Source organism: Lactuca virosa, chromosome 3 (assembly GCF_052849685.1).
Source record: "Lactuca virosa cultivar CGN04683 chromosome 3, Lactuca_virosa_CGN04683_v6, whole genome shotgun sequence".
Lineage (NCBI taxonomy): Eukaryota > Viridiplantae > Streptophyta > Magnoliopsida > Asterales > Asteraceae > Lactuca > Lactuca virosa.
In genome coordinates this window covers 367,648,565-367,720,653 of record NC_136428.1, presented here as the reverse complement: position 1 = coordinate 367,720,653, position 72,089 = coordinate 367,648,565, and the positions used below count along the sequence as shown (strand labels likewise).

At 34.6% G+C, this 72,089-nt stretch overlaps 1 protein-coding gene across 4 annotated transcripts; it reads left to right on the top strand.

The window, feature by feature from the left end:
* Positions 1 to 38,530: 38,530 nt before the first annotated feature.
* Positions 38,531 to 57,910, top strand: LOC145167632 (quillaic acid 3-O-glycosyltransferase CSL1-like). 4 transcript variants are annotated; one of them, XM_079086864.1, is made up of 9 exons: positions 38,531 to 39,210; positions 48,654 to 48,743; positions 54,245 to 54,361; positions 54,457 to 54,666; positions 54,853 to 54,955; positions 55,792 to 55,970; positions 56,132 to 56,479; positions 56,600 to 57,082; positions 57,509 to 57,908. In XM_079086864.1, exons 1-9 carry the CDS (start codon positions 38,596 to 38,598, stop codon positions 57,617 to 57,619), a joined length of 2,256 nt encoding a protein of 751 aa, XP_078942990.1. In that variant the 5' UTR covers positions 38,531 to 38,595; the 3' UTR covers positions 57,620 to 57,908. The 4 variants fall into 4 exon arrangements, with proteins under 4 accessions (XP_078942990.1, XP_078942989.1, XP_078942991.1 ...); XM_079086863.1 differs by having other exon boundaries at positions 38,531 to 39,216; positions 57,509 to 57,905; XM_079086865.1 differs by lacking the exon at positions 57,509 to 57,908 and having other exon boundaries at positions 38,531 to 39,216; positions 56,600 to 57,234.
* Positions 57,911 to 72,089: the final 14,179 nt, after the last annotated feature.

Genomic DNA, 72,089 nt, shown 5'->3' with positions numbered 1-72,089 from the left:
GACGTCAAATAGTACCTTATATTGAATGTATCCTGCCAAGATTGTAGCTAACAATCGCAAGTGGGGTTGTCATGGCCCCGTATAGATCTATACATAACTCCATAGCTCTCGCAAGACTAACGGTTATAGGTATTAGGGATATGCCAAATTTAATCAAGGCTTTCGGATGAATAACCAACTCACTAACGCATTAACCCTATGCTTTTATCTTTTATCATTTAATCTTTTATCTTACCATAATTACCCCTATATATATATATATATATATATATATATATATATATATATATATATATATATATATATATATATATATATATAGAGAGAGAGAGAGAGAGAGAGAGAGATAAGATCGGGTGATGACTCTTTTTAAAGTGAGGACTCGTGAGGACACCATAAAAAAATTGAAAAAAATCTAAAAAAAATACAAATCATAAAATCAAGCATATTACTATATCCGGGAGAAAACAATTGGAAATTTTTTTTTGCACCATTAAAATTGAAGCATGGATCATTTTTATGATCCATGATTCAATTTTAATGATGCAAATTTTTTTCCAATTTTTTTCTCCCGGATATAGTACTATGCTCGATTTCATGATTTGTATTTTTCTTAGATTTTTTTCAATTTTTTAAGGTGTCCTCATTGAAAAGAGAGTCATCATCGGAACCGGACCCTATATATATATATATATATATATATATATATATATATATATATATATATATATATATATATATGTATTTGATATGTATATTTATTATATCATAATTATATATATATATATATATATATATATATATATATATATATATATATATACACGCTAATTGTGGTTCCTTTAACAGGATATTTGGGCAGAGTAACAACTTAGTATTGTGTATATCCTAAATCTTGTCTAGCATAACTCCTAGGTACTAAGGTTTGCTAGGGATTTGGCCATTATAACATCTAGGTAATGCCTACTCCTAGATTATTGGGCATTATAACCTTTAGACATAAGATCATAGCTTAAAACTAGGTATATTATCTACAGTTATATTATCCTAAGGCATCTAGCTTCTTATAAAACGATTTTACATTTATAAAATAAATATTTTTATAAAACCATTTGATAAGCATGTATTCCCCCTGAAAAGCATTTAAAACAGTAAAGTAGGGGCCATGAACTCACTCTAGTAATGTATCGAGAAGCACCCGAACCGCTGCAACCGGAGTCTCTTGCTCTCGAGAAGGTATCGAAGTATCGATAGAGAGTGCTTGGAGATTGGTTTCAGATGAAAAAAACTGGAAGCAAGCACCTCTATTTATAGTGGTGGTACGCGTCGGGCACTCTCCTGCGCGGTGTGCACTCGCTTCGTGGCCCGTCCAAATCTTTCCACGTGTCACCCTTCCGGTGATCCACGTTTCCAAATCTCCGACAAATCTAGGGTCAGACGTGCACGACGGGCATGGCGCGCAACCTTAATTCCTTTTTAAAAAACACATATTTTCTTCATATGAACTTTGTTTCTTACTCTCTTTATATATTTGTGTAGCTCTTTCCTAGAACTACAACTTTCCTTTAGGTTACGTCATCAAATTTGAACTTTCATTTTTAACCCACAGTTTTATATTTTATAAAACTCGTATCTCCTTCATACGATTTCCATTTTCACCCTTCTTCATTTCAAAGTTCTTATCTCATGCTATACTATAAATTTCATTTTTGTAGTGTTAGCCAAATCTCAACCAATCTCTTTTTTCCATTTTTGATGTTAATAGCGTTATTAACGTGGTTGGTTTCTATTCATCATAAAATCATTTCTCTTCCAATCAGAGTTAGATTTTCTCGTCGTTTATATTTTTGGGATCACATGTTCTTGTATTTTCCAAATACACTAACCATTTTAACTTTTTGATTACTTTATTTTCGACTCAACTTTCCATATTATCTTTCAATATGGGAAGTTTTTATCATTATGAGTCGATCCTAACTCCTAGTAATAATTAATGACAGAAGACTCTCAATTGTTACACTTATATTTTAGGATACTTTACTAATCCAAGCTTATTTTATTAACCACTCAAAGGCGTTCCTCTAGGTAGTCAGATCTCTATGGTTGTCAGAATGTATTACCATGAGCCCCCATAATCGTTGTTGTGGACAAATAATTTTCCAGCACGACGCTTCATTGGACGTCAAATAATGCTTGTATAATAAAGAAAGTTATCCTATCAGGATTGTAGCTAGCAATCACAGGTGGGGGTGTCAAACCCTCTATAGACATATACATATCTTTCTGGCTCTTGCAAGATTAACGATAATAGGTTCGAGGTAGCCGAATTTAATCAGGCTGAGGATGAATAATAACAACTCACTACCGCATTAACCTTTGGTCTTTTATCCTATATCTTTCTTATTTAGTAATTTTGTATCCTATAATTATCACAATATAATTCTTTTACTTTATATTTGATAATTATAATTTTTAGATCTCATAAGTACCTTGATATCATAGCTTACAACTAGGTATAGTATATATGGTTACATTATCCTAAGGTTTCATGTTTTATATAACTATTCATATTTGTAGATATAAATATATTTTGGCAAAGCTGTTTGATAAGCATGTATTCCCTCCTGTAAAAACCTTGAAAATAGTAAAATGGGGCTGTGAAATCTCCCTTGACGCGTGACACCGCTGATGTACGGTTGAATCGGGCTTAGGACTCTAGGGACGGCTGCAAGAGTGCAGCAGCTTCGAGGGTTGAGAGAGAGACCTAGAAAGAGACTTAGAAGGTGTACAGAATGATTCTGCACTGCCTTCTATTTATAGGCCGAAATTTGGGGTGCGATTGCACAAGATCTGTGCACGTCGCGCATGATCATCGTGGCTCCATCCAGATACTGTCATGTGTCATCTCCCCAATTGGCAACTTCACTCAAAATCTACTCGAATCCGGTGTCACATGCACGACGGCCATAGGTGTGCACCTCGCGCACACGAAATAATTTTTTAAAAATCATAACTTTTTCTTCCTAGCTCCGATCTACGCCCTCTATATATCTATGTAATGATGTCAAGGAGTACTATAACTGTCCTTTAGGTTATTTTAGCTAGTTTTGACTTTCAATTTTGTGCCTAACGGGATGTTACAAAAATCATATCTCTCTCATACGGATACCATTTTCTGCATTCTTTGTCCTAAAGTTTATATCTCAAGGACTACTAAAAATCTCATTTCGCACTTTTAGTCAAAACGCAACCAATCTATAAGTACTGTTTTGATGTAATTAACTTTAATTACAAGGTTGATTTGTATTTTTAAAAAACCCATAACTCTTTCATTGGGAGTATGATTTTTTCGACTCTTATATCCTTGGGGTCATGTTAACGAGTACTTTCCAAATACGTTAACCAGCTTAGAAGACGGTACAGCTTTTGGAACGCTTATTTTTTAGTCTAATTGTCGATATAACTAACTGTAATGGCGTATTTGAATTTTATTATCTCACAAATCAAATAATACAATATTAATCTATTTAATCTATTTTCCTACTCTCTCCTAACGGTGGTCAGTGATAGAATCCTCTCGGTTGTCACATACATACAGCACCATCACAAAATTGTATAGTTATACAAGGTAGGACCAGCTTCGTTATGATGCTGAAGCATAACCAAGTCAACAAAGACAATAGTAAGCATTTTTTTTGTTAAAAAATAGGTTCAAAATAAGTATTATACATCAATAATAATCTTTTACATGTAATGGATAAACTCTACAAATTTTGGGATCATACTCAAAGGTGATGATATAGTTTCTTGTTTTGGATGAGATGCTTTTATCTCCAAGTCTTGATTTATAAATATCTGAGTTGAAATGTATCGAAAACAAATTGGTATCAGGTGCTAAGACCTGAAAGAAAAAAAAAATTAGATGTTGGATTATTATTCTTTCATAAACACGACAAATAGAAGAATTGTTGATCTCACTAATCTCTTACCATTTAGTGGTTTCTTTTTACAGTTTTCCACTTTTATCTTTGACAAATTCCTCAGATTATAACATAAATTTGGATTCAGCACCATATGAACTGAAATTTCTAGTTTAAATTTAAAAATAGTGGTTAACATTGCATAGAGAGGAGAAATTGTCTACAAAAAAATCAAGTAATTCTAAATAAGATTAAGATCAACTAATAATTTGTTTATTCCCCTGTATAATAATAATAAAATGTAAAAGGCTTACCAATAGCTTTTGGTACGACTTGTAGCAATCCCCACAACCATCATAAGAAGGGAGGGGTCGTTGCAAGTCAGAGGAATAAAAAATAGGTAAATAGCGACAACTGTGACATTTGGGGGAAACTGATTCGGAAGAAGAGGTGAACAAATCCAAAGCAAAAAACCAACCAAAAGCCAAATTCCAAAATCAAACAATCAAACTGTGAAAATCAGAGACAATGAAAGAAAGTGAAAACGAATGTAAAATAAAAACTTGAAGAAGAAAGGGAATGCATAAACAAAGGCGGTGATGTGAGGAAGACGAAGTAGGCCTTTAGATACCGAGAGAAGACAATGCTATATTCATAAAATTATGATTGGAGGTTTCTAGAGAAAAACAGAAAATCGATTGTAACGACATATTTGAATGAATATATGGTGGAGGTGGGAGAGAATGATGTAGAGTCGGAGCAATCGATTCAAAGGCCTAAACCCCAAATGGAAATAGGCGTTTGAGGGGTGTGTAGCGGATTATACGTGAATAAATTTGTGTCTAACTTTAAAATCAGCAGAGTGTGAGCCAATTCTAAAATGATAAAAGGAAGGGAACAATTTTTCCAAAAGCTAAGAAGTATGTGGAAAAAGTCTAATGTACTGGAACTATACTATTCATCAGACTTTGATAGATTTGCATGAATTTTATATTTTTATCGTAGGTTTCTAATAAATTTGGTTATTACTTGTTACTATGAATTAATAATTTGTATTATTGTATTATAGGTATTATTGTACTACATATAAGTTTATTTTCTTATATGAATATAAGATTATGTTTGTAATAGCTATTTTTATGATCAGTGAATTTCGTTGAGCAACGGGTACACAACAAAAAATATTATATATCACTAAACTTTTCAGTTTAGGCTCCATTTTGGATGATTTTAATGATGTAAGAGATCATCGTGTGCAACTTAAATGAACAATTTACTTAGAATGCATACATTGTTATATTTTGTTATCATTTGAAGTATTTTTGTAATAATTTATATTGTGTAGATTATTTGGCCTACCCTAATGTATCATCCCAAAAGTGGAGATAAATTTTTTATTGAAAAACATCAAATCCGTACATCAGGTTTCTCAAAAATCAATCATAAAACAATGTGTCAAATTATTAGAGTAAAATAAACATCGATGCGGAATCATGATGGGGGTGTTGTGCGATCACATCGGGCCTTTCCCTTTCGAACTGGAAGTACCTGAAAATGTTAAACCACAAAATCATAAGCACAAATCTTAGTGATTTTTCCCCAAAATACCATATCCGATACACAACATTGGGCCTAGCCCTAGGGTATACTTCAACCAAATACACATCAATCGGCCCAGCCCTGAGGTATGTTCAACCCAAGCACACATCAACGGGCCCATCCCTGGGGTATATTTCAACCCAAGCAGACAATAGTGGGCCCAACCTTGAGGTGTGTTTCAACCCAACATACATGCAATAGTCACAAAGATAGCTAGCATCCTACAACACAAACCAGTGGGTCGGCATTGGTGCCTTCGACCAATTAGTATAGTGAGTAGACTCACTTATCTCACAAAATCAGCTAGCTACATAGCTACCACTAACGAACGGTAATGAGACACACATATTCAATCCAATACAACCCACCTTACTCTGATTTCCAACACTATCTACTTTTGACCAAAGTAAAAACAGGTCAATGAGTCAACACACAATGTCAAATACAACGGTCAATAACCTTAATATCGAGTCTCACGTCGTAACCAGCCCTTGGTTATGTCGTAAGAGCTCACTCGGTCCGATTCCAAAAACTAGCTCCCCAACTCAGTCACAGACAATCCATCCAACATAAGTGACGACGTGAGCTATTGAGAATCCAAAAGATCAAAAAACAAGATCTTTCTTGGTCATGTCGTAACATTTCTAGTGTCACGTCGTGAATTTAGTCTGAACCAACACTTTATTGAATTAAGTCCTTAAACCATTAATGCTCCAAACCCAACTATTTCAAAAGCTAAAAGGGATCGTAAAGGTCCATAAAATGTTTAATTTATGGTCATGTATGGACCATGCATGTCCTCAATCTATTCTAGGTCAAAAATAGAAATATGACAACAAACTTTCATGCATGACTCCAATACTTCACCAACTTCTAGATCTGGACCAAATGATGCTCAAAGGACACTTAGAATCCATAAAGTTGTTAACTATATGGGTCCTCTCCACTCAATCTTTCTTAATGATGAAGGAATGGGACAAAAACCAAGATCTAGACATATAGTGCAATAAAGTTTGAGCCTTTGAAACTTGCAAACGTCCGATAGGAAAAAGAAAGGATGATAATGATGATGCTTCTTTGCAAACTCCACCACTAGGACACCTTTTTTCCTTCTTCTCTTCTTCTTCAAGCTAGAAAATGCACAGATATTGGATAAGGATCTCTAAGAAGTTTGTGATTAGGGTTTTTGGAGGTTAGAGAGTGAGGGAGGCTGAGGATGAGAAACCCTAGCCTCCTCATTCCATTAAATACCTAAAAAATTAGGGTTTTTGGTCATCAGACAGTTCTCACGACGTGACCAACAATGTCTCACATCGTGACACCCAAAGAAATGCTAATCAATGGGTCAATGTTGACTCAGACGTGGCTGGGCATAAATTACGTCATGACGCACTTCCTTAATGCAAAAATACTTGAAATTTAGTACCTTTGAGATCTGAATGTTATAACTCCCCCCCCCCATCTCAACCCCACCCCCACCCAAATCAGACTTTGTCCTCGAAGTCCTCCACCTCGAACAACTCGGCATAGTGCTCCCTCATCTCGACCGTATGTTCCCAAGTCCATTTGGAACCCTCCCGATGCTACCATTGCACCTTCACTAGATTCACCAATTTGTTACGCAAGGTCTTCATGTTCCTATCGAGAATCACGATGGGTCTCTCTATATTATTCATACATACATCAACCTGAATATCATCCAATGGAATCACTACGGAATCATCAGCGAGACACTTCCGCAACTGAGAGACGTGGAATGACATCCCCAATTTCATGGCTAGAAAAGGCTGATTTCTTTGTGCTTATTTAAAATCAGAATATCCTTTTTGAAGAATAATATTGCGGAATTTGTTCCAAAAAATATGATAAAGATATTATCAAAGCATTTCCAAATAAATATATTTTATTTATATTAAAAACATTGGGATGTCATCGCCAATACAATACATAAGCATAAATGGAAATAGTGCATGCCATACAAACATCTATTATTCTACTACATATAACCCATAAATCACTCATCTAATCATCACACATGTGCTCTCATACCACTACCTGTAATACAATAATAATAATAAACTGATTCAAGGGACCTATCCTAATGATTATCTTTTAATTATATATTTAAGTGTCAAGCTTGGGAGCCTGGTGAGAAACTAGGGTTTTCAACCCATAATAATTAAATTCTTTTAATTATATATTTTCATCAAATCATTTAACTAGATTGTCCATTCCCGTTATCCTCACTTTCTGTCCCTAAAGCATCTAATTCAAGGGGCCTATCCTAAGGATTATATTCTGGATATACAATAATGCTTAAGGGATTCCTTAGCAATATATGTCAGTAAGGAAACCATGGTGGGGGGGGGTGATGGAGTACACCTAGTGAACACTTATTTCAAAAACATCTACAAGTTGCGAGCCTGCTAGCGTTCCACTAGACAGTCTAGAATAGTCTGTGGTCGTCATCTATACTCCGCTAGATGACTATATCATGTTTAAGTCAAGGCCTCTCATCATCCATTTTATCTTTCATCTGCCATCAACTATATCATCTTTTATTTACCTATCTTTACACAATATATTTATAAGTATAAAAATACATATAATGGGCACAAATAATGGGCACATATATCATGCAATTATCTTAAATACTTCATATCTATGTGTAACATGAAAGTAAATATGCACTCACTTGTTAAATTCATGACTCGAAAGTTGGGCAGCGCTTCGCTTTAGCACTTGGCTTTTCCTTTAATATGACATAGGGTTAATTATCACTAAGTCCTAGTTTATTATTCTTCATAACTAATTAATAGTCTAGATTTCTCAACAATCGCAATGTCTACTGATCTATAGCTGATAAGAGACAACCAGGTAGGATCATATCAGAGGTATGGTCTGTTTGGTATATAGAGTATACTGTTTGGAAATCCCAATTAAAACACCTCACTAAATCCAACCTAGAAATCATCCCCGTAAGTAAATCAATTAGTAATATGACATGGAATCACTAACAAATCTTAATTAAAGGTTCATAATAACAACTTATGATTATAAATATAAGTTACACTCAAAGCAAAATAGTGTAGCTTAGCTTACAAAGGTTTTAGCGAAAACCAGGAAATTACGCTGTCAAAACTCCAGCCTGCTAGCTACTAGATGTCAGGCTCTCCGAGACGTTAGAGCTTCGCCAAATACTTAAAACTAAGGGAAAATTGGCTCGATTGAGAGAAACTCGAGGGAAGTGAATTGGGTTGGTATGGAAATCAAGGCTTCAGATGCTATTTATAGGTTGTGCAAGGGCTCCTCACATTGTGAGACATGGTGTCTCATGTTGGGACACATGCTTGTCATGTCGTGACACATCTTTTCATGCCATGGCCTTGTGTAGGTACCAAGAAAAAATGTAGGTAAAACTTCAATCTTCAAAAATTCATAACTTTCACATACGGGCTTCATTTTTGATGTTCTTTATATCCATGCGTAGTTATCGACGAGATCTACAAATTTTCTTTAGACTGTGTCGGCTAATCTTGACGTTATTTTTAAAGTTATATTTTTAACAGGTATACACTGTTAAAGTCCGTTATAAATTCATAAATTTTTTATCCGACGTAGTTTTTGACTGTCTTTATATCGTTGAACTCCTATTAACAAGATCTTTAACTCTCATTTAGATCATTTCGGCTCAAAATCAACTGATCTAAAATTTGATTTCTAAGTTGTATATTATTATGTTGAATCTTCGAAAAATCATAACTTCCTCTCAAGAAGTCAAATTTAGATGTTCTCTATATGCACGCTCTCGATTTGTCAACTACTACAAATTTCATTTAGACCACTTAGGCTAAAAAGTAATTAATAAAAAATTTACTTTTTACGATACGCAGAGTCATGTCGGTTTAAACGAGAAACTTCGAAGAAGTGTTCCTTCTATCTCATAACTTCTTCATACAAAGTTGGGCAGCGTTCCTTATATCTCAGGAATCCTTATTACGAGCAATTCAACTTTCATCGAGGATATTCGTCCTAATTATTATTCTATTTAGTCGCGTATTTTATTCCTATTTTTCTATAAGCACGTATATTACATATAAGTACATATAAATCACATAATACTCAAGTAATTCTCTTTTATTACATCAAATAGGTTACTATTGTTGACCCTAACTATTACATCATCTTATTAATGCCTAATGTGAAACGCGTGCGTTACAATTCTCTCCCCCTTAGGATGATTCCATCCTCGAAATCATGCATCAACAAACAGATGTGGATAGTGATTCTTCATCTAGTTTTATGTCTCCTAGGTGAGGTTCAGCCCCAATGTTTTTTTCTATCGCACAAGCACTAAATCGACGATCGTACGTCACAACTTCTTTGTCTTATGGTCAACAATTGCTTCGGGCTCTTCGATTAACATCTTGTCTTCATCAATCCTCATCTCCGAAAGTGGAATTATATCGGGATTTATCCCGAGAACTTCCTTAAATAACACACGTGGAAAGTGTTATGAATACCATCTAGTTCTTCTAGCAATTCCAACTTGTAAGCTTGATTTCCAACTCTCTGAAGAACCTTGAATGGCCCACTAAATCTTGGACACAACTTTGCTCTCTTTCCAACTTGTATGAGTCCCTTTCATGGCGAGACTTTGAGCAACACCAAATCTCTAACTTTGAAGGTCATTGGTCGTCGCTTCTTTTCAGCATAGCTCTTTTAACGATCTTGAGCTGCTAACATCCTTTCCCTGATTACTTTTAATTTCTCTATAGTTTGATGAATGATCTTGGGACCCATAAACTACTTCTCTCCATCATCCAACCATCAAGATGGAATACGACACTTATGTTTGTACAGTGCTTTATAAGGTACCATCTTAATTCTCGAATGGTAATTATTGTTGTAGGAAAACTCTACTAGGGGTAGATGATCATCCCAGTTACCTTCAAATTCTATGGTACATGATCATAACATATCTTCCAGTGTTTGAATTGTCCGTTCAGTTTAACCATCAGTCTATGGATGGTAAGTTGTACTTAAACACAACTTCGTACCCATTTCTTCTTGTAGGCTCTTCCAAAAACTCGATGTGAAACAATTGTCACGGTCTGACACAACCGTCAAGGGAACACCGTGAAGTCTATAACATCCTGTTTCGGATCGTCGGTGATTTGGGATTCGTGGGCTGCAACCAGGGCAGGAGGAAGCCTCGGGGCTGCGACGAGTTGCTAGACGCGTAGGGCTTCTCGTCACCTTTCCGTGGATATAGGTTCATTGGAAATAGACTTATAACGAGGGAGCTATGATAGTTAAACGTTTTGGTAAGATAGGTCCCTTATTTGAGAAAGGTGGCAGCTGAGTACGTGGGGCGTACGTGTGTGTACGCTTAGCGTACTCATGTGCGTGAAATTAAAGCACAGCCACCTAGTACGTTGGGCGTACTAGGCTTAGAGTGAAAACCCTAAATGAGGGGTGTGTCCCTATTTAAAGATCATGATGGCCTCATTCCTGGCCACCATTTCCAGATCTCAACCCTCTCAAAACCCTAATTCCCATTCTTTGAGATTGAGTGACCATTTGTGAGCTTATAAGTGTTCTTGTGGGATTTTTGAAGTGAAGAAAGACCATGGAAGAGAATAGAGTTGGAGTCCAGGCTTTGCATCTAAGCTTTTCTGTGGTTGGAGCATCATTTGAAGGTATAAAGCCAAAGCTTTCCCATCCTTTTGATTTGTGCATATTTTGGTCCATTTTAGGGTTTTTGGTCTCAAAGCTTGAAGCACTATGAGATTGTTGAACTCCAGAGCCTAATATGTGTCCCTTAAGTGTTTCTTGTGAAGAGGATTCATAAAAATGAGGTATTGGATGTTAGAACCACCTCATGCATGAGATATGAGCATTTTTAGGGGTAATGAGTGAGAGTTTTTGTATTTGGTACTTGATCAGCCATGCAAAGGCGTAAAGTCACGAACTTTATTGAGTATGGTCCTTTAGGGAGTCCAGATCTGAGAGTATAGCTATGGTCTTAACGGGTTAATACCAAAGGAGTGGGAAAAACAAGTTTGGACGTACGCTGAGCGTATTCCTAGTACGCCCCGCATACTTAGCTGGTGTCCCCGATCAGGATTCGTGTGTACGCTGAGCGAAACAAGAGAGGTACGCCCCATGTAATCTCACTGTCGGCTTTTAGGGCTAAATATCATATTGGGCCTTAAGTGTTAGGCGTGGAGTTTGGGCTTGTTGTATTGGGGATTTTGATTAGATGAATATTTATATATGTGCCTTGGGCCCTTGTGTTGGGCTCTCCACTTGGAATTAAGAGTTGTGCCTATGGAGAGCCCATTTATAATTGGGCCTTGGTGGGCCCAATGGGTTTTGGGTTTATTTATGGGCTGGTTAGTGGAATACCTGTAGACCTAATGAGTGAGGGTTTGGACTTAGATCCTAATTGGGTTAATTGTGGGTTTGGCTCAGAGATAGAGGTCGGTGCGCAGCAGCAACATTTCTGGGAGTTGTTCATCATCCGAGGTGAGTCTTCTCACTATACTTACCTTGAGTGGTAATATATGTGTGACCGGAGGGTCTTATGTGCTTATATTGAGTATTGTGATATCATGTATTATGTCTTTGTGACTTATGTTGTGTATTATACTGAGTTACTGAGTTAGGACCGGAGGGTCCACCCGAGTTGTGGGACCGGAGGGTCCACCCGAGTTGTGGGACCGGAGGGTCCCACTGAGACACAATGACCGGAGGGTCTTATTCGAGCTTAGCCATGGGAGGCTAATGAGAAATGTGTGGTATTTTGGGGAACTCACTAAGCTTTGTGCTTACCGTGTTATGTGATATGTGTTTCAGGTACTTCTTAGGATCGCGGGAAGGCACCGGCTTGATTGTACACACGAGACTGAGTTATATTTCGAGGATCCTGGATTTTGTTATTAGGGACATGTGTTTTGATAAATTGAGATTTTGGAGATTTTGTGATTTATGTTAATGAGATTAATGTGATTTTTAAATGAAAATTTTGTTTGAAATTTTACGGTGTTACAAGTTGGTATCAGAGCCTTGGTTTGAGGGATTCGGATGTACCTTCGGGTGTGTCTGGACTCAAACTGAGGATTTGAAAGAAAAAGTTCAAAAGGAAATGATTTTTCTAAAAACGAGCAAGAGCTTTAAGAGAAAACAAGTTGGAGCAGTGTGTACAATCAGCCAGAGCCCGAACGATGATTTCCTAAAATACGCTTATTTGTTTATGAGATATTTATGATACATTTATGAGATTTTAGTAATGCATGCTAGAGGATAGGCTAGGCATTTCATATTCTAAGGCTAGAGTTGCCTATTTTTGATGCCTTAGCTTAGGTGATGCTACTGATTGATATTATATGTTATTTGCTCTATGTATGTGCTGAGTAGGAGTATCTAGCATGAATCTTTTCGAGAGAGCTTTGAGTAGAGGAGTAACCTAGGAGAGATACCTAGATGTGTATTTGAGGAGTCTACAAAGAGAGTAGTCAGATACCCACGAGGGGTAGTGTAACATACACGTTCGGTTATCGTGTTATGTAATTTTAAAAGTGAATAATATTATGAAATATTATATAATTATGATCATTGAGTTCTAACGGATAGTTTTTACTAGAAATGAAGTAAAACTATGTTTAGAATCGCTCGGAAAATATTGGAAGTCTTATGAAATTCCAATCAAAAGTCAAATATTGAAATTTAACAAAAATATAAAATTTGAAATAAGTAAAATTTTATTATTGAAAGTTGTAAAGAATCTCGTTAGAAACATTTAGGCGAAAACCTCATCGAAATCCGAGTTATAACGAAGAAGTTATGACCAATCGAAGATCCGCGACAAAACCGGCACGGTGTCGAATGACGTAAAAAGTAAGTTTTCGATAAACTACTTTTTAGCTTTAGTGATCTAAATGAAAGTCGTAGTATTTGTTAAACCGAGAATTTTGATAAAAAGAACGCCAAAATCTGACTTCGTATGAGGAAGTTATGATTTTTCTAAGTTTCAGCTTAGCAGTAGATAGCTAAAAACTCGAATTTTAGATCGAGTGATTTTTAGCCGACACAACCTAAACGAGAATCGAAGGTCTCTTCGATAGTAGTAAAACGGTTAAAAGCCAGACGAAAACGGACAACAGATGAAGAAGTTATGAATTTTTAACGGATTTTTCTGTCCCGGTCTGATAAAAATAATAATATTAAAAATAAAGTCAAAATTAGCCGACAGAGTCCAAATGAAAGTTGTAGAGCATAATTTTACCTACGCGTGCATATAAAGAACGTCAAAAACGGCGCTCGTATGCAAAAGTTATGAATTTTGGAAGTTTTTGGCACAAAAACTGAGAAATCTTGCATGGATAAGGTCAGATTTCGGACACGTCACCCGGATTCTCGCAGCTTGCCCCGTGTCCGAACCCGCGTGTCGCGTTCTTCTCGAGTCCGAGGTTCGGTCCAATCAGATGTTGACGTGTGTGGCCTCGGTGGCGAGCCCTCGCATCCGAAGCGTGGCCCAATCCGAGACCGACGCGTGTCTCTGTCCGAAGCGCGCCAGCTGCCTCCCCTCCGGATCCGATCTTCGCATCTGCTGCCGCGTGGAGCTTTCTCAGCCATCGATCTTCGGTCTCACACCCTATTAAAGGGGGGGTTGCGAGATCTCCCGGCTAGATATAGAAATTTGGCATTTTTCACCCTTAAACTCATATTTTCACTATTTCGACTTCCCCCGAAGCCCCGAGATCATTTCCAACACCCGAAACACGCCCCGAAGTTCTCGAGAAGCCCGAGAAATTTATATTTTAGGTTTGAAGCTCAACCCTCGCAGGTCCCGGTTTTCAATAAATCACCCGGTTTTCAACGAAGGAAGTTATATTTAGAGCCGAAGTGCTGCCCAAATTATTATTTTAACCCCCAGTTATTTCACGATGAGTTCAATATATAGGAACAATTGTATGTTATGTGTTATATGTGCTATGTGCCTTTCAGTGTTATTATTTCGAGTTATTTTCACGTGTTATTTTTATTTCTGCTATTTATGATAGCAAAGCTATACCTTTGACTATGTGATCAGTGAAAGGACTTAGATTCACGGTGGTACTGGTACGTAGCCTCTGGCCATGTAGAGCATTTCTCCATAAGAGAATGACTTCTATTCTATGGCATTGGCAGATGGTTAGATAGGGCTATAAGCCTGAAATCTACCGAAATGCTTAAATAAGAAAGTGTATGTCTTATGTGCCATTTGGGCCGAAGATTTATTGATTATAAATCTTTGTATCAAATCATTGATTGATATGGAAAGTTTGTCTCATGATTCACATATGCCTTTGTTGTTCCTTGTTCCTCTTTGCTTCTGCCATATTGAAGTATATATATGGCATAACGTTATATTGTATCTATTATTGAACTCACTAAGCGTCACCGCTTACCCCTCTCAGTGTTTAACAATTGCAGGAGATAAGTAACCATTATGGTTATATACTGTCGGAAGATGTGGAATAGTTTTTACTATTACTTCTGTATTTCGGTTTAGGTTTGTATAAAATTACAATATCCTGCGTAGTTATGTAAAATATTAAAATATAGTCGGTTTGTATCCAATCTTTTGTAATAACTTTATCAATGGAAGATATTGTTTTATAAATATGCATGTAGCATGTTTTGGTGTAACAATTGTCTTTAGTACGAAATTTAGGGTCTTTTAATCATGGTATCAGAGCGGTGGTTTAAGTGAACTAAATTCCACGGGTTGGTATTTAGACTTAAACTGTCTAACGTTCAATATATGAACGAAGTCATTTGTAAGTATATGGATACAAACCATAGGAAAGACTTAAGTGGGGTATTGGGTAGTGATAAACCCTAGTATTCTAAAATATTAAGTTACTTTAAAAAATTTCAGAGAATTAGTTTAAGTGAACTAGGAATTTTGAGAATTTCTAGACTTAAACATAGATTGTTAAGGAACGATGATACGATGTCTATCTAGTATACTTTAGGTTGAATACCTAAATGGACAAGCACTAGAATATTAGAGGAGAAATGCCTTATATTCTAATATGTGCTAAATGATAAATGGATATAGCATGCCTTAGGTTGCTTACTTATATTGCTATTACTTGAGAAAGTTTAAGGTCTGTTGCCGACCTTGGTCTGGAAGTGAAATTCCTTTCGAATTAGGAGAAATATTAGGATATGCTAGATTGAGCTTATGCATAAAAGAATTCTAGAAGATGAATTTAGGAAATCCAAGATATGTTTGATAGAAACGCAAAATCCCCAGTTGAGTCTAGGAGAAATTGTCATATGTACTTGTTTGAACACATTCATGTGTGATAAGTTCCTTTGTAAAAAAAAATCTTGATATGGTGACTTGGGGACTGCGAGACAATACTTGGGACGAGTATGAGTAGGTGTGAATGGTAGTAGAGGCCTATACTACCGGAAGCACAGGACTCACACTTGGATCAGGGAAAGTCACAAGGTTACCAAGAAACTAGAAATTGATTCCGTTTTTGTCCGAGTATGTCATTACCTTAGTTTCGGTGATGACTAAGAAGATGATTTTCGTTCAAACCTAAATGGTCGTAAAGAATCGAGTCCGACTAATATAGATCTGTAAAGTGAATTCATTGGTTCAGAGAACCATGTCTCGTGTAGTGACGAAATTTTAGTCAGAGAATTGAAGAAGGAGATGGTCAGACGGAGAGAACAATTCAAACGGTAGAAGATATGCTTTGTGCATATGTCTTAGAGTTGGTGCACGTCAAGTGGAAACACCATCGAGGCCCAAATTATAAAATTAGGGAAAATAAGAATGACATAAGAGCAAAATATTCCCAGTCATTTATATCGTTATGATATCGGGGATGAAATCCTCAAAAGGAGGAGGTATTTGTAACATACATGTTCGGTTATCGTGTTATGTAATTTTAAAATTGAATAATATTATGAAATATTATATAATTATGAGCATTGAGTTCTAACGGATAATTTTTACTAGAAATGAAGTAAAACTATGTTTAGAATCGCTCGGAAAATATTGGAAGTCTTATGAGATTCCAATCAAAAGTCAAATATTGAAATTTAACGAAAATATAAAATATGAAATAAGTAAAATTTTATTATTGAAATTTGTAAATAATCTCATTAGAAACATTTAGGCGAAAACCTCATCGAAATCTGAGTTATAACGAAGAAGTTATGACCAATCGAAGATCCGCGACAAAACCGGCACGGCGCCGAATGATGTAAAAAGTAAGTTTTCGATAAACTACTTTTTAGCTTTAGTGATCTAAATGAAAGTCATAGTATTTGTTAAACCGATAATTTTGATAAAAAGAACGCCAAAATCTGACTTCGTATGAGGAAGTTATGATTTTTCTAAGTTTCAGCTTAGCAGTAGACAGCTAAAAACTCGAATTTTAGATCGAGTGATTTTTAGCCGACACAACCTAAACTAGAATCAAAGGTCTCGTCAATAGTAGTACAACGGTAAAAAGACAGACGAAAACGGACAACGGATGAAGAAGTTATGAATTTTTAACGGATTTTCCTGTTCCGGTCTGTTAAAAATAACAATATTAAAAATAAAGTCAAAATTAGTCAACAGAGTCTAAACGAAATTTGTAGAGCATAATTTTACCTACGCGTGCATATAAAGAACGTCAAAAACGGAGCTCGTATGTGAAAGTTATGAATTTCGGAAGTTTTTGGCACAAAAACCGAGAAATCTCGCATGGATAAGGTCATATTTCGGACACGTCACCCGGATTCTCGCAGCTTGCCCCGTGTTCGACCTGCGTGTCGCGTTCTTCTCGAGTCCGAGGTTCGGTCCAATCAGATGTTGATGCGTGTGGCCTCGGTAGCGAGCCCTCGCATCCGAAGTGTGGCCCAATCCGAGACCGACGCGTGTCTCTGTCCGAAGCGCGCCAGCTGCCTCCCCTCCGGATCCGAGCTTCGCATCTGCTGCCGCGTGGAGCTTTCTCAACTATCGATCTTCGGTCTCGTACCCTATAAAAGGGGGGGTTGCGAGATCTCCCGGCTAGATTTAGAAATTTGGCATTTTTCACCCCTAAACTCATATTTTCACTATTTCGACTTCCCCCGAAGCCCCGAGATAATTTCCAACACCCGAAACACGCCCCGAAGTTCCCGAGAAGCCCGAGAAATTTATCTTTTCGGTTTGAAGCTCAACCCTCGCAGGTCCCGGTTTTCAATAAATCTCCCGGTTTTCAACGAAGGAAGTTATATTTAGAGCCGAAGTGCTGCCCAAATTACTATTTTAACCCCCGGTTATTTCACGGTGAGTTCAATATATAGGAACAATTGTATGTTAGGTGTTATATGTGCTATGTGCTTTTCAGTGTTATTATTCCGGGTTATTTTCCCGTGTTATTTTTATTTCTGCTATTTATGATAGTAAAGTTATACATTTGACCATGTGATCAGTGAAAGGACTTAGATTCACGGTGGTACTGGTACGTAGCCTCTGGCCATGTAGAGCATGTCTCCGTAAGAGAATGACTTCTATTCTATGGAATTAGCAGATGGTTAGACAGGGCTATAAGCCTGAAATCTACCGAAATGTTTAAATCAGAAAGTGTATGTCTTCTGTGGCATTTGGGCCGAAGCTTTATTGATTGTAAATCTTTGTATCAAATCATTGATTGATATGGAAAGTTTGTCTCATGATTCACATATGCCTTTGTTGTTCCTTGTTCCTCTTTGCTTCTGCCATATTGAAGTATATATATCGCATAACGTTATATTGTATCTATTATTGAACTCACCAAGCGTCACCGCTTACCCCTCTCAGTGTTTAACAATTGCAGGAGATAAGTAACCAGTATGGTTATATACTGTCGGAAGATGTAGAATAGTTTTTACTATATAAAATTACAATATCCTGGGTAGTTATGTAAAATATTAAAATATAGTCGGTTTGTATCCAATCTTTTGTAATCACTTTATCAATGGAAGATATTGTTTTATAAATATGCATGTAGCATGTTTTGGTGTAACAATTGTCTTTAGTATGAAAGTTAGGGTCTTTCAGGTAGGGTTGTCTGAGTTCGGTAATACCTTTTGAGTGTGAATAGAGCAAGTGGAGTTGTCACCTAGAGTGGTTTTACGTGTTTGTGGAGATTATTCGATGCCCGAATGTTTCTTGCTTTGTGCTTTGTGGAACTCTTGATGATGGGAGTCAGCTACTAAGTGAATATGACAATATTCAGGAGGTAGATGACTGGCATCATAAAGAGTTCTTCAACAACTGATGACAGAGAAGTGTGAGAACCTAGGGAGTGACTTTATTCAGATGAGTATGCTGATAGAGGAGAGTATTCTCTGGATAGCGACCATGTATAACAGGATTGGTGATCGAGAAGGTTAAGAAGCTACTTAGGAAATCTGGGACGATCTGTGTGGAAAGTATGGGTAGATGTGGCAGGTAGTATGGGCCCATACTACTGAAAGCAGAGGACCCATACTCGAAACATGGAGAATTCCAGAGGTTCTAAGCAGCAGATTAAGAGGTGATAACATGGTTCGAGTACCATGATTCGTGACAGATTGAGAGGAGATACCATGGTTCGAGTACCATGATTCGCAACAGATTAGGAGGTGATAACATGGTTCGTGTACCATGATTTGTGACAGATTGAGAGGAGATAACATGGTTCGAGTACCATGATTCGCAACAGATTCAGAAGAGATAACATGGTTCGAGTACCATGATTCTTAGCGGATAGTGCTTCTGACTTTACCAGTTATCTCGTTGTGATTGTTTAGACTGATAACAGATATGATAGAGTGTGGGGCCAGAGGTCCATATCGAACGAGTTTCAATGGATCATACCTTGAGAGGGAAATCGAGTTAGTTTCCAAGAGATTTTATTGGTGAGATGCCAGTTGGAGTCGCAAGACTCAGGGATGAGTAAAGATGATGCTTTATGGAGGATTGCAGTCTGAGTTGAGCAATCGGCCGATAGTTGAGATGTCACTTTCTGTGAAAACAGTTGTGTTGTTCCCATTTCCTGGGAGAAGTAAAAGAGATAACGAGTTTCTGGTTTCAGAGTTGGAGGTAAACCCGTGGGGTTGCATATGGTTGCAACCTCTTCACCAGAGTATTTGGGCAGTATGTCTGCTACGAGGTATTTCTTAGACCATGAGAGAACGGAGAGGGATGAAGATAAGGAAATGCCTTAGTTGAGTAAATCATGCTTTTTAACAGCAGTTCCAGGTGATCAAGAGGAGTAAACCGGGGTAGCGGCCCTCCATGCTTACGTTGTGTATCGACTGTGAGAGTGAAGTCTCTTGTTTCTATGATGATCCACATGATGGATGTTGGATGAGGGATCGGAGACGAGGTGTGTGATAGTGCATTATTTCTAGATTGAGAGTCTTGACTAATTCAGGACAGTTGGGATATCCGGCGGTGTGTCGGTACGAGGTTTCAGAATGACTTGAGGCAGTCACATCGGGTGGATTCCGAGGATTTCATCTGAGATTCGGGATATTTGGAGTTGCTTGGTCTCCATCGGGAAGAACATCGAGTGATTACGTAATACGTTCCAAGAATCAAGTGTGATGTACCTGGTGAAACAGTCTTTGGAGTAGACTGTTGGTATGCCAATTGGTGATGATTCGAACCCTAAGTGGGGGAGAACTGAGTATTTAATTTAGATGAACAAAGATTTGTTCAAGTGCGGTTAGAGAACTGATTATGGAGATCTGCGGTACGAATATATGAGACTTGGGTCATTGGTGGATGAGGAAAGGTGCAGAGTGAGATAATGCATCCACAGTGAGTAGCCGTTGGCTAGGGACCATATTGTGGCTAGGAACTCTTCAAGTTGTAGTGGTTGAATTCAAGGCGGTTGCTCGTTGAGGTCCAGTTTCGACTGTTGAGAATTTCTAGTTCGATGTTGGGTTATTATATACGCTCCGAGAAGGGCAGCAGTTGATTAGGCAACCAACCTTAGAGTCGATAATGAATATTCTCGCGTGGGTTTTGATCAGTAGAGGATGAGGTTCGAGTTGTCGTCAAAGTGTTCTCAGTCATTGACGACTCCTCCGTGCTTCAAATTGCAAATTGGAGTATTTCGAGGTTACGAGATGTGCGAGAGGAAGATCAGTGGTCATAGCAAGACATCGTGAGATTTGTAATGGTGTACCAAGGTATCCGAGTATGCTGCCCTAAGATTTGGATTATTTTGGAGACTCGAGTTTGTGAGGTGGCAAATGGAGCACCGAGTGACTATTTGTTCCAGTGGGAACCCATCAATTAATTGTCGCCACGGGGGAAATTATTCAAGAGTGTGACTGTACTGAGGGAGGTGCCCTGTCTACGAGAACTTAAGTCAAGAGTAGTGATGCATGATCTGGGTAGGTGTAAGCACCTAACTATGTTGGACCGTGGAGTATTTGATAGTAGACTAAGTATGGTGACGACTTGAGGATGAGATTATGGGGTGATAAGAGAGTGTGTAGATCTGAGTGGGAGTAATCACTTAGGACTGTCATGGGAGACCGTTGACAGAGCCCATGGAGAGTAAGAGAGAGTATCATATGATTATGGGGAGTCGTAACATACATGAGTAAGAGAGAGCATCGTATGATTACGGGGAGCCGTAACATACAGAGTCAGAGAGAGAGGTATAGTGTGATTGTGGGGAGCCGTAGCATACGTGTGTCAGAGTGAGAGTATCGTAAGACTGCGGGGAGCCGTAGCATTCATGAGTTAGCAAAAGAGAGAGAGAGAGAGAGAGAGAGAGAGAGAGAGAGAGAGAGAGTATCGTAAGACTGCGGGGAGCCGTAGCATTCGTGAGTCAGAGAAAGAGAGAGAAAAATTATCGTAAGACTGCGGGGAGCCATAGCCTTACTAGTCAGGGTATGACGCAGAGGGGCTCTTAGGCCTGGGTAGCCTTGCCAAATGGGTCTCTGGGAACCTGGTGGCCGAACCAGGGACGAGACTAGGGTCTCAGCAATGTTCGGAACCCGTGGTGTTTTGAGTTAGAGAGGGGTGTCACAAGTCGGAAGTATCGAGATGTAATGCATGCGTATATTCGTGGAATATGGGTCATGAGTTGAGTACTGGGTTGGGACGAGTGGTTCCAACTCTGTGGCAGGCCGGACTCTGATGGGCAAGTTTGGCTCTATCTGTGTGGAGAACGTGCAAGTGGGGATTTTGGGTGGATTACATTCTGAGAGGGATGTGTTTCCCATTTGATGTTTTAGACCTGGGTAAACCTGTTCATTGGTTTGAGGAGGACCACAACGCGCATGAGGTAACATGTGGTAAACGATCTAGTTCGTGTGTGGGATGCGATTTCAAATCGAGTGTAGAAATCGTTTGGGGAAAAGCGAGCTTCGTGATTGTGGAGTTCAGTGTGAATGGATGAGTCAGCTCGGTTGAGTAGAACTACTGTGAAGACCTATTGCCAAATAGGCTAGGGTAGCCTCAGAGATTCAACTGCTGGGCCGGGAGTCGATCTCGTATTCGGATTGGTGTCTAGCATTGAGAGGTAGCTGGAGTTATGTTTCCGGCTATCTGTGGATAGTCGGGTCAGGCATGGACGTTGATTTTGGAGCCGGAGCTGAATCATCCTGGGGTCGGCAGTGAAATGATTCCGTCTGACGGGAGGTTAGACCTAGAGTAGAGTTTTGATTCCCGGGTAGATTGGCAGGTCTTCATTTAGTGTTGAGGACCGGGTATTGAGGTTTACTCTTCAGATGGGTTCTAACAGCATTATCGGAGGTTGGTCATTGGTGCGAGATGACCCCGTTTCATTGGGTTTCGGTCGGAGTCGACTGGCGAGTCGAGCATAAGTGTTCAGTAGCTATCTATGGTTAACAACTTGTTTCATCAGTCGCAACAAGTAATTAGAGTTGGAAATGTTTATCGAGTATGTTATTCGATGAGCGAATGACATGGGGATATACCGAATGGGTGGTCAGTCGGGGAGACATACCTCTACAGATTCCATGTTTTGGAGAGGCAGAGTTGGTTCTACAATAGCGAAGGGTTCGTTCCTCTTCGAGTTGGAGGGTTCGGTTTGATTCCGGTTGTCTTGGGGAGATCTGTTATGTTCCGAATAATCAGTTGCGCTTCTCGGGCTAATTTTTGGGATCTGGGTAATGATAAGGAGCGATTTCGAGGGCGAAATCTAATTCAAGTGGGGGAGAATTATAACATCCTGTTTCGGATCGTCCGTGATTTAGGGTCCGCGGGCTGCAACCCGGGCAGGAGGAAGCCTCAGGGCTATGACGAGTTGCTAGAAGCGTAGGGCTTCTCGCCACCTTTCCGTGGATATGAGGTTCATTGGAAACAGACTTATAACGAGGGAGCTATGATAGTTTGAACTTTTGGCAAGATAGGTCCCTTATTTGAGAAAGGTGGCAGCTGAGTACGCGGGGCATACGTGTGTGTACGCTTAGCGTACTCATGTGCGTGAAAATTGAAGCATAGCCACCTAGTACGTTGGGCGTACCAGAGGGTACGCTGGGCGTACTAGGCTCAGAGTGGAAACCCTAATTGAAGGGTGTGTCCCTATATAAAGAACATGATGGCCTCATTCCTAGCACCATTTCCAGATCTCAACCATCTCAAAACCCTAATTCCCGTTCTTTGAGCTTGAGTGACCATTTGTGAGCTTATAAGTGTTCTTGTGGGAGTTTTGGAGTGAAGAAGGAGCATGGAAGAGAATAGAGTTGGAGTCATGGCTTTGGATCTAATCTTTTCTGTGGTTGGAGCATCATTTGATGGTATAAAGCTCAAACCTTTCCCATCCTTTTGAGTTGTGCATATTTTGGTCCATTTTAGGGTTTTTGGTCCCAAAGCTTAAAGCTTTATGAGATTGTTGAACTCCAGAGCCTAATATTTGTCCCTTAAGTGTTTCTTGTGAAGAGGATTCATAAAAATGAGGTCTTGGACATTAGAACCACCTCATGCATGAGATATGAGCATTTTTGGGGGTAATGAGTGAGAGTTTTTGTATTTGGGACTTGATCAGCCATGCAAAGGCTTAAAGTCACGAACTTTATTGAGTATGGGCCTTTAGGGAGACCAGATATGAGAGTATAGTTGTGGTCTTAACGGGTTAAGACCAAAGGAGTGGGAAAAACAAGTCTGGACGTACGCCGAATATAATCCTAGTATGCCCCGCGTACTGAGCTGGTGTCCCCGATCAGGATTCGTGTGTACGCTGAGCGTACCAAGAGAGGTACTCCCCACATAATCTCACTGTGGGATTTTTGGGCCAAATCTCATATTGGGCCTTAAGTGTTGGGCCTGGAGTTTGAGCTTGTTTTAGTGGGGATTTTGATCAGAGGAATATTTATATATGTCCCTTGCGCCCTTGTGTTGGGCTTGCCACTTGGACTTAAGAGTTGGGCCTAGGGAGAGCCCATTTATAATTGGGCCTTGGTGGACCCAATGGGTTTTGGGGCTATTTATGGGTTGGTTAGTGGACTACCTTTAGACCTAATGAGTGAGGGTTTGGACTTAGATCGTAATTGAGTTAATTGTGGGTTTGGCTCAGAGATAGAGGTCGGTGCGCAACAACAGTATTTATAGGAGTTGTTCATCATCCGAGGTGAGTCTTCTCACTATACTTACCTTGAGTGGTAATCTATGTGTGACCGGAGGGTCTTATGTGCTTATATTGATTATTGTGATATCCTGCATTATGTCTTTGTGATTTATGATGTGTATTATACTGAGTTACTAAGTTAGGACCGGAGGGTCCACCCGAGTTGTGGGACCAGAGGGTCCTACTGAGACACATTGACCGGAGGGTCTTATTCGAGCATAGCCATGAGAGGCTAATGAGATATGTGTGGTATTTTGGGGAACTCACTAAGCTTTGTGCTTACTGTGTTATTAGATATGTGTTTCAAGTACTTCTCAGAATCGCGGGAAGGCGCCGGCTTGATTGTACACACGAGACTGAGTTATATTTCGAGGATCCTGGATTTTGTTATTAGGGACATGTGTTTTGATAAATTGAGATTTTGGAGATTATGTGATTTATGTTAATGAGATTAATGTGATTTTTAAATGAAAAAATTGTTTGAAAATTTAGGGTGTTACAAAGTCTTACTATCTCTTTCACGTAGGCATTTACAAGCTTATCCATAGACCATTTTTCATTGGACACTATGAAATGTGCACTCTTTGTGAATCGATCCACGATTACCCAAATCATTTCATGACCGTTCTTCGTCTTGGGTAATTTGGTCACAAAATCCATGGTGATGTCTTCCCATTTACCCATGGGTACAGGCAAAGGTTCTAAACTCCCATACGATTTCTAATGTTACTCTTTAACTCTTGCACATGTTACACACTCAGGTACATACTTTACAACATCAATCTTCATCGTTGGCCACCAGTAGTAAGGTTTCAAAACCCTATACATCTTGGTACTACCTGGATGACTAGAGTACATGGTCTTGTGAGCTTCTTCCATCAGAAGATCCCTTATTCCTCACACCTTAGGCACCCAAATTTTGTTTTAGAATACCTTTAATCCTTGATTGTTTGTATCGAATACCAACGTTTTGCCTAGACGTTCTTCTTTTCTGTCATTTTTATCCAAATCTTCTTCTTGATCTTTCTTAATTCTTTCTGCAATTATTGATAGAAATTCTATTCTTAACGCTCTTGTAGTTTTTTTTCCATGTTTACTTTTCGACTCAGAGCATCAACTACGACATTCGCTTTACCAGGATGGTAAGGTATCTCGCAATCGTAATCCTTGAGTACTTCTATCCAGCGTTGTTGTCTGATATTCAATTCCTTCTGATCAAAGAGATACTGGAGACTCTTATAATCAGTGAAGTGTTTGCACTTTGTACCATAAAGATAATTCCTCCATATCTTTATTGTGAACAATACCGCTGGCAACTCCAGATCATGAGTGGTATAGTACTTCTCATGCTCTTTCAATTTTCGAGATGCATATGCTATAATTTTATTTCTAAGGGTCAGAACACATCCTAAACCAACTCTAGACACATCACTATAAACTACGAATTCTTGAACTTCGTCAAGTAAAGAAAGAATCGATGCTTCACACAACTTCTTTAATTCCTCGAAAGCTTTTTGATGCTTCTCACTCCGTGTATATGAAGCTCCTTTATGGGTCAAAGTTGTTAATGGTGCAGCTATAAAGGAAAAGTCGTGGATAAACCTTATGTAATATTCTGCTAATCACAAAAAGCTTCGCATCTCTGTGGGAGTTTTTGATCGTTACCACTTCATCATAGCTTCAATATTTGATGGGTCAACCATTATTCCTTCTTGGTTAACCACGTGACCCAAGAATTGGACTTCCCGAATTAAAAAATCAGACTTGGAGAACTTTGTGTATAGATTTTCCTTCTTTTAAACTTCTAACACTTCTCTTAAGTGCTTGTCATGCTCTTGTTGGCTCTTTGAATATACGAGAATGTCGTCGATAAACACTATTACAAATTTTTCTAGGAAAGGTTTACAAACCCTATTCATCAAATCCATGAATGTTGCTAGAGCATTGGTTAGTCCGAAAGACATAACCAAAAACTCATAGTGTCCATATCTCGTTATGAATGCGGTCTTCTCGATATCTTTCTCTCACACATTCCGCTGAAGATATCCTGACCTAAGACCGATCTTCAAGAAATATCTCACACCTTGCAGCTGATCGAACAAGTTGTCAATCCTTGGAAATGGATACTTGTTCTCCACCATTGCCTTGTTCAGCTCTCTATACATCCTCATGCTCCCGTCTTTCTTCTTCACAAATTACACCGGAGCTCCCTAGGGTGAAGAACTAGGTCTAATGAAACCTTTTTCCAATAACTCCTGAAGTTACATCATAAGCTCCTTCATCTCTGTAGGTGCTAATCGGTATGGTGCTTTTGCTATTGGCGTCGTTCCTGTAAACAAGTCTATTTGAAACTCTACATATCTATTAGGGGGCAATCCAGGAAGATCTTCGGGGAAGACTTCCCGAAACTCGCACACCATGGGTATCCTTCACATCTCCTTTTTCTCCTTCTTTGTGTTGATCACAAATTCTAGGTATGATGTACAACCTTTGGGCAAACAATTTCTTCCTTTCATCAGGGAGATGATTCCAGAATTTACTCTATGTTTGTCCCCGTACACCATAAACGGCTCTTTTCTAGGTGGGTTTACTCTCACCATCTTCTTCCTACATAGTATCTCGACATCTATCGCACTAAGCCAATCCATTACTAATACTATGTCGGAATCGTTCAACTCAATGGGAAACAATTCCTCGTGGAATTTATTTCCATTCAATTCGATGACGATATTTTTAATCCAATCACTAACAGATATGAATTTTCCACTAGCAACTTCTACTACTAGATCACTATCTAGTTTATCTAAAGGCAAAGCTAGTCTTCTGCCAAATTTATGTGATCTAAAGGAGTAATTAGCTCCAGAATCAAATAGTATATTGGCAAGTAATCCAATTACAAGAAAGGTACCTAAAGCGACATCTTCTTCCTCCCTTGCTACTTCCAGAGTCATATGGAATGCTCTCGCCATTAGCCTAGGTGGCACATTACGCTTTGCATCCACCTTCTTTGGGCAGTCCCTAGCAATATGCCCTTCTATATTACATTCGTAACACACATTCTTGTTGGATGTACACTCATTGGCGTAATGACCAGTTCTCCCACACTTGAAACAGGTCAACTCTTGGCCACATTTCCCATAGTGCTTCTTTTTGCACTTCTCATACCATTTTGATTCACCTCCTCCTCCTCCTCCTCCAAACTTCTTGGTACCAAACTTCGACAATCTGCGTTTCTTGTTGGATCTTGAAGATCCTTCAAACTTCCTCTTCTCTCCTACCTTAGCTCTCTTCAGACCCTTCTCCCTTAATTGGGTCTCAACATTATTAACTTCCTAGATGGCGGCTTTCAAGGTTGTTGCTTGTTTGACCATTGGACCGAAGTCCACTGGTAATCCATTAGAAAACTTGGGGACATTAAAGAGTTCGGTTGGAACCAAGTAAGGAACAAGCTTCATTTTCTCGGTAAAACTTTCAGCATACTCGTTGACGCTCATTTTTCCCTTCTTCAGGTTCTGGAAGTCGTTATTAATCTCCAGGAGATCCTACTCAGAACAATACTGCATTTTTAGTTGTACCAGAAATTCTACCCATGAAATCTTGCTAGTTTCTCCCTTGAGCATGGTATCAACCAGTAACTTCCACCAGCTTAATACTTATGTCTTCAATTGTCTAACGGCTAGAACGGTCTTCTGATTTTTGCTGCAGTTGCAACTTTCAAACACCATCTCCATCTCGGAGATCTAATCCATGACTTCCACTGGAGTTGGATTTCCCAAAAGGCTCGGTGGTTTGGATGCCTTGAAGTCCTTGTACTTGCATTCACGTCCATTATCTCCTTCATTTGGTCAGTTGCTTCTAACCACTCTTGGCCCAACATGGCTAACATTCCGACTATAGTTTCCCTCGTCAGACTGTTCTTCATTCAACTCACGTTGCACAACAGGTGCAATAGGTTCATCCCTATTATTACGTAACATTTGTCTCATCTTGTTCCTTTGCTCGACCATCATAGCCTGAATCATTGCTTGAACTCCTGCCATCGTGATTGGTTCTTGCGCAGGCATTGCCCCAGGTGCATGCTCGACTGCACGAGGCTCAGGCTGTTGATTACCATTTCCCAATCCGCTTCGAGGTCTCACCATGTCGATCTATACACCAAAGCAGGAGTCCAGTGTATAGTGACGATATTTAAGATAAGGAAGGCTTTATTTACGATAGACGCATAAATCTCCTTATCACTTCAAAAAGTTATAAGCTAGTTCTAATATCATAGTTAAACGTTTAGAAAACTGAACACAAAAAATTTCCAGATCCGGTCGGCAATTGACAATAGATCCGATCAACTACAAGAATCCTAAAGAACATAAGGATTCTTATCGTATAACATGAATCATTTCACACAGAAAAGCAATTTAGGCATCTTCCCTAAAATAAGCTAGTACTCGTGTCTATTCAGGCATACTTCCTAAATATAGGAGACACTCATCTCACAATCATTGCTTAGAATTCTAAGTTTAAGTCTAGAAATCCTACAAATTCCTAGTTCACTTAAACTAATGCTTTGATACCAATTGTGACATCTCCAATTTCACAGCCAAAAAAGACTGATTTGTTTATACTTAATTAAAATCAGAGTATCCTTTTTGAAGAATAATATTGTGGAATTTGTACCGAAGCATATGATATAGATAATATCAAAGAATTTCCGAAGAAATTTATTTTATTTATATTAAAAATGTTGGGATGTCATCGTCAATAGAGTACATAAGCATAAACAGAAATAGTATAGGCCTTACAAACATCTATTATTCAACTGGCCTATAATGCATAAATATCTCATCTGATCATTACACATGTGCTCTCATGCCACTACCTATGATACAAAAAAAACTGAGTAGGTTAGGCTTGGGAGCTTGGTGAGCACATAGGGTTTTCAACCCACAATAGTGAAATTCTTTTAATTATATATTTTAATCAAATCACTTAACCCGACTGCCCATTCTCGTTATCCTTACTTTCTTTCCTTAAAGCATCTAATTCAAGGAACCTATCCTAAGGATTATCTTTGGGATAGGCAATAATGGTTAGGGGATTCATTAGCAATATAAGTCAGTAAGGCAACCATGGGGGGATGGAGTACACCTGGTGAATACTTAGTTCAAAAACACCTACAGGTTGCAAGCTTGCTAGCGTTCCACTGGACTGTCTAGAATAGTCTATGGTCGCCATCTATACTCCGCTAGATGACTATATCATCTTCAATTCTAGGCCTCTTATCATCTATTTCATATTTCATGTCTCATCATCTATATCATCTTTTATTTACCATTCTTTACCCAATATATTTATAGATATAAAAATACATGTATAGTTTGAATCAAGTAAAACGTGTACAAATTGTTCATGTAGCATAGATATCAAGAACACAAATAATGGGCACGTATAGCATGAAATTATCTTAAATACTTCATATCTGTGTGTAAGATGAAAGTAACTATGCACTCATTTGTTAAAGTGATGACTTGAAAGTTGGGCAGCGCTTCGCTTTAGCACTTGGCTTTTCCTTTGATATGACATAGGTTTAGTTATGACTAAGTCTTAGCTTATTATTCTTCATGACTAATTAATATTCTAGATTTATCAATAATCCCAATGTCTACTAATCTATAGCTTATAAGAGACAACCATGTACGATCATATAGGATATAGGGTCCATTTGGTATACAGGGCATACTATATGGAAATCTCACCTTAAACACCTCACTAAATCCAACCTAGACATCATCCCCATAAGTAGATTAATTAGTAATATGATGTTGAATCACTGAAAAATGTTATTTATATGTCCATAATAACGACTTATGACTATAAATATAAGTTACATTGAAAGCAAAAGCGTGTAGCTTAACTTATAGAGGTTTTAGCGAAAACCAGGAAATTGCGCTGGCAAAACTCTGGCCATGCTAGCTACTAGATGCCGCGCTCTTCGGGACCTCAGAGCTTCGCTGGATACTTAAAACTAAAGGAAAATGGGCTCAAACATGATAGAATGTAGCATCCGATTATCAGGTATTTCCATTTTAGCCTTAACCTAATTGAAGATTACATATTTGGTCCCTTGTGGTTGAATTCTGCATTTCATCCCGTACGCTGCGTGTACATTGGGCGTATGTGTGGTACACCAAGCATACTAGCTCAGCCTCAAAAGCCTAATTTTAAGGGTTTGCTTCCCTATTTAATCCAACTTATGCCTCCCTTGGACATTCCCTATCAAACAACTTCCATCAAAAACTCTAATATTGAGTCTAAGCCTTGTTTGTGAGGGCTTGCAACTTATTAGTGATTTTTGGTGCTTATTTGTTGAAGAGAGAATGCTATTGAAGGAGGAGGTGGTTCTTACAAGTTTGTAGATCCAGAAACTACTCCTCCTTGTGCATCTTTATAAGGTATAAAGTCTATACCATGATGTGTTTCCTTTTTGATCTACATAGATGAGTTTATGAGCTTTTTGTCCCAAAGTTTGGACCTTTATTAGTATGGGGCACTCCAGAGAATATTAGTTGTCCTTTCATGCATGTTAGGTCTTGTAGATTCATAAAAATGGTTGCTTGATGGTCCCTTTCAAGCCATGCAAGAGTGTGGATTAAGTTAAAGTTTTAAGGTTCAAGCCCTTTTCAGCCATGCAAAGGCTTAAAGTTTTATACTTTATGGATTAAGACGTTCTAAGAAGGTCGGATCTATGTTTAGATGCATGTCTTAATGATTAAGACCATTTTTGGAGTGGTTTTGGGTCAGATGGCGTACCCACGACATACTACTAGCTACGCCAAGCGTAGCCAGGTGAAACCCCGATACCGCCTGATTCCCGAGTATGCCTCGCGTAGGAAGAGAGTACGCCCAACGTATGCGCTGGGTAGTTGACCTTGACTGACTTTTGACTTTTGGTCAAGACTTAGGGTTTCAGACCATGGGAGGGGCAAAATGGTCTTTTGGACGTTGTTAGATGTCATTTTATGCATCTTTTAGGGTAGTTTTCATTATTATGTAGTATCATATTTTGTACATTTGCATTTCATTTATTTAAATAATGTTCAGCTCATGTAATTCGTAAGAATTCCTGTACTGCTCATGTTTTTATGTCAATTTCAGATAGTTTGAGTGGAGCAGTGCTTTGGGAGTAGTTAGATGCGCGTTTGGAGCTTAAAATGGAGCTTGGAACTTATGGAGTATGTTGTGGAATGATTGGAAGATGCTTTGGTCAAGAAACATTTGATCGAATTGATCACACGAAGATAGAATATGCAATCTAAAGTTAAAGGATGTTGTTGGTAGCTTTGACCCCCTGTTAGTATTGTGACCATATCTCATGAACTGTAACTCCGATTGAGGCGATTCAAAATGATCAGAAAAGTAGACGAAATTTCGGACGTCTTAGGTACAACATGCGATCGCAGGCTGCCTTTATGCGATCGCATGGGGCCTTTTTGCGATCGTAGGTTAGGTCGCAGCTTGGATTCGAGGTTTTTTAGTGCCAAAAATTCATCCGGAAGCAAAAAATGAAAACCTGCGATCGCAGGTTATGTACATGCGATTGCAGGTTGGCCAAAAAGTGTTAAAATAGCATCCTACTTCATTAAAAAGGCACCAGACGCGTTTCTTCAAAACCTGCGATCGCAGCTTTGATACATGCGATCGCAGGTTTTGAAGAAACGCGTCTCGTGCCTTTTTAATGAATTGACACATGCGATCGCATGCGCATCGTTTTTACTCCTGGACGTATAAATAGACCTTATAACCTTCCAGTAACCTAAGTTGGTGATTCCAGAGGTACCGGACGACGAAAATACGATTTTGGAGGCGTTTCTTCTCCGGTTTCAACGATTTCTGAAGATCTGAAGACTGTGGATCATCTCCTTCAAGTAGATTAGTAAGATTAGTTGTTTGATGTCTCTTTTCATCTGTTTTGATCATATTTTAGCCATGTCTGGCTAAACCTTAGTTTTCAGTTCTGCAAAGACAAGTACTTTTCATGTGACTGATCATTAGATCTGGTTTTTAATTTGTGTTTCCATCTAGATTTTTGAGTTTTGTTCTTAATGAATGTTTGATTTTGATTCTTGTTAGTCTGATCACCTAGCTAGGGTTTTATCATTCCATTTAATCAGTTATAAAATACGTAATTGTTCTTGTCAACTGGTAAAAGTAACAAGTAATAAATCGGTTCCGTGTTTGGGATTTGACTTTATTATAAACTGTAAAAATCATATCTTTACGCTTCCGAACCTGTGAGAAGTATTGGATATTGCTGGGAATTTGACATAGATTATAATGCAACTTTTCTGATCTTAATTAAGAGCTTGTTTGATTAGACAGTAAGAAGTTAAGGTTAATTGAAGAGCTTGTTTTGGTTAACTAAATAAGGTAAAAGAGAAATTACTAAAGCTTGTTAGTTTTTCTCAGTACCAGCTTAGATAGAACGCATCTCAAATAACCAGATCTGGGTTGATTGCATGATTAGGAAAGTCGCAGCAGAGCTGAAATCATTTTTTTTTATATTGATTTTCATTTAGTTTAATATCACTGCAATTTTTGTTTTTAGTTTAATTAAAATCCCCCTGCTTAATAATTTCTGTCTTGACTAGATTGTGCGTGATGCAAAAAAGCATTGACCATTAGGCTGTGTCCCTGAGGATTCGACCCTGCTTCCCTGTGCTATATTTTTTAGTGCAACCAGCAGTGATAATTTATTTGCTTAATACGTGTGCGACAGCGTGTTAACAAATTGGCGCCGTTGACGGGGACACGGTATTGCTAATTGTTTTGTGCCAAAATCTTTACGTACAGGTAATCTAGTCTTCTGGCATGGTCGAGCCAACGACCTTAAAAACGGGCGGCTTTCCGGGAGGCAACCCGATGAGTACTTTTTAGTTTTTATGCTTTCAATAAAGATATGGTCGCAGTTCCAAGCAATCTTGGGGAAATAAGAGGATCTTCAGAGTTGTTGAAATCCAGATTTTTCATCAACATTCAACGTCAAAATCAGATTTCTGCAAACTTATCAGGTACATTCTTTCCTGGCTGCATATTTTTGTTTTTATTTGCTTTATTGAACTGTTCATTCCTCTCTGAGCATTGAGGACAATGCATCATTTTAAGCTTGGGGAGGGGGTTAGTGTAAAAATTAGCATTTTTTGTTAAAATTTTAATTTCAGTTTTTCATTTAAAATTTTCAATTTTTATTTTTATTTTTGCATTTTATTCTGTTGCATTTACATATAAAAAATTCGAAAATCCAAAAAAAATATATTTTATTTTCTATTTTTTTTTTTTGCATTCATAATAAAAAACTCAAAAAGATTTTTATTTCTAGTTATTTTTTATTTTCTGCATATCAAAATCCAAAAATAAAAAAAAAAAAAATTAAAATTTTATATTTTACATGAGATGAGGATATCTTTTTACATTCGATAGCTTTGTTAAGATGAAGTGTGATAGTTACCAAAAATAACAGTCTCATTACAATCAATTATAATTAGTATCATATAGTGCTTTAAATGTTTTCAATATAAACCAACATAAGAGTCAGATAATTTTTACAATGGAAGTGTGGGATGGAAAAACGAACAGTGTTTTGAAAATAATTTCCTTAGATGCGTTAAAAAGAACCTAGATTGGATAATCCTTATTATTCCTTGAAGTACTGAACCCTATAGTTTCTGCGCCTTTTGAGGTTATGAGGGAACTCTCGTTATACCCACAAAATAGTTATTTTTGAAGTATTGAAGATATGGTGAGCCTCAAAGTAAAATTCACGCCCAGTCGATATATATGTTAGAAATGGTATATCAAGCAACTTGAAGAAATCTACAATTCAAAGTCAAATCCAAGTCAAGTTCAAGTCGAAATCAAGAAGCAAACAAGTTAAATCTAAAGAGTTTATCAAGACAAAGAAGATGTGTGGTATAATGAGATTGATTCCTCGATAGTGGAATCATAGGGGTAAGCTTGAATTTTCTGTCCATAATGGAGCTTACCGTGTTTACAGGACGAGTTCGGAAAAAAGGAGGGGTTGGTCAAATAAGTTTTTATAAACGAATTTTCGTGAAACTATTTTTAAAAATACATTGTTTTCACAAATTTAATTTGGCGTATAAATTATTTGCTCAAGTTTCATTTAACTCATTAAATATAATTATGAATCGTTAATATAAAGTATTGAGACTGTTGTCTAGGTAGTGATTTCATTGGAGCTTTCTCGTTGTGAAATCTGATCATGTGAACAAAAACAAAAGAGTGAAGTGTTTTGATAAAGTTTAAATTTTTAGTTTCCTTAATCTTGTTTTAGTTTTTATTCTAAGTTCCTTTTTATGTCATCTACATCTTTCTATTTGTTTATAATGTTTTATCTTTTTCTTACTTGAGGGCAAGTAAGGTTTAAGCTTGGGGAGATTTGTTAGATGTCATTTTATGCATCTTTTAGGGTAGTTTTCATTATTATTTAGTATCATATTTTGTACATTTGCATCTCATTTATTTAAATAATGTTCAGCTCATGTAATTCGTAAGCATTCCCGTACTGCTCATGTTTTTATGTCAATTTCAGATAGTTTGAGTGGAGCAGTGCTGTGGGAGAAGGTGGATGCGCGTTTGGAGCTTAAAATGGAGCTTGGAACTTATGGAGTATGTTGTGGAATGATTGGAAGATGCTTTGGTCAAGAAACATTCGATCGAATTGATCACACGAAGATAGAATATGCAATCTAAAGTTAAAGGATGTTGTTGGCAGCTTTGACCCCCTGTCAGTATTTTGACCATATCTCATGAACCGTAACTCCGATTGAGGCGATTCAAAATGATCTGAAAAGTAGACAAAATTTCAGACGTCTTAGAAACAATATGCGATCGCAGGTTGCCTTTATACGATCGCATGGGGCCTTTTTGCGATCGCAGGTTAGGTCGCAGCTTGGGTTCGAGGTTTTTTAGTGCCAAAAATTCATCCGGAAGCAAAAAATGAAAACCTGCGATCGCAGGTTTTGTACATACGATCGCAGGTTAGCCAAAAAGTGTCAAAATAGCATCCTACTTCATTAAAAAGGCACGAGACGCGTTTTCTTCAAAACCTGCGATCGCAGCTTTGATACATGCGATCGCATGCACATTGTTTTTGCTCCTGGACGTATAAATAGACCTTATAACCTTCCAGTAACCTATGTTGGTGATTCCAGAGGTACCGGACGACGAAAATACGATTTTGGAGGCGTTTCTTCTCTGATTTCAACGATTCCTGAAGATCTGAAGACTATGGATCATCTCCTTCAAGTAGATTAGTAAGATTAGTTGTTTGATGTCGCTTTTCATCTGTTTTGATCATATTTTAGCCATGTCTGGCTAAACCTTAGTTTTCAGTTCTGCAAAGACAAGTACTTTTCATGTGATTGATCATTAGATCTGGTTTTTAATTTGTGTTTCTATCTAGATTTTTGAGTTTTGTTCTTAATGAATGTTTGATTTTGATTCTTGTTAGTCTGATCACCTAGCTAGAGTTTTATCATTCCAGTTAATCAGTTATAGAATACGTAATTGTTCTTGTCAACTGGTAAAAGTAACAAGTAATAAATCGGTTCCGTGTTTGGGATTTGAGTTTATTATAAACTGTAAAAATGATATCTTTACGCTTCCGAGCCTGTGAGAAGTATTGGATATTGCTGGAAATTTTACATAGATTATAATGCAACTTTTTCTGATCTTAATTAAGAGCTTGTTTGATTAGACAGTAAAAAGTTAAGGTTAATTGAAGAGCTTGTTTTGGTTAACTAAATAAGGTAAAAGAGAAATTACTAGAGCTTGTTAGTTTTTCTCAGTACCATCTTAGATAGAACGCATCTCAAATAACCAGATCTGGGTTGATTGCATGATTAGGAAAGTCGCAGCAGAGCTGAAATCGTTTTTTTATATTGATTTTCGTTTAGTTTAATATCACTGCAATTTTTGTTTTTAGTTTAATTAAAATCCCCCTTCTTAATAATTTCTGTCTTGACTAGATTGTGCGTGATGCAAAAAAGCATTGACCATTAGGCTGTGTCCCTGAGGATTCGACCCTGCTTCCTTGTGCTTTATTTTTTAGTGCAACCAGCAGTGATAATTTATTTGCTTAATACGTGTGCGACAGCGTGTTAACAGACGTTAAGGGGTTTAGCTATGGGTTTTGGACATGAGAGTTGACTAATGTACCTTAATTATTAATTAGGGTTAATTATTGTGTTATTAGGCAGAGTCTAGTTCCGGCAGTTCGGGTGCGAAGTTTATGTGTCATTAGTATCAGGCGAGTTTCCTTAACTGTATCTGTAGGTCGAAGGCGCCAATGTCGGCCCACTAGTTTATGTTGTGGTATGATAATTGTCTTCGTGACAACTTTCAGTTATACATGTGACTAAAAACCAATCATAAAACAATGTGTCAAATTATCAGAGTAAAATAAACCTCAATTCTGAATCATGAGGGGGATGTTGTGTGATCACTTTAGACCCTTCTCTTTCGAACTGGAAGTACCTAAAAATGTTAAACCACAAAATCGTAAGCACAGTGCTTAGTGAGTTTTCCTTAAAATACCACATGCCATACATATCAGTGGGCCCAGCTCGGGGGTATATTTCAACCTAATACACATCAATGGGCCTAACCCTAGGGTATGTTCAACCCAAGCACACTTAAATAGGCCCAACCCTAGGGTATGTTTCAACCCAAGAATACAATAGTGGGCCCAACCTTGGGTTGTGTATCAACCCAACATACATGCCAGAGTCACAAAGACAACTTGTATCTGATAACATAATCCGGTGGATCCGTATTGGTGCCTTCGACCCATAAGTATAGTGAATAGACTCACCTGTATCACGAAATCAGCTAACCACATAGCTACCGCCATGCGAACGGTAATGAGACACACTTATTCAATCCAATACAGCCCGGCTTAGTTTAATTTCCAACACTAGCTAATTTTGATCAAAGTCAAACCAGGTCAACGAGTCAACACACAACGTCAAAGTCAACGGTCAATAAACAAAATATTGATTCTCACGTCGTGACCAACCCTTGGTCACATCGTTAGAGCTCATTCGGTCTGACTCCAGAAATTCGCTCCCCAACTCAGCCAACTCAGTCACGGACAACCCATCCAACATATGTCAGAACGTGAGCCCTTCTTAGTCACATTGTGAGAATACAGAAGATCAACAAAATGGGATCTTTATTGGTCACGTTGTGACTTCAATCTGAACCAATACCTTATTAAATTAAGTCCTTAAACCATTAAGGCTCCAGACCCAACTCTTTCAGAAGCTAAAAGGGACCCTAAAGGTCCATAAAAATGTTTACTTTATGGTTATGCATGCACACTGCATGTCCTTAATCCATTCTAGGTCAAATATAGAAATATGGCACCAAACTCTAATGCATGACTCCAATAATTCACCAACTTCTAGATTTGGACCATATGATGCTCAAATGACCCTTGGAATCCATAAAGTTGCTAACATTATGGGTCCTCTCCAGTCAAGCTTGCTTAATCATGAAGGAATAGGACAAAAATCTAGATCTATCCATATAATGCATTAAAGTTTGAGCATTTGACAATTACAAAGGTCCGACAGGAAAAAGATATGATGATGATGATACTTCTTTGCAAACTCCACCACTAGGATACTTCTTTTCCTTCTTCTCTTCTTTTCCAAGCTAGTAAGTGCACCAAAAATGGCTAAGGATCTCTAAGAAGATTGTGATTATGGTTTATGGAGGTTAGAGAGTGAATGAGGCTGAGGATAAGCAACCCTAGCCTCATCATTCCATTAAATACTCGAAAAAATTAGAGTTTTTGGTCCTCAGACGGTTCTCGCGACGTGACCAATAATAGCTCACGTCGTGACACCAAAATAAATGCAAGTCTACGGGTCAATGCTAACTCACGACGTGACCCACTTCCAAGATGCAAAAATACTTGAAATTTAATACCTCTGCGATTTGAATGTTCCACCTAAACTAAAATCTTGGCTACGTCACCATGAGTTATTTTTTATCTTAATTTTAATTTGTCTAAAATTTAAAAGTGATTTAATGTGATGATATATATTTTTAGTTTATTATGGTTATTATATAAATGATCATTTTGTATATTTATATTTTATAACAATTATTAAAGAAATAATAATTTATTATCTTTAAACAAGAGGGTAAAATAGTCCTTTATACATATACATTCAATCTAAAAAAGAAACAATATTTATATCAACAATATTTTATCAATTCTTCACTATATTTTATAAATTCGAAAAAGAAAAAAAACAAGGCCTAACTTCGCTTATGCTATGTGCTTTCTATATATTCTGAATTACAACTACATTATAAATACAGGAAGCCACGAGACTCGTGAAAGAGAGCAAAACCATTATCAACTTGGCAACATGGCTCTTAAAACACACTCCGCCTCTCATCCTCTCAACCTCTGTCATGTAAAAACAAGAACCCTAATCATCAACAGATTATACATATTCTCTCACTCCATAGCTATAGCCTTCCTCATCTACTACAGAGCTTCCTCCATTCGCACTCTAATAGTTACAAAAACACAACCACTCATCCCCCAACTTTTAATCTTCATCGCAGAACTCACTCTCTCCTTCATTTGGATTCTCAGCCAGTCTTTCCTATGGCGACCAGTCATTCGAACTGTCTTCCCAGAGAGATTGCCGGAGGACGAACAACTTCCACCCATCGACGTGTTCATATGTACTGCAGATCCGGAGAAGGAACCGCCTCTTGGGGTTATGAACACAGTTGTCTCCGCCATGAGTTTGAATTATCCGGCAAGGAAGCTTACTGTTTATCTTTCGGATGATGGGGGGTGTCCCGTCACTTTGGAAGCCATGAGCGAGGCTTGGAGGTTTGCTAAGACATGGGTGCCGTTCTGCAAGAAGTATGGCGTTAAGATAATTTGCCCGGAGGCTTATTTCGCCGGAAGGGGGGTTGATGACGAGGGTTTGGTGTATAATGATGAGTTTGCAGCTGAGAAAGTTAAGGTTAAGGTTTGCATGTTTCCCTTTCTACACATTTCCTCTACTTTTATTTGTGTTTTACATCTATTAATAAAAGGTTCTATATCAAATTTATATATAATATAAGTACAGATGTACTTAATATAAGGTAGTTATATAACGAAAGATTTTATGAAAGTAAAAGCAGTTGTAGAAAAAGATTAAATCGGTAAAAATTATTGAGCTCAAAGTGTAAATTAATTGATTCGTCTTCGTCAATTGAGTTAATACAAAAAAAAAGAACAAACAGATATGTCATTGTGTGAATAGTATGTCATTATAATGTTTCCAACATATTTCATAAGCGACTAATTAATAAATATTTTTTAAGGACATTAGGTTTTTTTTAAAACATTAAGAAGCATATTATTATTTATTAAATTTTTTTTCACGTATATTATTTTAAATTCTATTTTTGTGGCAAGATTCGTTTTCTCTTTGTGAAATTAGATTTTTTGATTCTTTGTAAAATGCTGGTTGGACCGCGATTGATATAATATTTTGCGGTATAAATAATTTTGCAATATTTATTTTATGTAAAAAGTGAATATACTAAAATAAAATATAAAAAAGGGTAAATTACACGAATGGTCCCTGTGGTTTGGAGTAATTTACATGATTAGTCCCTAATATTTTTTTTTAATTCGAACCGTTCTTGTTATACGTTTTTATTGCGTGTTTGGTCCTTGCCACCCTTAAAAATGTTGTTTTGCCCTTATCACGTTTTTTTTTTTATAATTAAAATCGTTTTTTAATAGTAATTGCTTGTTGTTATTTTTTATAATATTGTTATCATTAAAAATTAATAAAAGATATGTGGTCCACATTTTCCTCTATCCAACTCACCCCTAGCTAGAGGTGGAACACAAGCATTACAAGTGAGGGGAGGAAACAATATAAACATGTTTAAGTTGGTTTACAACCTTAAAAAGTCTTTCAAACGGTCAAATTTCACTATCATCATGATCATTTCATATTGATTAATTATTATTTTTTTATATTACTAGTTATTCGAGTGGCAGAGCTATTTAATATCCAACCTTGTCATTATCTAATCTATAATGCTCAAAAATAATAAATAAAAAGTATAATTTTATGAGAAATAAATTACGTTTACAATTACTTTATATGGCTTATAGATTCTAAAACTATTGTTCACATTACAACTACCTAACTATGCAAGCTCTATATCACAAAAACAACTAAAATATAATTAAATAACAAATGGTACATGACGACATAATGAAGTGATATTACTGTTAATTGAAAATTTGGAATCACCAAGCAAGCAAGTAAAGCAAAAGGCAAGAGAATACACCAGTTTCTGTATATTTGACAGTTAAATAATAAAAAGAAAAATTATGCCTTTTTAAAGCAAACTCGGTGATGTTAAAAACCTAAATTTGTTAGAAGAGTCAAGACTCAAATTAGAAGGAAAGAATGGAAGTGAGAGCGTGAAAGACTAACGTGAATGACGAAGATCGGAGAGGCCGTCGAGGCAAAGAGTGGTAATCTAGAGGCCGAGAGAAGAGCCTCGGGGTTGTGTCGGACTGCTTGTGACATCGGCGCGACGAGAGGTTGAGACCATAGAGAAAACGACTAACGAATGATGATGCTAATGTGCGTTCCGGTAGGCATGGCCAACAGATTTTGAGGGGATTTTAAACCGCATTTATCGTGAAAGAAGTTTTTTTTAGTTTTGACATTTGAAATATTTTTTGAATCTTGTTTCATTTTTGTTTTAATGGTTTTTATGTAACATCCCAAAAATCATGGTAAAATTTTCATTTTTCAAAACCAAACCACAAACCATAAATATTTACAAAACTTAGTTTCCAAAAGTCAAATAAAAAACCAGAGTATCCCAAAATCAAATTTCATGAAAACCGAAGGATGTGCACAGTCAAGCCTTCACCTTGCCCCGGTCATCTGAAGTTCCTGAAACATAAAATTTAAACTGTAAGTCGAAACTTAGTGAGTTTCCCTAACTACCACACACAACCAAACAAATATACAAAATACAAGTTGGGTCCATAGTCTCCCGACTGGATTACCCTGGTCCACAACATCCATGTTGGATGGCCACTCTGGCCCACAATCTCCCTATTGGATTGCCACGCTGGCCCACAATCTCCCGATTTGATTGCCACTGGCCCACAATCTCCGGATTGGATTTCCCGGGTTTGTTGGCCGACAGCACAAAACAGTACAGCCTCAACCCACCCACACTATGTCGACATATCTAACAAATAAACATATAACTACCAGATACATGTAATCATACAAATCTACCAATATAACATATAATCAGCATAGCATCATCCCATAAACAAGGATACATAACATATTGGCACGACATTGGTGCCTTCGACCTACGAGTACAGTGAGGAGAAACTCACCTCACAGTTAGGAAAATAGTTGAATTGAATACTACTCCAACTAACGGCTCTACGGGTCACCTATACAACACATAGGTACCAAGCCTCAATCTACTATTCACAATTTCCCAAATTGACCTAAAGTCAAACTTGGTCAAAGTTAACGGTCAAAAGTCAAAGTCAACTCCAGCTAGTGGCCACGCCGTGGCCATCCTTCGCCACACCGTGGCTGCTAGTCGACAAAATAGACGGGTATCGACCTAGTCGCCACGTCGTGGCAACCTAAGCAACGTCGTGGGGATTAGTCTGGAGAGCTTAAACCATTAAGTCATTTCCCCCCCCCAACTTCAAGAGCTCTAAAGCTCAGATCTGGTCCTTCCCATGGTCTTGATGGATAAAGTTTTTAACTTTATCAATCAAGATCCCTCAATAAGTCAAAATCCCAAAGCCTAACTCTTTAATGATAAGTAAATGCATCAAGACTCTCATTAAGCACTCAATCCTCGGAGTTGCACCTCCAAAGCTTCCAGAATGACTCCTTACTCCTAATAAGCCTTAAAAATCGTGGATTTATGGACATGCATGTCCAATGCATGTCCTTCCCATTTTAGGTCAAAATATAACCATTATGGCTTAAACTTGAACACAATATCAAAAACTCCAGATATTTTCAAATCTGGAACATATGACACTACAATGATCCCCCAAATCCATAAAGTTGTCAAATTTATGAGATTCAACAATCCAAATTCTCATACTAAAACATTTTACGGACAAAAGGATTAGATCTAAGGGTAAACCACATAAAGCTTGAACCTTAGGGACTTACAAAGGTTTACAAAATGTGTACAAGTTTGGTGAGGAGAATTGCTTGCTGGAACCAAGCTCAAAGATGCCTTCTCTTTCTTCAAATAACACCAAAACACACAAGAACTTTAAAGGTTAGCAATGGAAGATAGGGTTATGGTTTTTGAGTTTGAGAGGGTGATGGCGGCTAAATGATCATGAAACCCTAGCCTTAATGTTCTTTATAAAGGGATCAAAGGCCAAAAATTAGGGGTTTTCACTAAAAACACATGCCACACTGTGGTGGATCATTAAATCTCGTGATCCAAAACATTCTGCCACGTTGTGGTGATGCCCTACCATACTGTGGCCACCCAATTTTAAGTTAAGATATCGTAAGATTTTTCGTACCAGGAACAAATGTTACATTTTAAATATTTACACGTTAATTATCTTTTTCACCAGTGTCCCTGTGATTTCGTAGGATGGTATTTTCTTTCCTTAATTTTCTGAACTCTTCTATAACACAATAATAAAGATCATATCTTATTTTGAGACACATTCAACACAGATCACCCTAATACATAGTAGTTAAAAGTTAGTAGTCCAAAAAGATGGGGGGCCATGGCCTCTCTAGGCCTCTTAAGGGTTCTGCCCCTACTGCTACCGTTCACAATCTCCTTCAAGTTCTCCACCACCAGTCTTTTTATCTTTTTCGGTAAGACCGCTGGAAAACCATCACCAACCCTTTTTTCTGAAGCAAATCGCCGAAAAATCATGGCAAGAACCAAGTCTTAAACAAATTACCACTAAATCTGAATCAAATCGGAAAAGAAAACTGGAAAATCGGAAAATTAACCACCATATCTGAACCAAACCTTAAGAAAACCAAACCAGAAACCACATTTAAAGCATACACCAGAGTAACTAGGAAAAGAAACCAAAAAATCTGATGCAAATCCGGAAATCAAACCTGAAGGAATCGTCATAGAAATCAGATCGGGAAAACCTTTATAGAAACAAGATTGTCGGAGATGGTGGAGGAAGCCGGAGAAACCAGAGACTTCAACGAGGTGTACTTATATTTCAGCTTCACCGGAGAAGGCACTGGTTCCAATGAAGGGACATATTTTAGGGCGTTGGTGCAAGTGGTTCATGGCAGCATAAATATGTGAAATAGAACGTGGGTGATGGCACCTTCCGAAAAAATCGATAGCTCCGACGAATGGTAAATTACACGAATTGCACGAATGGTGCACCAGAAAGCAAGAAGATCATCTTAACCCACTTCCTCCTAGAATAGTTGAACTTGTCGGCTCTCACCCCATTTCCTCGTATCACCCACTCACTCCCCCTCCCACCACCCTCCGTTTCCTTTTCAACATCGGGATGTAGTAACAAACACATCCACAAACAAAAAAATTTGGCGACTGGTCTTCGTTCTTGTTCTCCTACTAATGGATCGACCACCATCGGTTTCCTCGTTCTTCATTCTCATTCAAGATAGTAGATTTTTATTTCTGAAACAAACACGAAGACGAACTACATTCAACTTTGATTGTCGTCAGATCTGGGGTTTTTCTAAAAACGTCTGGAAATGGTACTCCAATGGCCTGGAGTAGCTCATACTCATATAAACCATGGTTATGGGGACAAAAGCATGAACTTCATAAGCATAATTAGATCTAACATAAAACAACATCAAGGTAGAAACTTTATACGGTCTGGAGATGGATGGGTGGATGCAAATCCTGGATCTACACTGATTTGAGCTCTTAAGTGGTTCCACAAGACTCATATTCTTTTAAAAATGAACACAAAGCACTCCAGAAACTCAAAACTCACAAATTGAAGTTATGGTTTCAAGGATGTCGTTTGGAAGGGTGGAGGCTGAGAATGGAAAGGTCCTCAAGGGGTTAGAACCTTTAAATAGGGCTCACAACCCCAAGGATTAGGGTTTTGATTCTGAGCTCCTATGTCATGTGTAACTCAACCTGCGCCCATGCGTATACTCCCTCATACGCCCTATGTAGGGGAGTATCCTACACCTAGCGTAGGGTAAAAATTATTAAAATTAAGTTTTGAATAAAAAATAAAATAATACCTCATAAGATCGAATGTTACAAACATAAACTTTTTAAATGAACATTGTATATTCAGAACCAAAAAGAAAAGTATTATGAATATTGTTGTGTTATATATTTGAAAATTAATTTTTTAAATTGTAATTTAAGGTTAAAATTTATCGACAATTACTAATTCTAATTTTGACAATTCTTATTTCTATAATTTTGCAATGACACTTTGTTTGAACAACAAGACTTCAATAAAACTAGCGAGTAGCCAGAACAACAAACAATTACATCCTGGTGGCAGACGAATTATCCCATGTAATTACCTGCCTAAATTTCTTTGCTTTACATCTAAACCAAAGAAAAGAGATAAATTTAACCTTGGAAACTAATTGAGAGTTACAGATTTACCATCAAAAATTGTCTTATTACTATGTTTCCAAAGAACCAAAAGATAAGCTCTTAAGACAGCCTTCATTTTTTTAATTGTCTTCGTATCTATACCTCTTCCTCCAGCAACTAATTTGTAATCATAATGTGTATTTCTGAAATTTTTCTCTAAAATATATAACTTTGTATTATATATTTGATTGATATGTTTTAAGAGAAAAAAATAACATACACAATTTAATTGAGTAAACATAATTATGTTTTTAATAATTTATTTGAAGAATTTTGCTATAATATCTCATCTAGACATTATATGATTATATTATTCATTTAATTGAGTAACACAATTTTAATATTTTAATCATATTTAGTTAAGTATCATAAATAAGTGTTAAGTACAATGAAAAACTTCTTGTTCTAATCTTAATTATAAATAACATTTAGTTGAAATTTGAAAAGTTCTAATATAAAAATAAAACTTTAACACAATTAAGAAAATTTCATTATATTAATGTGAGTAGCGATATGTATATTTTATTTACTATTACCCATACTAAGTTAAATAATCATAATTTGTATAATAACTTAGATAATTATAGAATTATCTTATACGAATAATACACATAAAATATAGGATGCACATAATTAAATTTGAAATGGCATAATTAAATTTGTCCTTTTTTGATCTAATATATAATCTAAATATGAGATGGTCATATTATTTGGTTAGTTGACTAAACACAATTTAAATATTAAAATCATATTTAATGAATTCTCTTAAGAATCAATATAAATAAACATAACTTTAGTATTTAGTTGTAGTATATTAATTAAATAACATTCAGTTGAAATTTGAAGAGTTGTGATATTGAATAAAATTCTATGTAAATTAACCAATTTTAATTACATTAACGTGGTTATATATATATATATATATATATATATATATATATATATATATATTCAACAATAAACCATTTTAAACCATAGAACCAAGGAACTATTTTTTCAAAATTTAAACCTGTTCTTTATCGAAGATTAAAACTAAAAATATATAAATTCATAACTTAACATTTTGAATGTTAAAAAATAAATTATATATTGATTGGATTCAGAGCATGAATTCCGATTCATACAGATTCACATTGTGAATATGAAGATATCAAACAAGTAATGGTATTGTGGCTTTCAAAGTTGAAATGATATATATATATATATATATATATATATATATATATATATATATATATATATATATATATATATATATATATATATATATATATATATATTCAATCACATCGATACCAAATTTACTAATGGTATTGTGGCTTTCAAAGTTGAAATGATATGTGCTAAGTTAGATGAACTTAAATCATTTTTATGTTATAGCTTTGAATATATAAATTTTGGGTATATCGGAATACCACTAAGACCATTTAATTTTTATCAACTTTGAAATATTGCTTTTAATTGCAATAGGACATAAACAAACACCGTATTTAACAATTTTTGGTCTTACAATGTTGTTTTTTTTACTTAATTATAAGCTAACTTTTTTGTACATGTTGTTTATAAAAGATGTAAATATTATAATCTCCTCTGTAATATTAATATAGAATATCCATGGTTATTTACAATCAGAAACATAACACAAAATATCATATCACTTTTGTTTGCCCACTTTCATTAAAAAGCTCGTGTTATATATATATATATATATATATATATATATATATATATATATATATATATATATATATATATATCGTAAATTTTAAGATATTTTTAACTACATAATTGCTTTCCTACACACAAGCGTTGATTTGTCTAGTTTATTAAAAATTAGGCAATCATAAGGTAAAGAATCTATATATATATATATATATATATATATATATATATATATATATATATATATATATATAGATTCTTTACCTTATGATTGCCTAATTTTTAATAAACTAGACAAATCAACGCTTGTGTGTAGGAAAGCAATTATGTAGTTAAAAATATCTTAAAATTTACGATATATATATATATATATATATATATATATATATATATATATATATATATATATATATATATATATATATATATATATATATATATATATATATATATATATATATATATATATATATATATATATCGTAAACTTTAAGATATTTTTAACTACATAATTGCTTTCGTACACACACAAGCGTTGATTTGTCTAGTTTATTAAAAATTAGGCAATCATAGCATAAGGAATCTTCAAGAATTTTTTGATATAACTGCATGATTTTGTGATGGCTGATAGTCTAGGAGATTACTTGATTGTGTGATATGAAACTGACATTATTGTTGTTAGTAGTTAATAAACTAGAAAAATCAACGCTTGTGTGTAGGAAAGCAATTATGTAGCTAAAAATATCTTAAAGTTTACGATATATATATATATATATATATATATATATATATATATATATATATATATATATATATATATATATATATATATATATATATATATATATATATATATAAACAGGATCGGGTGAGAACTCATTTTAAAGTGAGGACTCGTAAGGACAATTTAAAAAAATTGAAAAAAAATCTAAAAAAAATTACAAATCATAAAATCGAGCATAGATCTATGTCCTGGAGAAAAAAAATTGTAAAAAAAGTTTGGATCATTAAAATTGAATCATGGATCATAATGATGTAATTTTTTTTAGATCTATGCTCGATTTTATAATTTGTATTTTTTTTAGTATTTTTTCAATTTTTTAAGGTATTCTCACGAGTGTTCACTTTTATATATATATATATATATATATATATATATATATATATATATATATATAAATATATATATATATATATATATATATATATATATATATATATATATATATATATATATATATATATATATATATGTTCAGGTTAATTTGAGATCATACTAATTTTGTGAGACCGTGAGACCAAATCTAAAAATAATTTTAAAATGTAAATTAAAAGGAAAAATCCAAAAATTCTTTTTTAGTTATTATTTTCGGAACTTTAATTACCTAAAAAAATAATATAAATAAATAAATAAATAAATAAAAATTTCCGTTTTTTTTTAAAACACGTGAAATATTCTAATAAAATATTACACTGTAAATATTCTAATGTGATTTTTAGAATGGTAGAATATTGTATTAGATTTGTCAGATATATAGAATATTCTAATATTCTACTAGAATATGTAAAAAATGTATTTTTATTTATTTATTTATTATTTATTTTTTATTTATTTTGGAAAATATATATTCCGAAAATAATATTTGAAATTTTTTTTTCGAAAATTTTCAAATTTTTTTTTTAAAAATGGTTTTTTATCTACTAAATGAATGACTAGGATTGCGTCTCACGGTCTTACAAAATTAGGCCGTCTCACATGAACCTAACCCTATATATATATATATATATATATATATATATATATATATATATATATATATATATATATATATATATATATATATATAATTTGTCAAATATATCAAAAGTTACCCATTTCAAGTAAGATCTATATATATAAAGAATAAAACGGCGCCACATATGTTGAAAATTCTCATATCAATGGCGAGTTATGTGTTTCGTATCACATACAGAGTATCCAAAACTTATTGTCTGTTCGTCTTCCTGGATACTTATGTAAGAGTTTATGTATGGTCTTCAAGCAAGTATTGGCCTTGTCTTAATTTTTAAATTGATATGACAACAAAATATATTGAGATTGTGGAATTTTGTTGCATGCGTGATGTAGGGAGAATATGAATCTTTTGCTCATAAAGTGACTAAGATATCAGAAAGCGAAAGATGCAGATCAAACAAGGACCATTCTTCTGTTGTTGAGGTAATGTCGATTTCTTTTGATTTCAAAGATGCTTTTATATCTTTCAATAATATTATTCTATATTATCTTTATGAACTTTCTTGCTACATTTTTTTCTTCTACAAACCAATTAATAATATATGACTAGTTCTAAGAGCTTAATTTCTTGATTATTATTTACTTATTTTTAGAATTTGTAACAATCAAGTAGATGTCAAGTCTGTCGAAACTATGAGTATATTTCATATTTATTATGGTAATTAAGATTTAAGACATTTGTTCTTTTATTTAATTAAAACATTATAGATACATGCTAGCATACATGATGGTAATTCGGTATACTTTTTGTTGTCGTTCGTAATTATCCATTATTAGTGATAGTTTTGGTAATTAATTGTAACTAGCAATTAGTTTAATAATGTTTTCTATTGTAATCATTTTTGGGAGCTTTTTCTTCGATAGTATTTATCTACAACTTTACATGCATCAGATATCTCAAGTTCTTCCATGTTTGATGAATTCGTAATAGGATGTATTGTTAGTTATCACTCAATCATTCTCAGTCGTTGTTGTGCATTTTGGTTTCTCTGCTTTCATAAAACAGCATACAAGCTAGTTCTTGGTATTTTTTGTACACGTTTGGGCTTGTGCATGTTTTGTTTAGTTTTAGTCTCACAAACATTCAAAAGTTAAAGCTCATTTTCGTATGTGTTAGGGATCTTATCTCTAAACAATTTACTGCTATATCACTTTCTAGGAATAGCTCCAGAAAAGTCCTATAATTATAGTCTAATTTATGAAAAAGTCTCAAACTAATTTTTGTTTACAGAAAAGCACATAATACCGGCTAAAACTTCGAAAAAACCATTTTTGGCCGGTTTCATAGATTTAGCCAGTATTCTGTCCTTTTTCGTTAGTTTTGCTCAAAATATTAGGATTTTTCTGAAAATTACCCGATAACCAAAATATTGGGACTTTTCTGAAAATTACTATGGAATTAATGGATATTATTTTTAACAAATCATTTATAAACATAAAAAATATTTTTATTGTAAACATAGGAAATACATTTGTTGCTAATTTCTAGGAATAGAATGGTCGATTATGTACTTCTCTATTGTTTGTTGACCACTTCAAAGTCCTTATGTTCCTCCTATGTATCGTTGTGGGTGTCATAGTAAGAAGTACTTTGTTAGGCGTAAACGATACAAGATTTGATAATACTTATTAATACACAATCAACAAGTGTCTACTTGCTATTAGACGTGACGCTATATGATCACATGTTATTAGAAAATATCATTACACAATGATTCTTGAACATATAGATCTTTCATTATGTTCTTTAACCTAACTACCACCTAACCTCCATACATTACCCGATAACAACTATCAAATTACACACATCTATCGAGAGTGAAAAGTAATATTTGAATGACAATTTAAAAAGATAATTACCCTTCACTTGTTTCCATATAAACTATCATTCATGGTTCACTTTTAACATTTGATAGATGTGTGTTAGCTGATGGTTGTTAACATATGAGGTATGCATGTTGAGTGGTAGTTAGGTTAAACAACATAAGAGGAACACCAACATTAAAGGAACACTAACTGAGTACATCTCACCATCATATTCATAACAATGCATAGGAAGAACGTAGAGAGTTTGAGTGGTCAACAAGCAATAGATGAGTACTTAGACCACTAATTTATTCCTAGAAATTAGCAACAAATGTATTTCCTTTTTTTATAATAAAAATATTTTTTATGTTTATAAATGATTTGTTAATATTAATGTCCATTAATTCCATGTTAATTTTCAGAAAGGTCCCAATATTTTGGTTATCAAGTAATTTTTGGAAAAGTCCCAAAATTTTGAGCAAAACTAACGAAGAAAGACAAAATACCGGTTAAATCTGCGAAACCAACAAGGGTTTTTTCGAAGTTTTAACCGGTATTCTGTGTTTTTCTGTAAACAAAATTTTGTTTGAGACTTTTTCATAAATTAGTCTAAAATTTTAGGACTTTTCTGGAGATCTCCTCTAGGAATACAACTACTCTCTCTCTCTCTCTCTATCCCTCCCTCCCTCCCTCTCTCCCTCCCCCTCTCTATCTCTCCCCCTCTCCGCCACACAATAAATGAAAGAGGAAAACTACAAGGTTCTTGATGAAAGCATAAAACCAAAAAACAAGAAGAATGAGAATATAAAGGCTAGCTAACCCTAAAGGGCTAAATACAAGTGGATCCCAAAACAACTGGGCTTCTAATAAACATGGGCAAACATATATATATATATATATATATATATATATATATATATATATATATATATATATATATATATATATATATATATATATATATATATATATATGCTAACATCCCCACTCAAACTCACAATGCCACAATAATAACCATTGAGAGTTCTTCACACACGAACCGATATCGAGATGCTAACAAAGTCTTCATAAAAATATCAGCAAGATGCAAGGTCGATGGAACAAACGGAAACAATATGGTCCCGAGCTATAAGTGTTGAGGGGTGAAGTGTCAATCAATCTCAATGTGCTTCGTCCGCTCATGGAAAACAAAATTCTTCGCAATTTGTATTGCACTTTTGTTATCACAATGCAGGGAAGTAGGTGAAGAAATGTGAACCTCCCATATCTGCAATAAGCCACCATAACTAGATAATCTCACATGTAGTCACAAACCATAACACGATACTCAACTTCCGTAGAAGATCTATAAAAAACGTCTTGTTTTTTTCTATTCCATGAAATGAGAGACTCTCCAAGAAACACACAAAAACCGATGGTGGATTTACGATCATGACGATCACCATCCCAATCAGCATCACTATAGGCACGTAACTCAAAAGATAACGTCGAATGAAACAAAAGGGTTTGAAACCGAGTGCCACGAAGATATCTCAGAATACGTAGTACAACGCCCCATTTAGCATATATATATATATATATATATATATATATATATATATATATATATATATATATATATATATATATATATATATATATGCTAACATCTCTCTCTCTAATTCCCTCCATCCCTCCATCCCTCCATCCCTCTCTTAATCCTACTTACAATCACATTCAATCTCTTTTTACCTTACAACGACATTAGTTTCACTAGAGTCATTCCTATTCGATTCAATCTTTCTAGATTTATTATATTTTAGTTCGTTAAAGTATCTTAAACCTCCAATTACAACTTCTAAACACATCTCTATGCCATAGCCCCCATCTACGAATCCTAGTTAGACTACATCATCTAAACCAAATTATTATGATTGGATAAGACATATTCCCTATTAGCTTTGTGATTTTTATTGCTACCTTGTCTTATTGTCTCATCATGATTAGGTAAGACATATTCATTATACGCTTCATCATTTAAGTTTGTAGCCTCCTTATGATTGTTGAATCTCGTCAATGAATGCTCTATCGAATAGATGTCAAGAATCCCCTTCTTAATGGTGATCTTGGCGAGGAAGTATGAATGCGCCCTCCAAGTTGTGTTGCTCACTCTTAAGGGTATGTTTTTCAATTTCAAAAAACAGTTTCTTTTCTTAACAATTTCCGCAATGATAGGTTCGAAAAAAATCAACACCGCTATTACATTCCTTGCTTTTTTATTGAGTCACAATGTGTATATACTTTACACGTGTACCACATATGCGTATAACATTCTATTATTACTATATGTTAATGATATAATCATTACATAAGATGATAGTTTCAATATTATAAAGCTAAAATCATCCTTCTATTTTTTTCTTTGTAATACATCTCACGTCAACTATCTATTCAAGGCTTATGGATAAGAAAGTGGATTTTCAAACCACTTGAGTTGAAAAATAACTTTATTATTACAAGTGGTTTTTCTCTTATAACCCAACTAGATACCTTACATTTACATGAATTGATATTGTTTATGTTTTTCAAATGGTCCCCGGTTTATGGAAGGGCCTGATCTTGATCAACAACAACCATCCTTCATATCTTTCAACACGTCAAGGATAAAATGTTCCATATGATTTATTTTTCATACAGATCATCGCTTCTTCTAGCTAGAAGCATTCTCATATAGAGATTGTGATGGTGATTTGAGTGGCATATAGTCTACTACATGTTATTGTTTTCATCTTGGTGATTCAATTATATGGTGAATGAGTAAGAAACACTTTTCCCACATTAGGTATTGATTACATGAGAGCTCCATAGCCCTTCCCACACTACTATGTTGCAACATCAACAATTGTATTCTGATTGTATATAAAAATGCAACATGCTCTAGCTCATGTTAGGTTCTTCTTAAACCTAAGTGAGACCATTATAAGCATTGATAGTTTTTTTGAACAACAAACAAAATATTCTTATAATCTACGAAAAATAAGGAGCTAGTACAAAATAAAAACAATAGTTAAAAGAAACTAATGGAAGGTGTTAGATTTAATAAACACAAAAATCTTGTCAAAACCAAGAATAAGATATATCATCCTTTCTCATTTGAGTCACCGGACAAATAAAGCGTTTACAATTAGTAGGTTAAGTTGACTAGTTGAACCCATTATATACCACTTTGTTGTTATGTTACCAAATATTTTTGTTGTTAGACGAGTAATATTTATATGCTATTAAGGGGAGTTAATTAATAACAAATTAAATAGTTGATCACGACAAACTTAAATGGTACAAATATTATGACATAATATACATACATACACACATGCATACATAACGTTTTTTAAAACAAAAACTTAATTCATTAAGACGCACAATATATATATATATATATATATATATATATATATATATATATATATATATATATATATATATATATATATATATATATATATATATATATATAAACACATTGGAGTGTGCTAAAAATGAACTTTTGTGTTGTTTTATGTTATGCGCACATTCATTTATGTTTGTTCACATATAAATGTTAAAAAATTCAAGTATTTTTTGATTTTTTTTACAAATGTAATTATATGCATGTGTCTTAATGCATCAAGTCTTTTTATTTTCTATGTATGTCTATCTGTAGGTTTGTCTTGGATAACAACAAATGTAAATTGAGTAAGATACTTATAGAAAAATGTTAGTTCGGTATCCTATTTTGCAACAAATTAAAATTGGTTTGTAATAAAATTTAATAAATAATCGGATTTTGTAGCCTCTAAAAAGATGTTTGTTTTATCCGTCAACAAACTAGCTCCGAATTATTATATATAGTCATAGATAGTGCATTGTTAATGTCTTCTCATGGTGTCAAATCCATCGCTATAACTAATCATGTTTAATTATTATGGCTTAGGATTATGACATTTTTTTAATTTGCCTGAAACTTGTGCTACAAAATATTAACCACTGAGTGTAAGATTTTGACATGTATTTGTACATATGTATATCATTTTTGCTATAACAATATGTAAGTTTTTATTACCTTGAAGTAAAGTGACAAACTAAATTTTATTTTGAAGGTGGTAAGTGATGAAAGTGTACATACTCAAAGAGAAATGCCTCTTCTTGTCTATGTATCTCGTGAAAAAAGACCTTATCATAACCACCAATTTAAGGCTGGAGCTCTCAATGCCCTCGTACCTCTCTATTTCTCTATTTCTCTTTATCTATATACATATACATGTATAAACAAACCTAATAGTAAACTAACATAATGAACATACATTTGCAGCTTAGAGTTTCGAGCTTAATAAGCAATTCACCATATATCCTAGGCCTGGATTGTGACATGTATTGTAATGATGCAAATTCAGCACGTCAAGCAATGTGTTTCCACCTTGACCCTATATCTTCCTCTCTAGCTTTCGTCCAATTCCCACAAAGGTTTTATAATATCAGTAAACATGATATCTATGAGAGTGAATTGAGATATACTTTTAAGGTAAGTAAATTCTTATCTTAGTGTTTGACAAGTAAAAAAAATTTGTAACATTTTCAATGCCAGGTTTGAATATTAATATTCATATTCTCTTTGATATGACGCACATGAATATATTTTAGTAGAGTTTTAAGTTCTCATATTTTATTTCATTTTATTCATTAATGGATTTTTGGTTGTTGAAATTAGACACTATGGTCAGGAATGGACGGGATCAAGGGGCCTTGTTTATCTGGAACATGTTATTACTTAAAGAGAGAAGCACTCTATAAGAATCATTTACCACTAGAAGGTTTGTGCCAATTCATTGTTTCATTTATGAGAATGCAAATAAAAAATAATAATTCATGCATGCGCACACACACAAACAATAATTCAATTACTTCCATATAATGTTATTAGGAAAAGGCAATGTTTCTATATAATTGGTTACTTAATTAGAGGTTTTGGTATCCTTTCAGAATTCATTTTAGAGGATTGTAAATATTCTTATTCACCCATAATATATTCCTCTCTTACATCGATTATTGTAGCCCCTATTTATGATTAATGCATGTGTAGATGCGTGCATTATCTGAGTATTTAGAGATTACATTAATTAATGAAGGAGAGAAATAAGTTAGAATTAAAAAAGAATGAGAAAATTAAGCCTAAATTTATAAACCTATAACAATGTCAAAAAATCTATGTAACCAATTATATGGAAATATTTGTTTTTTCTAGTTACATTAGATGGAAGTTACCGAATTTGGTTCATATTTAGCAACAAGGTATGTAAATTTTAAAAAAAAAAACATTTTATGATACCTTTTCAGTTTTGATTTTTTTTCCCTTATAAATTTACAAGCTCGATGAACCAAGTTCTTTTTTTATATTTTTAATATCATTTTCTTCATTATCTATAAATTGATATATGTAGGACTTGTATATTAGATCTGTGAAAATGTGTTACTATAATAGATATTTGTGAAGTATTTTTTGTTGTTGATATGGTCAATTGGTCATAAATTTACACTAAAAGGTTATTGAAATATTTATCTAGTTGTGGATGTTATTACATGTTATATTGCACCAAGTTCATATCAATTTTGTTAATTGATAACAATAATTTTTTGTGTAATATTCTAGACATAAACTTAAAGGAACTCAAAGAGTGTTTTGGTTCGTCCAATGATTTCCTCAAATCGATGCATCAAAAATACTGTGAAAATATGGATTATGGGAAAGTGCTGACTGATGTGTTGTTGCAAGAAACTAAGATTTTGTCCTCTTGTGGATATGAGAATAACACAAAATGGGGAAAAGAGGTAAGAATTTGAATGAAAATGTTTGTTCATTGTTAAACATTAATAAACGTTTTTTTGGAACGACAAAAAACACTTATTTTATAACTTGAAAAAAAATGAAGGTCTCACAAATGATTTGCCACCCATAGTTTGATGTACTCTTTGATGCTATGTTGTCGTAGGTAGGTTTTAGATACTTTTCTGTAGTTGAAGACTACTTCACAAGCTTCAATATGCACTGTAAAAAGTGGGTTTCTGTTTATTATATGCCACAAAAACCTGCTTTCTTGGGATCTTGCACGACAAGTTTAAATGATTCTCTTATTCAAGGCACCAGATGGACTGCAGGTTTAATCGAAGTTGCTTTATCAAGGTTCTCTCCTATTATTTATGGACCATCAAGAATGTCTGTTCTTCATAGTTTTTGTTATGCATGGTTGGCTTCCTTTCCTTTTGCTTTCTTACCTTTGTGGATTCTTGCCACCATTCCTCAACTCGCCCTACTCAATGACGTCACTGTTTATCCTGAGGTAAGGGAATTTAACAAAGGAATATCCTATTATTTTTTACATTCCATTATATTTCACAAGAATTAGCTATACATATATGTCAAGTTCCTTTCTTGATAACCTTTCTTTATTAATATTTAGGTTAAAAGCCCATTTTTCCTTATCTTTTTGTATGTGTTTGCATTATCAAATTTACAACACATGAGGGAGATTCACTCCACTGGAGCTTCCCTAAAAGTATGGAGATACGAACAAAGGACTTGGATGGTGAAGGGAATTACATGTCATCTTTATGGAAGCATGTATGCAATTATGGAAAAACTTGGAGCAAAAGAAGCAAGCTTCCTACCAACAAATAAGGTGGTTGATGATGATCAGGTAAAACTATATGAAAGGGGCATATACAATTTCCAAACATCAAGTATGTTTCTTGTGCCCCTTTGTTCTTTGACCATCCTCAATCTACTAGGATTTCTAGTGGGAATTATTAAAATAGTATTTGATAGAGACTGCATTTATGACATCTCTATACAAACTTTTATCTCATTTTACATCATATCCATGGGTTACCCGATACTCGAAGCTATGCTATTGAGGAAAGACAAAGGAAGAATAAGGACTAGTGTAAGTTGTTATTCATTTGTATTTTCTATGTTTATTTTGTCTCTTGGGTCCCTTCTTATTATGTATTAGTTGATTTTAAAAAACTTTAACATCGGGTCGGTACAAAAATGCACTTAAGTTATTATTGATAATGTATTGTTGATTTATGTTTCTGATATTGAGTATGCTATTGATATGTTTCATGGGGAGGCTGTTGGGATTAAAACCCTAATTGTGATTTGATGAACAGGATGCGGAAAATAAAAACAAACACAGTAAAGAAGATATGTCGAATGATCACTCAATTTATTCAAAACATGAGGAATAAATTACACTTTCAGAATAGACTAAAAAATATAACTCTACATAAGAAACCTCACAATGTTTGGCAGCTACATTTTGCCTCGCTCTTAATCCTAATTATGAATAATACATTACTATTTATAGGGAAAAGACCAGTCTTGGGCTTTTAACCTACACTTCATCAAGGGGGCCCATTGCCATAATTCATGGAGTACTTTGAACCCTACAATCCCCCTCAAAGTATGGAATGGATGACAAGGCTTCAACTTCCAAAACAAGCATCTAGCAAATAAGAAAAGATCTCGCGACGAGGAATATTTGAAGCAATACACGAATCTTGATTCTTCAATAGTCTTCAAAAACGGGTTCTAAATATATATAAACCAGGCATTGAAGTAATATTTTTAAACTTCATTTTCTAATGTAATCCCAAAGATCTTCAATAAAGCCAAACCCGCCATAAAAACCCATTTCAGAATTAAGAAACCGAATCACTTCTTGTCTTTGAAGAACTCACCCTCCAAGTCACAATGATCTTCAAATAAGCTAATGATATAAGCCACCAAAAAATATCATGTAACAACCCAATTTTAAGATTCGTAACGCCACTTGATCGAGAAAATATTAGAAGTCGGAGATATATCAAGGGCTTAGAAGAGCTCGACGAAGAACTGCTACTGTAAAGGCTACTTCTCTGTAAAAGCTTTAGAAGAGCTCGATGAAGAACTGCTACTGTAAAAGCTACCTTCATAATTCTACCACAAGCTTTATAAAAAATCTTCAAATTTGAAAAGTCACAAATCCAATTTCGAATGGCCATACCAATTTCTCCCCCGATTTATAATAAAAAACGTGATTATCAAACCTTCAAATGGTCATGAGAATGATCTTGAATGGATAAATAATTACTGTGCTCCCCCGCGAAAAAATGATATAAACAATGAAGTTTAAAATCCGAAAGAGTCGAAAAAATTTGACGTTATTGCGAAAAACGACTTTGTGAACCGCTAAGACTTGATGGAATCCTTAATTTCTGTTCACAAAAAAATATGTGCATTAAAAAATCCAAAACTGTTCACCAGCCCTTAAATTTGCAAGCTTTTCGAAAAATGGGCTGAAACTGTCACATTGCTGAAAGTTAATGATTAAAATAATAAATCTGCATCATATTCCCCTTCATTTGTAACAGTTTCTAGAAATGGTCCATAATCGCCAAGCTGTGAAAACAACAGGGACCAAAAGTGTCAAATCGTTGAAGTTTCAGGGACCACAAATGAAACATTAAGTCTTCTTCCCCAATATACTCCTGATTGAAAGAACTGAACGACGACTCAAACTCGTGTACGAAACCTCCAAATTCAAAGCTGCAAACCATTCGTGAACTACGAATCCAATCAACAAAATAACTCCGTGTAGACTTTCGTTCCGAGCACAAGATCTATCCGTGACTTGTGAATCAGGAATCACTTTCGCATATGGAAAATGAGTGCGAACCCGATTCCTTGACCTTTCGATCCGAATCAATAGATCACAGACCAAATGCAAATCATCAGTAACACCGAATCCAAGCACAAGTTCATTGCAAATCATAGTCAACGAATGTTTGTGAAAGAGGAGTGCGAGCCCAAAATTTTAATCACCGAATGTTCGCAGGTGTAACATTCTCAAAATCTCAATTTTGACTTTTATGGTTTGAATATACAAAACAATGTCAGTTGATTGCGAGACCTGAGTTCTGATTCCAAGTACAAGTCATTACAATACGAATCCTCAAACATATATTCCGATTGCGAATCCAGTTTATTCCGATTGTTCTAAGCACCGATTGAAAGACCCACTATACAGCGAACCAAGAGTATGCGAAGCACCAAATAACGAGACTATTCAATTGAAACTCCGAGAGGCCAATTTAAGCCTCAGCGTCGATCGTTGTTCAATTGAACAAATCTGATAGCTTTTCGATTACATTTATAGATGAGAGCATCGCCCTAAAATTCCAATTTTGACTTTCCAGTTTAACCAATGTTCATCCGTTCGTTAACAGTTCATCAAATGACATCAAATATTTGCATTCAACAAACATACAATTGCTACTTCCAAAAATCGATTACAACAATTTCATCGAAATTTCAAGTTCAATACGAATTATTCAAATTGACTTTATGAATAAGAAAGAGAAAATCGATGAGAAATATGAGCTTGGATTAAAACAAACTCAAATCGATTCATCAAGATTGATGAAGACATATCAATATCGTTATCCGATAGTAATATAAGCAGCAATTATGAATCTTGATAGACCTTGAGAGAACGAGCAATTGGATGAACTAAGTAATCGATATGCAAAGCAAATGACGCACACAAGAACTCGAATATAATATTAGGGCTAAAAGAAAAAACCGGATCGTCAAAATACATGCATCATGAACAGTGACAGACTAAATTATTGGGCCAGATCAAAAGAAGATTGGAACAGATCCAATTGGCTTAAAACAAAGAGATAAAATCAATTGATTTGGGATTAAGCAAACGATCTGATCCAATGTCACACCCCAAACCAGACAGCGGAAACGTACGAGGGTGGATGACTTCATTTGTAGTATCACAAGACATGCATTATAGTAATCAGAGTACAAACAACCATTGCATTAATAAGTATAAGTTTTTACATGTGTTCAATCAATGTATATTGACACCAAAATAGTTATACAAAAGAAGAAGACATGACTTAAAATAGCTCCATCTTCTCAAAAGCTCGAGGAGTACCTGTTAACTGATTCCCTGAGAATACAAGTAATTTTAAAAGAGAGTATCAACATAAAGTTGAGTAAGTGCATAAGCATTTATGTTTGAAAGTATGATTTCTGTTTCTTGAATATGTAAACTGTCCAGAAAATCCTATATTTTCTGCTGTATATGAAAAGTAGTTTTAATCACATAAAACCGTTCTGTTTGTAAACCAGTGTTCTATATTTGTATTCTTTTGAATAGCCTATAAAAGTGAGTGTGCCTGGCTTCACCAACTGTTATTGTAAACCGAGATGTAATACTGTAAACTGCATTTTAGTAAACTAGTACTTTGAAAATGTACTCATGTTTAGTTAATTATACACTAACCGTATTGTTAATATCTTTTTAATGAGTTATTGTAACCATACTGACACTAGATGGCCTTAAACAACACTTTGAAGGCGGTTAAAAACTGTTGATAACAACTGTCACTCGTAGGCGTGTATGCCCGACTGTAGCTAGCAGACTGAGTGCGGGGTTGTCAATCCCAATATAGATCTATACACACTTGTTTCGATCCCCGACTGGAGATTCTGGTTATAATGTCAGGACTTTAAATAAATAAACAACCTGAATCTATTGACTCAAAAAAAGCATATAGACGTTACGTGCATAATAGAAGTGAAACCCAATCATTCTGAAATAAATGATTGATAGTATGCTCCTGAATCAATATTCTTAACATGTATTTGAAAGATGTATACCCTTGATTAGTTTTGAATTCAACCATTGTTCTTGTAAAATGGTGTACTCTAGTATACTTGAATCGTGAATTAATGTTCTATGAATCATAAATTATACCTATTATAATTTATATGCACTTTCTGAATTGATAATAACTGTTCATGAATGCAACCCCTTGCTCGACATGTTACAAAGGGTAATGAAATCGAATGAAATAACCTTTATATTTATATACATATACAAATATATATAACTAAAATTTAAACGACAGTCACCGATACTCTAAGCCCACATCCAAACAATGGAAAAGAAATAGAGCGAGTTATCAGTCCTAAGCCCTTTAAATCTTATATATATATATATATATATATATATATATATATATATATATATATATATATATAGATATATATATATATATATGATTTCTGGGGAAAATATAAGTTTATAAAATCATTTAAGAAGTTTAATATTTTGAAATACTTTTGGTGAATTGATGTCATTTTAACACAATTTGAAACTATTTGATTTGATGATAATTGAAATCCATTTTGGTGAAATATTTTGAAAACCATTTGTTTGTAACACAAAATCCTTGTGTTAGACTTGTATTCCCCCCCCCCCCCCCTCTCACTTAAAACAATAAAAACCATGAAAATACCGGGGGTATGAACTCACCTTTTAGAGGGTGATTCAAATGATGATTTGATATAGGATGTTTAGTTCCACAAGTGTAATCCCGTAGTAAAACAAGTCATATATAGTAATTTGTATAGCATATATGCAACCAATTAGCTAATATAATCATAGGAATGATTAGAAATTGGACTAATTTGTAAGTATAACTTACAAATAGGAGTGTTAGAAGCTAAAATGGAAGCTGATAGGTGTTCACGGCCAGGAGGGGTGGTCACGGCCCAAGCACATGAAGGGTTCGCGACTCTGGAGGTGTTCACGGCCCTGAGTTCTTGATGAATGATGAACACTTGATGATCCTAAGCAAGTTTCTAAGAAGATTCAAAGGTTTTCTGATGGCTGTTCTCCATGTTCTTCACGTGTTCTTCGTGTAAACTAGTGGAATTACCAGCTTTATAAGAAGATTGAACGATGTTCTTGAAGTGATAATAAGATCAAGAAGTGATACCTGTTAGATCTTAGGAAGGAATAGTGATTAACACTTGAATATGATGAGAAAGGATGATCCCAGCATGTTCTTGAGGAGAGAGGGTGCTGTTGCTTGATGATACTTGAGAGAGAAAGGTTGAAATCTCGAGTGTAAGTGAAGAAATGAAGCAAAAACTATCGGAAACGTATATATGCGAGGGTTCACGGTCCGAGGGGTTCACGGCCGTGAACCTCGTACACGGTCCGAAGGCGGCTGTGGCCGAGTAGATGATTACGGCTGTGAGGGTTCACAGTCCGACGAGTTCACGGCCGTGAACCTTTTGCAACCGGAAGTGTACAGTCCGAAGAGAAGAAGAAAGAAGAAAAAGTGTTACGAAGTTCTAACTTATTCCTTTCTTAAACATTTAGTATTCCTAGGGTTTTAACATGCAAATGTTATCATACTAACCTTAATAAAATCCAATATAACAAAGAAGACTTTAGTTGAACCAAGTTTGACTTTGGTTGACTAGGGTTGACTTACATATAGAAAATAACAGGATGTTACATCCAATATGAACAGAAAAACGAATCAGATTAAAAAAATACCAGATGAACAGAAGAAGAACACCATAAATCTCCATGAACAGTAACTTGAACAAAATTTTGATTCCAAAACGCCAAAACACCAATAATCTTCAATAACTTGTACATAAAGTCATCAAATCAAGAACCGATACTTCAAAAGTCAATATATCTTCAAAGATCCGCTCTGATACCAATTGTTGGGATTAAAACCCTAATTGTGATTTGGTGAACAAGATGCGGAAAATAAGAACAAACACAGTAAAGAAGATATGTCGAATGATCACTCGATTTATTCAAAACATGAGGAATAAATTATACTTTCAGAGTAGACTAAAAAATCTAACTCTACATAAGAAACCTCACAATGTTTGGCGGCTTCATTTTGCCTCACTCTTAATCATAATTATGAATAATACATGACTATTTATAGGGAAAAGACAATTCTTAGGCTTTTAACCTACACTTCATCAAGGGGGCCCATTGACATAATCCATGGAGTACTTTGAACCCTAGATAGGCCTTCTTTTGGTGGGAAATGACAAGAGTGAATCTTGGGGAGGGATTAGTTACCATGTTAACTTGGGAACAATTTAAAAACAATTTTAATGAAAGATATTGTTTGGAAGTTGTGTTGTCTTAATTAGGGGCAGATTCCTTACACATAAAACTAAACTTGAGAATGGTTCGGGACTACAACATAGAATTCAGTGAGAAAGCAAGCTTCACCCAACATAAAGCTAGCATTAAGAATTAAAAGTTGGATCGTAATTTGTGGGGGGCTTTACTCTCAATTTCGGATACAAATTATAATAGAGCATGTTTCAATAAGTTTATTATGCCGAGGGGGGACATGAGAATGAACTACTAACACAATTTTCGAGAAAAAATGGTACATACATACAAACAAAACTAGAGATAAGAAAGGGTGACCCCCATGAAAAAACAGGGAACTTATTATGCAAAAGTAAAATGTGTAATAAAGATAAAAGTAAATAAATACATTTACAGAAAAAGTCGATTTTGCTATGGTAGGAATCCATTGCAAAAGGCTGAAATTCTGTTCCAAAAGGCGAATAGCTATGGAATTTGCAACGGTTCAATTCCATCCCAAAAAAAGCCTAGCTAAAGGTCTACAACGGAAACTATAATTTCGTTGCAAATGTGACAACGGAATGAAATCCATAACCAATGTTTTTCCGTCGCGCTTTGCATAGATGGATTATGTTACGAATTTCGTATTCATAAGTCCATTGAGAATTTCTTAGTTCTCTTTCTGTAGCTAATTCCGTTGTATTGATTTCGTCGAAATTTCCGTTGTAGTGGATCGATAGCAACTTCTGTAGCCATATCTTTGTAGAAAATTATATGGTCTTGGTTTCATAGCTAAATCCGTGGTCTAGATTATGAAGCAGCTTCCGTATCTAAGATTCCATAGCAAATTATGTAGCCATGATTTCGTAACAGTCTATTGCCATGTTCCTGTAGCACAATCCATAGGCTTATTTCCATAGCAAAATCCATGGAAGTAGTTTCGTAGCAACGGTTGTACAAAAAATCTCAAATAGATTGTTATAGCAAATTCTGTAGGAATATTTTGGTTGCAACAGTTAGATAGCTACGGATAGATAATTAATTTACAAATTAATTCTGAATTATTTTGTACGAATATAAAAGAACAACAATTACAAAAAATCAAATAAGATTTACACCATAAAATAAAACAAGAAATACTTATTATATGGAAATGAAAAGTAACCTAATTCAAAATAAAAACTTTAGAAGAAACAAATTAACACTCTATGATCTAATACTTTTGCAGTTCTTTAAAAACGTTAACAAACGTCATTGTTGATTGTAGTTGTCATTCAAGCTGCACGCATTTTGTGTTGTGGTATTCATCTTTGGCCTTCATTATTTTCTTCAGTACTTCATTTTGTTCTTTTTATTTCCTCACAAGCTCCCTCAATTTTTCCAATTCATCATTTTTGTCTGGAATATAACATGACCATTTTACCCTTAAATTCAAGCAAATAAATAATCAAATGAAATCACTGATAGAAGGTAAGATTAACATTATATGTAAATCAGAAGGTGCATTGGATGTACATTGTCATTTTATGCATTTTGACCGAACTCTCTTTTCAAGAAAGTACCTGGGCACTTGGGCAAAAATATGGAAGACACTGTCATTTCATGTATTTTTTTTCTCAAAATCACATTTTTAAAGACATTGTACTTTTAAGAGCTTCATATTTGCAATTAGATAACATTGTGATAATTGGCTAGATTTTTAAATGTACAATGTCTTAATATAGAGAAGTGAGTGTTCGATGTTATAATAATCAAATAATCGAAAGTACATTGCTATTTATAAGAATCCTTCTTATTTTTCAGTCAAATTAACCACTTACCCTTCGTTCATATTAAATAACATACTGGAAGTTTTTCTTCAATATTTTAGGATTTATTGAACAACAATGTATATATTTACATCATAAATGGAAAAAAGTATTTACCTTTTAAAGTTTGAGTTGAATAGATATAAGATAACCATAATCTACCCGAAACAGGATACAATGTTGTGGAACTAGAAGCCTAGTTTCACTACAAAGTCAACAAACAAAAATAAGAAATTTAAAACACTAAATTTTTTGAAAATACAAAAAAAATCAGAAAATTCTAATTACAAACATATTACCTTAAATTTGAAACTTTGAGTCTAAAGGAATGGAGTATAAAATCTATCTATCTATATCTATCTAGTTATTAAAATCTTGTATCGTTTTTTTGCATCTTAATGATGTTGCTTAAAATAACTTAAAACCGTATTAGTGGAGACATTTTTAGTAGCGACAATCATATTACCGACGATAAGTATTTTAGCGGTGACGGGTATCGCCAACAACTTGAGCAGTAATGACGAAGTTTTAGCGTCGACATATTAGTGGCAAAAAATAGTGGCAGAGAGAGTAGGGGCTTTCCGGTGTTACGACCCCTAACTCTTCTAACTGAAGGATCAAAACCAAGGGAGAAAAGGGAAAATTTTAATGGCATCAAAATTAAAGTTAATGGGCAAAAGAATGTTAAAGATTGCTTCTTGCACCAATTAATCTTCTAAACTCCCATGCATTTTTTCCTTTCACCACATTCATTTGAAACCACCATGACTTTTTAATTTATTTCTAATAATGATTATAAGTTGATTAATAAGATTAAATAAATATCAAACCTAAAGTGTAATCATATATAAACTAAATTTCAATATTACAAGAATATCTTTACTTCTACTTATAAAATTATGTTTTTTAACCTTTAACATATTATACTTAATTTATTAGTTTTAATATATTGTTGGGTGTAAACCATTATCATTTTAAAGCTACGATTTTTGAACAATTTGTATAAAATACTTCAATTATAAATTTAAATATAACATTACAGGATCAACTTAAATATAAATTTTAGTTTAACTTAAACAACCCAAATAATATTTTTTTAAATAGTTAAAAGTGATAAATTGTAATGTCTTTCTAATAATGATTATAAGTTGGTTAATAATGTTAAATAAATATCAAACATAAAGTGTAATCATAAATAAACTAAATTTCAATAGTAAAATAACATATTTACTTCTACTTATAAAATTATGTCTTTAACTTTTAAGAGGTTATACTTAATTTATTAGATTTAATATGTTGTTGTATGTAAACCATTATCAATATAAAGCTACAACTTTTGAACAGTTTTGACAAAATACTTAAATTGTTAATTTAAATATAACATTATAGTGTCAACTTAAATATAAATTTCAGTTTCACTTAAAAACCCTAATTAATATTTTGTAAATAGTTAAAAGTGATAAATTATAGTGCTAAATGCAAAAACCGAATTATAATCTCAATTTAAATAAAATATTTTCTAAAGATATTTGTATAATCGTTAAAAGTTTTCAAATAAGTAGCTTCAAATAACTTACAATAACAACAGTTAAAAATAATTCTATATAAATGATTATACTATTACCTTTAAAATCGAAAAACAATGTTTGATGTTTTAAATAATTATAATGATATAAATTAAAATGTTAAGCAAATAAATTTTAAAAAATTAATTAACAATAACAAAAAGTATAAATAACATTAAACCATATATTATATTTACTTTTATTCATGAGTAACTCGCGGGTAGAAGTCATTCAAATGGTTGAGATTATGCAGTTATAATAGATGTATATATTATCATATAACTCAAAATAATCAATATATTATATCAATTTAGTATAAAGATTATTATATCAAATTTAACAACAACGTTATTGTTATATTTAAGAAAAAACATATATTTGTAAGATTTCAACTATATAGGCGTTTCTGCGCAACGCGCGAGCCTTCGCCTAGTATACTTATAAAGGAAGCATTTTACTTTCACCACATTCATTTGAAACTCCCATGATTTTCAATTTCATTCTAAGAATGATTTATAAGTTTGTTAATAAGGTTAAATAAATATCAAACCAATCATATATAAACTAAATTTCAATATTAAAAGAATATCTTTACTTCTAATTATAAAATTATGTTTTTAACTTTTAACATATTATACTTAATTTATAAGTTTTAATATGTTGTTTTTATGTAAACCATTATCAATTTAAAACTACAACTTTTGAACAATTTCTATAAAATACCTAAATTGATAATTTAAATATAACATTATAGGGTCAACTTAAATATAAATTTTAGTTCAACTTAAACAACACAAATAATATATTGTAAATAGCTAAAAGTGATAAATTATAGCGTCTTTCTAAAAATGATTATAAGTTGGTTAATAAGGTTAAATAAATATAAAACCTAAAGTTGAATCATAAATAAACTAAATTTTAATATTAAAATAATATCTTTACTTCTACTTATAAAGTTATGTGTTTAACTTTTAACATATTATACTTAGTTTATTAGATTTAATATGTTGTTGTATGTAAATCATTATCAGTTTAAAGCTACAATTTTTGAACAGTTTGGACAAAATACTTAAATTGATAATTTAAATATAAAATTACAGGGTCAACATAAATATAAACTCCAGTTCCACTTAAAAAACCCAAAGAATATTTTGTGAATAGTTAAAAGTAATAAATTGTAGTGCTAAATACAAAAACTAAATTGTATTCTCAATTTAACTAAAATATTTCCTAAAGATATTTTTATAATCATTAAAAGTTTTCAAATAAGTAGCTTAAAATAACTTACAATAAAATAGTTAAAAATAACTCTATATAAACGATTGTATTGTTACCTTTAAAATCAAAAAATAATGTTTGATGCTTTAAATAATTACAATGATAGTGTCACAACTAGCATTTGTGGGCTAGGAAATTCTGTTTACATGTAATCAACTCTTGGTGTATCTTGTAACTCCAAGTTTGATGTTATACATATTACTCATTCAAAAACAACTATTCGAATCAAAACTCACTCGTGAAGCCCTAAACCTAATTCAATATACTATATTCACTAGACTTTGGGTTTGTAACCCTAACTTCCTGGTTCAAACATATTATTGGGCCAGGAATCATTTATTGGGCCTAAAGGGCCAATAAACTCACAACTTAATTCTTTTGGGCTAAGAATCCTCATTTGGGCCCTAGTTGGACCCACATTCATTACACTATAAAATTTTGGGCCATAAGACTCTTCATGGGCCTTATTGGGCCTAAAACCACATTCTTTAAATATATGGGCCGAAAAACCAATATCTTTGCCTCATTTGGGCCGCAAACTCAAATATGAGTCCAATGGGCCGAAAACTTCCATATTGGGCCTTATAATTTCGGTTGATATTCAATACTAGCTCAACATCCAAATTTCTTTCATCTACTCTCCAATTCTCGGCCCACATAAAAAAAAAGAGAAAGAAAAACTCAAATATGGGGTAATTAGAGTGACACTTCATTATAAACCACCAAATAACAATGTCATAATTTCACATGTCTCCATGCATCAACTAAAGACCACCATGAAAAAACCATACCACCTTCTCTCTCTTCTCTTCTCACTCTCGGCCATAGGAGCCACCACCACCACCATCATTCTTCATTTCAAACTCCAAAATCTCTCATCATTTCCTCTCAAACACAAGAAGATTTCATCCATTCTTCCAAATTTTTGTGTGTGTTTGTGTGTGTGTTCAAGAGCACCTCACCAAAGATCATCATTCTTGGTAAGCTACTTTCTAATCAAGGTGTTCAACTTCGTTGTTTTGCTTCCATACGAAGGGTTCTGATGGTTACAATCTTCTTGGGGATAACAATACAGGCTGTTTATAAATGACGTATGGTATTCTGTCTGGTTTTCAAGGAGATGTGACAGCTACTTTTTGACGCATGGCTACTTTTACGCAGTAATGGTCCGATTTTCAAGGTGCCACGTCGGATATCATTAAATACATATCCCGCTTCAAATTCAAACTTCAGGGTTACATATAAAAGGGGATTCAAGGGTTCATTATCAGTTTACGCGATCAAAAAGAAAAATTTCCAAATTCTCTAATCATCAAAGTCTTCAAACCCTAACAATGGCGACTTCTGTTCATGTTGATGTTGATCCTTCTCAAACCACTGAAGATGTCTCTTCATTACCAATAATGAAGATTCAAGCAACAAACTATTACTTGGAGGGTGATGTTTCTTAATACCCGGAAGAATTGAAAATGCTAATTGTTGCCTTGAAGAAATCTGTTTTGTCTAAGGCAATGTTCAATTCATTCTCTGTTCCAATGTCATGGCTTTCTCAAGCAGGATCAACTGCTACTTACAACAAAGCTTCTGATACAATTACTTTCCATCTGGTGAATGATAAAAAGGTCAGACTATCCAAGAAACTCTTTTGCCAAATTCTTGAAATTCCGAATTCACCTCCATATGTTGCTTTCACATTTCCTCAAATCGTTAATATGTTTAATGAGATGGGATATCAGCCTCCACTATCAAAGATCAGTGATTTTAAGAAATCTGGTCTTCCACGACTATGGAATTTCTTATTTGGTATTTTTCTAAGATGTTTAACTGGGAGAACAGTTGGTCTTGATAAAGGAAGAATGGAGGTTTATGCAATGGTTGCTGGTATATATTATGATCTTCAAGTGGACTATTCTACACAATTGTGGAAGGAATTCCAAAAGAGTGTAGAACACACGAATGCTATTCATGGTATTTCGTGTGTAAGATACTGGAGCTTGATTTTGCAATACTTCTACAACAAGGAAGGGATTTTGGTACCCAATGATGAAGAAAAAGTTGTTTTTCAATCGTATCACTATCCGAAGGAAGTCACAGATAAAGCTGAGGATTTTCCATCTGTTGCTGGTATTCCAAATCCTATGCTGAAAAGAGTTGATCCTTCGAATTCAGTCTTAGTGGCATATCTGCAAACTATTGATTCTACTGTTTTAACCGGGATACTATTGGAAAGAGATGATAAGAAATCCAAGAAGTCAAAGAAGACTGAATCTACTTCTTTTGAAACCAAAAACACAGAGTTGAAATCTTCGAAATCTCCAAAGAAGAAGCCTCAAACAGTTAAAGTGTCTGATGCTGAGACTCAATTGATTGAGCCTATTGTTGAAGAAACACAAGAGCAGGTAATCATTCCTTCGAAGACCGGTATGTTGTTGGATTAATGTCTAAGCCCATAACTATATTTGGTATGTACTTGACCCGACCTGGCATGGTCCATTTGGGTTGCACTTCATCGGCACAATTTATATGGATAGTCTTTTGAGAATAGTATATTTATGATTTATATTAATATATTATAAGTTATAATATATTAATATGGAATCATATTATTTAATTAGTATTGATCAAGAATTAATTTAGAATTAATTAAGTGATCAAAAAGAACTAATTAAATATGGACTCTTATATATATGGAATGGGCCAAGTTCATTTAGGTTAGGCTAAGCTTTCATGGATGGTCCATGGAGCTTTTAACCCATGGATCCTATGTAAATGAAAGGTCATGGGTATTAGGGTTTACATGGATGTAACCCTAATCCTCCATAATATATAAAGGGGTCATTGGCTCACAAAATTGGCACAAGTGTGTGAAAATAAGAGTGAGCCGATTTTAGTGTGCATACATATTCTCTCAAGTTCTTCCAAGGTGTTTTGGTGATTTGTGATTCCATTTTAGGCTTCCACACTATTGGGGCTAAGCTCTTAAAGCTTGAAGACATCAAGCTACATCAAAAGGTATGTCATCTAACTAGAACTTTGTAGTATAGGTGCTTCATAATATGCTAGTTAGGATGAAACCTTGGAATAGTTAATATTTGCATGTATAATAGAGAAAACAGAGATCCAAGGTTTATAGGGTTGCATGTACACCATAAAAGTGTTAGAATGCTCAAAACCCATCAGTGGTATCAGAGCCATGTTGTTTTCTGTTATATTGATGCAAATGTTTTATTTTCAAGTTGAAAAAAAAGGAAAAAAGAACATGACGTTTGTCAAATTTTAAGATAATTACTTGTTTAGTGAAAAACGAATTATTTGTAAAATTTGAATCATTTGTTATATGAGTTGAATTAGGTCAAATTTAGTAAAAGATAAAATGATATGATTATTTTATTAGTTTTAAAAGTTTGATCTAAATGTTTTAAGGGGTTACATATTTTGTCATAAAATTTTGGAGGTCAAAAGTTTTTTTTTTAAGTTGTGATCTTAAGGGTTTTTGAAACTTCCATAAGTTATGGATATGAAAGTTTTTTTTTTAAAAAAAAATTTGATTCAAAGTTTTATGGAGTTACAAAATTTGGTGTTAATGTTTTAAAGAATTCCATAACTTGTTCTTAAGTTATGGAACATGGAAAGTTTCATCATAAAACACCATTAATTCCATAAGTTATGGAATCCAAAGGTTTTCAAGAATTACAAAACTTGCCCTCAAGTTTTGGAATTTGAGAAAAGTTTTTTATGAAAAAAAGAATTGAATTCTAAAACTCTTGGGTTCATAACTTAAACAATTAATTAAATGGTTTTAATTTTGAGTTTAATAATTGGAATTATGATGTTTTGTTGAATAGTTCAAATTAACTCTTATGGACTTTATTAATAGTTAATTAAAGCGTTTAATTAAAAGAGTATTATTAATCCATAAATATATGGTTTGAGTTTAATTAAATTAAAAGTCTAGTTTAATTAATAGATTAAACCACCAAGTATTTTAAATGTCTAAAATACACCCTTATACTATTATAATATTAAAAGTTTAATATATTATATGTATAAGAGCATGTCGTCTTACCATTAGTAGGCCTCATTCACGAAGCCGGTCTATAAGGGGGGTATAAGGTTACTGCGTATAAAATGGCAGTTTAATGGGTGTCCACTCTCACTCACCGCTTCCTTGACCGGTGGAGGGTCGTTAGCCGAACAGGTAGGACAAGGACTATAATTCTCCCTTCATTATAAGTATAATGATAAATACTAAGTAACTAAACACTTATAAATTCTCAATCTTAGTTACTTAGGAAAATGTGAATAAGGTGCTAATCC

What these genes read in the sequence shown, in the direction of transcription:
- LOC145167632 (XM_079086863.1), top strand. Translation starts at nt 38,596, where the DNA reads ATGGCTCTTAAAACACACTCCGCCTCTCATCCTCTCAACCTCTGTCAT. An exon ending in CTGAGAAAGTTAAGGTTAAG is followed by an intron (nt 39,217 to 48,653) that starts GTTTGCATGTTT and finishes TGCGTGATGTAG; the next exon opens with GGAGAATATGAATCTTTTGC. An exon ending in AAGGAAGAATAAGGACTAGT is followed by an intron (nt 57,083 to 57,508) that starts GTAAGTTGTTAT and finishes TACTATTTATAG; the next exon opens with GGAAAAGACCAGTCTTGGGC.